Source organism: Micromys minutus (assembly GCF_963924665.1).
Source record: "Micromys minutus genome assembly, chromosome: 10".
NCBI classification, from domain to species: domain Eukaryota; kingdom Metazoa; phylum Chordata; class Mammalia; order Rodentia; family Muridae; genus Micromys; species Micromys minutus.
In genome coordinates, this window is record NC_137979.1 from 2,567,812 (window position 1) to 2,639,664 (window position 71,853).

The 71,853-nt window shown below is 44.1% G+C and overlaps 2 protein-coding genes and 2 pseudogenes across 8 annotated transcripts in view; 3 read left to right on the plus strand and 1 right to left on the minus strand.

Moving 5' to 3' along the window:
- ZFP62 (ZFP62 zinc finger protein) overlaps positions 1–4,816 on the plus strand; it is a 16,378-nt gene extending 11,562 nt beyond the window's left edge. The window contains exon 2 of the mRNA XM_080922256.1: positions 197–4,816. Within this exon, the coding sequence (XP_080778382.1) occupies positions 197–2,970 (2,774 nt within the window). The 3' untranslated portion in view covers positions 2,971–4,816. The remainder of the gene's footprint in view (positions 1–196) is intronic.
- A 19,095-nt stretch (positions 4,817–23,911) lies between these two features.
- Positions 23,912–41,631, plus strand: MGAT1 (alpha-1,3-mannosyl-glycoprotein 2-beta-N-acetylglucosaminyltransferase). 5 transcript variants are annotated; one of them, XM_080923118.1, is made up of 3 exons: positions 23,912–24,011; positions 24,842–25,253; positions 39,190–41,631. In XM_080923118.1, the coding sequence occupies exon 3, from the start codon at positions 39,311–39,313 to the stop codon at positions 40,652–40,654; it is 1,344 nt and encodes a 447-aa protein (XP_080779244.1). In that variant the 5' UTR covers positions 23,912–24,011; positions 24,842–25,253; positions 39,190–39,310; the 3' UTR covers positions 40,655–41,631. The 5 variants fall into 5 exon arrangements, with proteins under 5 accessions (XP_080779244.1, XP_080779245.1, XP_080779246.1 ...); XM_080923119.1 differs by lacking the exon at positions 23,912–24,011 and adding an exon at positions 24,048–24,109; XM_080923121.1 differs by lacking the exons at positions 23,912–24,011; positions 24,842–25,253 and adding exons at positions 32,555–32,643; positions 37,132–37,283.
- A 9,458-nt stretch (positions 41,632–51,089) lies between these two features.
- LOC308426119 (low molecular weight phosphotyrosine protein phosphatase-like) lies at positions 51,090–51,565 on the plus strand (annotated as a pseudogene). Its single transcript has one exon. The product of its transcript is annotated as a low molecular weight phosphotyrosine protein phosphatase-like (transcript).
- A 1,371-nt stretch (positions 51,566–52,936) lies between these two features.
- Positions 52,937–53,486, minus strand: LOC308425407 (chromobox protein homolog 3-like; annotated as a pseudogene). The gene has a single exon. The product of its transcript is annotated as a chromobox protein homolog 3-like (transcript).
- Between the last annotated feature and the right edge of the window lie 18,367 nt (positions 53,487–71,853).

Below are 71,853 nucleotides of genomic sequence, written 5' to 3' on the forward strand. Positions count from 1 at the left end.
TCTGAAGTCATTGGCACCAGACACGTGCATGACGTACATTCCTCCAACATATTTAAAGGTTGTTTTTAAACGGTACCTGCCACATATTAACAAGCAGATGCCTGTCAGATGGATAAGTTAATTTTGTTATTTGCTATTGTTAATTCGTTCAGGTTTTTCTCTAAATAAACATGTCATTTTCATTTTCTTGGTCTAGTGTCACATTTGAAGACAATCATGGAGGATGAGGACTCAGCTAAAAAGAATGAAAATAATTCAAATTCAGACTCTCACTGCCCAAATGTGAAAATATTTCACAAGGATAATATGCAGAAATCTATGATTGATAACACTTGTGATCGGGTAGAGAAGCAGTTGGAAAGGCCTAAATGGAAAATAATGAAGGAAGACAAAAGTAGCATCAGAGAAAAGATTGACCAACCTAAGAACACAGCAAATATAAAAATAGAACAGGACGATGAGACATCTGAGAAAAGTTTCTACCCAAGTACAAATACCGTGCACCATACTATCCCCACAGAACCAAAATGTACTGAACAAGCTGAACACATAGAGAACATTAATGGAGTACACCCTACTCTACAGCAGAGTTCTTCTGGTGATAAGAAGTCACATGAGTGCGATGAGTGTGGAAAATCCTTCAAGTACAATTCTCGTCTTGTTCAGCATAAAATCATGCACACTGGAGAAAAGCGGTATGAGTGTGGCGACTGTCGGGGAACTTTCCGGAGCAGCTCCAGCCTTCGTGTCCATAAGCGCATCCACACTGGTGAGAAGCCCTATAAGTGCGATGAGTGTGGCAAAGCCTACATGTCCTACTCTAGCCTTATAAACCACAAAAGCACCCATTCTGGGGAGAAGAACTGCAAATGTGATGAATGTGGAAAATCCTTCAATTATAGCTCTGTTCTGGACCAGCATAAAAGGATCCACACTGGAGAGAAGCCCTATGAATGTGGTGAGTGTGGAAAGGCCTTCAGGAACAGTTCTGGTTTGAGAGTCCACAAAAGAATCCACACAGGGGAGAAGCCCTATGAATGTGATATCTGTGGGAAAACCTTCAGTAATAGTTCTGGCCTAAGGGTCCACAAAAGAATCCATACAGGTGAGAAACCCTATGAATGCGATGAATGTGGAAAGGCATTCATTACTTGCAGAACACTTCTAAATCATAAGAGCATCCACTTTGGTGATAAACCTTATAAATGTGATGAGTGTGAAAAATCTTTTAATTATAGCTCTCTCCTCATTCAGCATAAAGTCATCCACACTGGTGAGAAACCTTATGAATGTGATGAATGTGGGAAGGCCTTCAGGAACAGCTCAGGCCTTATAGTGCATAAAAGGATCCACACAGGAGAGAAACCTTACAAGTGTGATATCTGTGGCAAAGCATTCAGCTATAGTTCAGGCCTTGCAGTCCATAAAAGCATTCATCCTGGAAAGAAAGCCCATGAATGTAAAGACTGTGGCAAGTCCTTTAGTTATAACTCACTTCTTCTTCAGCATAAGACTATTCATACTGGAGAAAGACCTTTTGTATGTGATGTGTGTGGCAAAACGTTCAGGAACAATTCAGGTCTCAAAGTTCATCGGAGGCTTCATACTGGGGAAAAACCATATAAGTGTGATGTGTGCGGGAAGGCCTATATCTCACGCTCAAGCCTTAAAAATCACAAAGGAATCCACCTGGGGGAGAAGCCCTATAAATGCAGTTACTGTGAGAAATCTTTTAACTACAGTTCTGCCCTTGAACAACATAAAAGGATTCATACAAGGGAGAAACCCTTTGGGTGTGATGAGTGTGGAAAAGCCTTCAGAAACAATTCAGGCCTTAAAGTACATAAACGAATTCACACAGGGGAGAGACCTTACAAATGTGAAGAATGTGGAAAAGCCTACATCTCACTTTCAAGCCTTATAAATCATAAAAGTGTGCACCCTGGGGAAAAGCCCTTTAAGTGTGATGAGTGTGAGAAAGCTTTTATCACATACCGAACCCTTCTAAACCACAAAAAAATTCATCTTGGAGAAAAGCCCTATAAATGCGATGTGTGTGAGAAATCTTTTAACTACACCTCACTCCTTTCTCAACACAGAAGAGTTCATACTAGAGAGAAACCCTTTGAATGTGACAGGTGTGAGAAGGTCTTCAGAAACAACTCAAGTCTTAAAGTGCATAAAAGAATACACACTGGGGAGAAACCCTATGAGTGTGATGTATGTGGAAAAGCCTACATCTCACACTCAAGCCTTATTAACCATAAAAGTACACACCCTGGCAAGACTCCCTTTACATGTGATGAATGTGGAAAAGCATTTTTCTCAAGCAGAACTCTTATAAGCCATAAGAGAGTCCATCTTGGGGAAAAACCCTTCAAATGTGTTGAGTGTGGGAAATCGTTTAGCTACAGTTCACTTCTTTCCCAACACAAGAGGATCCATACAGGGGAGAAACCTTATGTATGTGATTGGTGTGGGAAGGCATTCAGGAACAGCTCAGGCCTCACAGTACATAAAAGAATCCACACAGGGGAAAAACCCTATGGATGTGATGAATGTGAAAAGGCATACATTTCACACTCAAGTCTTATCAATCATAAAAGTGTCCACCGTGGAAAGCAGCCCTATAATTGTGAGTGTGGGAAATCTTTCAATTACAGATCTGTCCTTGACCAACACAAAAGGATCCACACTGGAAAGAAGCCATATCGATGTAATGATTGTGGGAAGGCATTTAATATCAGATCAAATCTTACCAAGCACAAAAGAATCCACACTGGAGAGGAGTCTTTAAATATGGCAAATATGGAAAGTCACAGTGGCATATTCCAGAAGAGGATCTACTATGAGGGAGGAGGGAATGCTCTGGATGGGACCAGCATGCAGATGCCTATATGGGAGGCAGAGCCTGCCAAGACTCAAAGAAACCAAATAGAAGAAAAACTTTACGAATATAAGAATTTCTGAGGTACTTAGTCATGGCTTATAATTTTCAGAGTGGAAGTGAAAGAATTCTAAGTGATCATGAGCAGTTCCTTCTACATGATCTAGTCATAGCAAGAACAGTTCTAGTGTCACAGTAGTTGAGCCCTTTAGGAATATAAAATACCACTGGATATAAAACCTTTCAGAGTGATGGAACATTTAAAAAATGTAGTCTGGACATAAAACATAAAGGTTATCAGTTAGAAATTCACCACTACAAATATTCTCTTTGGATAAATAAGTGAATAAGAATGTACAAAGTCTGTATAATTTTGAACTCTATACTTTGGTCAGTGGGAAAACAATCCAAGAAGGGCCTCTAACAGGCAAATTCAGGGAGAAGATGGTTTCAGGGAATATCAGTCTATTAGTGATCATGAATTATAGACTTAACAGTAATGGCTTGTGGTAGGAAGGTCACAATTTCTGAAACAATTTAGGTGTCCTAGGAAAAGAAAAGGCATAGTCAGATCTGTGACATAATCACTTTAAGATGCATATTAGTTGGAGTATACTGTTATACTAATTGAACTGGTAAGACTTTAGAATTTTAAATGAACTCCCTTAACAGGTAATATATATGATAAATGAAAACCTGGGAGGTGGCATTCACATATACTGAGAAAATGGAAAGGATTTCAGTATCTTCAGTTAAGTAATGGAACACATCTTCAACATGAATTTGCACCTTACAGAAAAAAATTCAGGGAATCCTATAAATTAAAAAAATGTTTCAAAGGAAAGCATTTTATTACAAGAGCTAAATAAGTACCAGTAATTAAGAAGAAATTCATGTCTTAAAAACAATATTAAGTGTTTGTTTCAGAAAGTGTTGTAAAAATTTTATGTATTACATACATGTGTATATTATCTGTTGTAAAATATGAATGTTAAAAACTTGCTTTGCCATAAAGGCTGAATAGTTATGGCAGGGTAAAGGGGGAAAAACAATAAATGCCTCCAATGAAATAGGCTCTAACTTATTTTAGATGGACAAATATAGAGAGCCATTAGTGTGTTGTATAGAATCTAAGCCAGAGAAGCTTCTGTCTTATCTGTGAAGACTCATCCACTAAACTAGTATCTTAGAATTCACCAGAAGTTAGATCATACTTATCTCAGGGGAAAACATGAATTTTTGAAGACACCATGGGTAAACAATCTTACTGTGATACAAGTCTGGATTATAGTTTCTTAGAGTGGGTAGGCTATGTGAGCAATACAGTACACCATACAGTTCATTAGGAACAGAACTTAATACAAAATACTAGTAACCATTGCAGTAAAGATGAGTTATTTCAATAGTAAAAGTAGATTCTTTTGAGTTGAGCTCCACCCATAGTAATTGGACGGATCATTACCAGATGAATCTCAGTTTGTTCTCTGACTTCAGGACAATTATGACAAAAGACAATGTTTAACCATATTCATCTCTTTCTTCCAATCTCTAATTAAGTAATTCCCATGTCTCCCTCTGGGAATACTAGAGAGAACTTTGTTTCGATCTCTGAATTCCCACCAGTAGGTTTTGACACATGAGGAGAAGAAAGGGAAAAAACATTTTTGCCACTCAATTCTGCAGTAGAATGTCCACACTTGTACTTTTATGCTACATGAGACACTGGTCAATTTGACCCTATCTGTATATTTAGTTTACTCAACAAATATTTGTGTAGAATCTGTTAGGTACAAACCACTGTCTTAGGTTCTAGGTAGGGATAGGTGGGAGCAGGAATTAGTTAAGACTATGAGCAAAGTCACCCTAATACATACATACACACCTAAGTGTTCAGAGAAAACCATAGCCAACCAGGAAAAGACGTATGGATATTGGGTTTTGCTGAGGAGTAGGAAATGGACCATCCTGAATAAAGACAGCAGAACAGTTCAGGAATCTTGTGTGGTTGTTTTGTGGTAAGCAGAAAGATCACAGACTATCCATTCCCAGTAGCCACTGAGGAAAGGGATGCATTTGCTAAAGAACGCTTCTAACTTAATGGCCAATCCTGTTATCTGAGGTTTCCACATGCCTTATAGCCAAAGAACCTAGTGGCTTGAATCACATCCCTTTCATACTCCTGTCTCCCATGTAAGCTCCAACTGGATCAATGGCACTACTTAGTTTCAGGGATGGCACAAGTGATAATGTTAAGGTGGGCCACCTTGCAGAAAAGATTGTGAGTTCTGTGGTACTGTGAATCAAGAATGAATTTATGCATATTATGCAAATTCTAGTGAGGTACAGCTCTGACTCCGTAGTCACACATGTATGTATGTATATTAGTATTTGTTTTAGTTATATGTATGGTTATGTGCCTGTGAATTTGTGTCTGAGGAAGCTGGAAGTATCAGCCAGAGCTAGAGTTCTAGGTAAATACCTGATATGGATGCTGGAAGCCGAATTTGCATTTGAACTCTTAATTACTATTACTCCAGTGTACTGAGTGCTGGGAACAACTACTGCACCCTCCATCTATTCACACACACATATAGGCTAGTGGCCTTTTGGCTTGACCTTGAGACTTGACCTTGAGACTAACTAGGGTGAGATAAATTATATTCAGCTTAATTGAGATGTGTATGGGTCTGTCCCATAATTGACATCATGCTGCAGATTCAATGAGTTTAATGTGGCTAAGCCTGCGTGGACCCGTCTATAGATATGAGATTAGTAATCCATAGACTTAGATTAGTGATCAATTAGAGATTGCTTTTTCTAGTAAATAATACACAAGAAGAAAACAAAAAGCAAAAACCTTTTTTTTTTTTAAGTTAGCAAGGTAAGGGAGGATTGGCATGGTGGAAAGTAAACTGGAATCTGGAAGACCTGCGGCCTAAAATGCTTTTATCTAGGAACATGGTCAAGATGTTTATAAAGTCACATATGCATGGAAGGTGTCATAGACAAGTGTCAATAGGATAAAGATAAAATCTGAAATGAAAAACCTCAGTTGGAAATAAAAACTAACATTCTGGTTTTGGTAAAGGTGGGCTATAATACTTGGGTCAATTTCCCATTGAAAATGAAAATGTCCTTTTTTAAAGGCACATAGTTCCTGTCTTTAGTTCATTTGGCTGCTATAACTAATTGTAAAGGGGGTAATTTCAAAAATAACTTTTTCAATTCTGGAGATCCACACATGTAATAATGGGGTACTTTTGGTTTGTAATCTGTTTAGAATCCATCTCTTGGGTCATAGAAGGGACCTTACTGCATTGTGTATAGAGCAAAGGGGTCTTCTTGAGCCTTCTTTATAGTGAGGAGCACCAAAACTATACACAAGTACTCCACCTTCTTGATTTACTCCCAGCACCCACTGGGACGTTCACAATCTTCCATAACTCCAGCCTCAAGGGTTTTCAATGCCTGTGGCTTTAATGAGTTCTCTTGCTCTCTCTGAAAAAAATAATATAAATCTTTTTAAAATGGGGTCTATAGTAAGATAAAATGCAGCCTGTTCTGTGGATCATTGTAGCTTTCCTGCGAGTCCCCTGGGGGGTAGGAATTCTGGAAAGGTCTCTGCCTCTGCCCTAACTGGATTAACCATTAAGATAGGGGCATGCCTAAAGATTCTATTCTTTACATGACTGTTGAGAAACTTCCCATTTAGAGTCAACATTTCTTCTCAAGCCATGAGTTGGTTGTACTTAGGCAGAGAGGCAACAAAATGGAGTGGCTGAAAGTAGGATTTCTTCCACCAGGAAACCTGGATTTTAAAAAGTCTTGGCTGGCTGGTGGAGGCATACACGTTTAATCCCAGCGTAATCCCAGCATAGAGAGACAGAGGCAGACAGATAGATCTCTTGAGTGTTTGAGGCCAGCCCATTCTACAAACTCAGTTTTAGGATAGCCAGGGCTACACAGAGAAGCCCTGCCTCAAAAATAAATAAGTACTTTGCTTATTCCCAGATGGGGCCACACAGAGAAACCCTACCTCAAAAAACCAATAATAAATAAGTGACTTTGCTTATTCTCAGATGGCCTTGTTGACATATAATCAATCAGTTAAGCAGATCTCTGAGTGTTTGAGGCCAGCCTGATCTACAAACTGAGTTTCAGGAAAGGGCTATACGGAGAAACCCTATTTAAAAAGCATAAATAAATGACCTCGTTGATACATCTTCACCTGTCTCTTGTCAAGATAACTGCTCATTTTAAGATTAGAAAAGTCAGTATAATTGTAGACGGATAAAGAGTGCCTGAAGTGAGAGTAGTGTAAATGAGGATGTATCAAGAAAGGCTGCCAAGTAGTGTTTCTCATCTAAGCATTTGGAACTTCAAGATGCTGAAGCAATAGAAGACAATTCTTAACTGAAACTCGAAAAAATTCCCCATGGTCTATCCTGTATACAGATAAAATGAGAAAAGAGGTAAGGAAACAAAGCTTTAGGATCTGTTTTCTCAGTGATAATCTTGCTTTAAATAACCAATCTATTGTTCTGGGCAAGCATGCTTTGTCTTTGAGAAGGGTTCAGCAAGAGGAGCCTCCAGCTTGAGGCAGCCTAGACACCCATGCTATGTACATTTTACTTCCCATGTCCCAACCTTCCTCCCTTTTGGCTTTTATTGTAGTTAATTGTGATTATTTTTTTTAAACCTGGTTATTCACAAATAAGCTAGAGATTATACAAAAGTAATTAGTGAATTTGTCTCACCATCTTAACTATGGCTGTTTTTAGTATGTGCCCATTACAATCTAAAAAGACAAGGGGAGATCCTGGGGTTGTCAGGGACTCTGAGGAGGGCAGACACAAACTCTAATGATACTACCTTGAGACTCCACACTTAGGACCAGAATTCCAGTCAATACAATGGTTGTGAATTTGTTTCCTGTCCTGCCTGCAATTTTCTTACCTACAATACGGATGGGGAACCTACCAACACAGTTCTTTAAGGAATAGTGAAAGGGGGCAGCAAAAGTGCTCAGTGAGCACCGGTGCTTGCTGCCAAGATCAACAACCTGACTACCACCAACTGTCCTTTGGCTTCCACATGTGCCCCACCCCACCACACACATATGTGGCTGTCCTGGGTGATGTGTTTATTAAAAGATACAGAGAGGGGGAATATGTCCTATGGAGGTGTGGTGAGGTGTGGGAGAAGGGGGTGCCTTTGCTGGCCCATGCTGAGGCATCCCTTCCCCCTGAGGGACCAGCCACAGGACGGTAGAGTTTATTCAGGGTAAGGTGTGTATGTGTGGGGGCGTGGTGGTGTCAGGAGGGTAGTAGAGGCAGAGAAAGGCAGAAAGAGAGGGAGTAGTAAGTAGTAGAGGCCAGCCATGAGAGGGGGGAAGCAGATGGGGAGAGAGAGGGCCAGAAGGCAAGAGCAAGAGAGGAGCAGGAGGGCGGGGCAAGCAGCCCCCTTTATAAAGTCAGGCATACCTGGCTGTTGCCAGGTAACTGTGAGGCAGAGCTTAGACAGAATGCTAACAGTGGGAATTGGCCTCAGGGCAGCAGGCTTGGCAGCAAGCACTTTTACACACTGAGCCATCTCCATCCTTATTTTGTTTCGGTTGTTTTGAAGTAGCTCTCATTATGTTTGCTTAGCTGGTTTGGAACTACAGATGAGACTGGCCTCTAACTTGCAGTTCTGCCTCTGGTTCCTAAGTGCTGGGGGATTTTTAGGTCCACCACTCCCATTTTAGTCTACCACTCCCAGTGAAGCCTGCATTTTCTGTTAAAAAAATACCATACAGACAGCTGCTTCCAGAGCACCTGTTATACAGCGCTAACTCAAAAAGTGTAACCTTTCCTTTTCCATCTTTTTTGCACTGGTCAAAAGCCCAAGCATATTGCCCAAACATTGTGTTTTTCCTTATTCTTCCTCCAAAGCACCCCCACTTCTGCCATGTAGCTAGCTGCCTTGTGCCATCCATTGCTAAACTACCTTGCTATCTATCTATCTATCTATCTATCTATCTATCTATCTATCTATCTATCTATCTATCTATCTATCTATCTAAACATGGGTTCACTCAGGTTCCTCTTCCCAGCCAGAGCACTTGTTACTTTCCTTTCCTTGACACTGATTTCTGGGTACTCACTGATGTCATTAGATTTCCTCTGCCCAAGTACTTAAGAGTGGTGTTTCCTCTCCTTGGAATCTGATTGGTTACACTCTGGAAGTTTGTGACCTTTACCCTTACTTCCTGCAGAATTCTTTTGCAGCTCACAGACCTTCTTGATAGTTTATTACTTTTGAGTAATAAGGAACTTGGCTCAAGACTAACTATGTTTTGTTCTAAAATCAATATTCTATAATGAATTCAACCGGACAGAGATTATCCTTCTCAAAGTCTGCTGGCCTTAGTAAAGTTGGGTTTGTGGGGGTCACTGCCATTCTTCACATTTTGTTTCTGTTTGTCTCTTACACAGGAAAAATACCATTTTACAAATAATATGTGAGATAGAGGAGACTTACTATGTATTAATAGTTGTGGCATCTTAAGGTAATTTAAATTCAGTATTTTAGCCAGATATGGCGGCACATGCCTTTAATTCCAGAACTCAGGAAGGAGAAGCAGGTAGATCTTTATGAGTTTAAGGCATTATCAGTTCCAAGATAGATAGGGCTTCATAATGAGACCCTATATCAAGAAAGAAAAGGAAAAGACCAGTGTCTTTAATTTCTATTTTCTAAATTACCCAAATAACTTACTGAGAAGTTTGTTCCTAGGCCCTGTTCTCTGATTGTGCCACCAAAACAAACAAAAAACACATAGAACCCTGAGGCATGGGATGTCCAATGTTCCTGTTTTCTTTTCAGGATGCGTCTTTTAAATCAAAGATGAAGCCAAGCCTGTTATAACAGAAATTCTGTAATAGCAACACTGCTGTAATTTTACCATCTCCCTCCTACTAACAAGAACTTTGAAAACTACTTTTATGGGAAAAATTGCATCGTTACTGAGCTTGACTTTCACCTCCTCCCACATCTAAGCCCTGGGAACTATCTACTTTTGTTTTTTCCTAGAAACTGGCTGTTACAGCTCGAAAATAACTTGAAAGACCCCCCCCACACACACACATATTTTTATATTCCAGAACCCCCATTCCCAGTGTGGCAGTGTTAAGGTAGTGAAAACTGAAGAGACAGTCTAGTAGAAAGTGGCTAATCTGTAATGGCCATCACCCCTAGAAAGGGCCTACCTCATACTGGTCTCCTGAAACTACTAACGCTCCTAAAACATTGTTAGAAAGTCAGTACTCACCACACATTCCTAAAGGACTTCATTCCTTCTGTACATGGCTGACTCTCTTTCTGGTTCTCTGCCATGCTGTGATGCAGCCAAGTGATCCTTAGTAAGACCCTGGCACAAGGCTGTTTAGAACAATTCAACTGTTAAAATTACGGGCCAAATATACTGCATTATAATGTGTGTAGCATCAATTGTCTTGTTGTAGCAACAGAAAATAGATCAGTATACTAGCTAATACTGGTAAGCTTTTGAAAGAGCATGTTCTGAGTCTTTTCTTGTCCTCACAAATCTTCAACTTGAAGTTGATTGTCCCATTATGGCTGATGCAGTTAGGAGCAATTAGTATGTGCCCTGGAGTTCATTCCAGTTTCTACCGTGTCTCATCAGTCAGCCTGTCGGGAGCACAGGATGGTGGATGAACATCATGTCTCAACCTTTTCAGAGCAAGGTCTCAACGACTAAGCAGTTTCATGCCATTTACTATGGGGCCTACATGGGGACCCTTAGCTCACCTCTCACCTTCCTGACAGTGAGCTATTCAGCCTGTTCTATAAGTGCAATGTTGTAGGTAGACTGGAGATGGAGGGAAGGGACCACATGCTGATTGTAAGGTTAGACCAAGTTCTTCACAGATTAGCCAAGGATTGAAAGGTTTATCAAAAGTAAGATGGTGGCTATGGCAGATAAGAAACAGCTTCAGGGCACCACAGTGAAGCTCTGCTCGGCTGCCTAAGAGCCTTAGGAAGGCAGGAGCCAACAGACCTAGAGCACTCCCTTTCTTGTTAGAATGCAAAGGAGCTAAATGAATAATCTGCCCATTTATATTTCTAGGAACTTGTTCAAACAAGAACCTCTCTTAGCTCCTGAAACAGCCATAGCATCACTAGGGCAACATGTGGGGGAAGTGAGAGCAGCAGCGTGGCACTGGTCACTGCCACTCAGCACCGTGCCTGCAAATGGGCACGTTCCTCTCCAAACAAATGGTTTTGATTTTCTAACAAAAGGAATCTTAGCACACGTGACATTACCACATTTGCATTTATACAGTGACTCGCTTTCTTGTGGAAATACACATCTTTCTGCATTCTTTCTAGGGGCTTCCAGCAGCTCAATTGTTAGCTACAGCCAGTGTGGTTGGTTTAACCGGCCTTCTCATCGAGGTCTTCAGTACTGTGTAGGAAATCAACAGCTACACTGGCCCCACTCACTGCTCCTGGAAATAACAGTGTTCATGTTTAGACGTCATCTTTACTGTCCTGTCCCAGAGGGTCTGTGTCACAACACTGAAGTCTTTCCCGGTCCTCAGCTCAGCTCATATTCTCATGGAAAGAAGCAGGTCTGTTTACATAGACTTTGAGTGCTAATTCTAGGTAGTGGCTGCAACAAATTACCACAGGTCTGTAACTGACAGCATCATAATTCAGAACCGTAGATCTAAATAATGGAGACCCGAAATTGCAAAGGAATCTCACTGAATTCTCGACTGCTGAGGAAAAGCCAACACTGGTGCACAGAACACCTCATGAGGTACTTCAGCCGTTGCTCTGTTCACCCACCTGCCCACCTGTTACCTGAAGAACAAGATGAATGCTTGTCTTGTTGAAGCCAGTGGAATGGACCATAAAATCATGCCCCCTTTCAGTTTTTGTTCACAGTTTCCAACAACCCAGGAAGTTTATACTTCAAATTAGTTGAATAGACAGAAGGGGATACAAACACCTTATTATATTCTGTAAACATTTGGGTACATGGAAACTGCTAAGGTTTGGGGATTATTTGTTACCCACATTTGTGTCTCTCACTTCAGCTCACAGAACAGTCACTGACCTCCACACAAGTCAGAAGAGGCTAGGCTGCCAGACAAAGAATATTAAAGAACAGTATTAAAGGTAGCGTGGTCAGCATAATTACACACTTTGTTTCAATGTGATTATTTTCAAGTGTCTCTGGCCAGGTGATAAATTCTATGGATGTTTGTTTAAAGAGAAAAGTACTTTGCATTGCTCTTGCTTCATGGTTCAGGCTAAGTATTCTTGCAGGGTATGTCTCTGCTTAACTCGTGAATAACCAACCACTCCGCTGCTCTGCAGTCAGGGCGTCGTCATGTGCATGGGTGAAGTTGAGGTGTTACCAGTTCAAGTTATCATCGATGACCTTTTTGACTTTTAGTCTTCTAACTTAATTCTGGGGCACAGGCATGAACCCAAGGACTTGTTTTGTTGTTGTTTCTGGCTTGAACTTATATTTATTTACATGCAGATAGAGGTGAGACTGTAGAGATCCTGTGGACCTCTCACCAAGTCTCTGCAGTGGATACTACAGAATATATAGTATCTGTAGTATATATACTGTAGGACACTGTAGAGACCCTGTGGACCTCTCACCAAGTCTCTGCAGCGGATACTACAGAGTATATAGTATCTGTAGTATATATACTGTAGGAGACTGTAGAGATCCTGTGGACCTCTCACCAAGTCTCTGCAGTGGATACTACAGAGTATATAGTATCTATAGTATATATACGGTAGGACACTGTAGAGATCCTGTGGACCTCTCGCCCATTTCTCTGCGGCAACATCTTGTGGAATCTTGCACTATCACACAAAGAATGTCAAAATTGATAAAATTGAAAGCCCTAAGATCTTGTACATGTGTGTCCAGTTTTTCTTGCATTACTATTGACTTAATTCTATACAACTTTATAAATCCAATACAACTTATTCATGTCAAGATTTGTCATTTAAGATACAAACCAGCCAAGTAAGGTTTTGCCCATTGTCACTTCTCCAAGGCCAAGCATGATCCATGGCGAAAAGATCCCTAGTGAATAGTGGCTAAATGAATTATAAATTAATGATATTCTAAGGCACTGTAACTGAAATGCAAAACTTCAGGACTATGAATAAGACTCCTGTAACAGGCCATAGGTAGGTTGGCAGGACAGCCGTGCCATCATATCTCTGCCATGTCCCTAGCTGCTATACTTGGGACAGACAGGTCAGTATATCACATCTTTCTACATTCTCTTAGCCAGCACTTAATGGAAAGTACAAACCAAGCACAAGGGAAGCTAAAGTGTATTTGCCTGCAGTTCTGTCTCTCCTAGCCCTTTGCAAGATTCACCAAGGTGGAGAACGTTTGCTTACCTCATTGATGTTGGGCTCTGGCCCTTGGAATGTGAGCAGAAGTGATAACAGGTCCGTTTTGATCTAAGACCTTGATGTGATCCAAAGATTCTGTTTTCCACTGGCACTCCTGCCATCCTTCCCTAGCTGAGTCTTAATTGGGTAACCATTGGTGAAGAGAATCAGAGGTAAGTAAGACAAATCTAAATTGGTCCACACCCTGAAGCAGTGCTGCTTCTGCTGACGTGGAGCTACTGAATGTCTACTTTTTATAAGCCCCTAAGATTTGGGGACTGCTTGCCATGAGCTCAGCCTTTGATTACAAGGTTACTTTTATTATACATAGAAAGAATGAACATTTGTGAACTGTAAGCATTTAACAGCCATGAGAGAAGCTGCTCCCAGGACAAAACAGAAAAAACCTCTACTTGGAGACTGTCCTTTTGGAGTTCAGAGCGTAGGTAGCCATATTGGTTGCATAACTATAACGTAAGCATCATGTGTAATAGGGAAATACTACAGATCGGTCAGTCAGATGTTCAGTGACAGAGCAGGAGTATTGGCCTGGAGGAGGCCAGGTAAGTGATGGAAAACTAGGTCCAAATGAAGCATTAACAAACCAGGCTGGGGAAGCTTTCACATTGAGTAAAAATGCAGTGCTAGTATCAGAAGCCTGAGATAAGTGCATTTAAGAGCATTACTTCATCCATGTCTGTCACTAAGAGGCTGTGCCATCAATTAAAATCTGTTTCTAGAGAATAATTTCTCTTGCAGAGCTTCACTGCCTCCAACTTCTGTGAACTGAACGCAGCTTTTTAAATGAGAAGTAACTCTGAACTACTTGCTGATTATTCTTCAAGGAATCTGTATATGCAGAAGTGACACCAAGTTTCCCCTGGTTAACTGTCAGAGACAGGAAAGGTGAAAGAATCTCAAGAGGATAGCAGTTTGGGTGTGAATATCCACTTTGAGGTACACGAATTAGCCTCTGATCACATACTGGCTGCTAACAGGAAACTGGCTGAAGACAAGAAGACGATCATCACCTTTTTTCAAACGGGTATATCCTAACGTTGACCCACTTTCCCATGGTATTTGTCTTCTTACGTTTGGATATGAAAAATTTCAAGCAGTTAAGTGTCAACAGACGGGAACTATAAACCACCTTCAACTTACATCAATAATGCCAAGATTTTACAAAATGTGAATTCTTTTATTCTTTCCCAAACACATGGGTGTAAATAGTTTGAGAATATACATTAGATACAGCACAATGATCGCTCAAACTCTTCAGTGTGAACCACCTAATAAAATCTTTTGTAAAATTATACACTACTATCACATCAAAGGAACTTAGCAATTCATACAACTCACTAAAAGCTACATTTAACTATGTGCCTGGCACTTGTGCCATAGTGCATGTGAGGACAATAAAGGACAACTTGAGGAAGTCAGTTTTTCCCCAGAAACCCAACTTAGGTTCTCAGGCATGGTGGCAAGTCCCCTACCTTCTGAGCCACCTTACCAGTCTGTAAGTCATTTAAAAATTTTTATAATTGTCTTCTAAGATGTTAATGGAACTTTCTTCTATGCAGTCAAGTTCTGAGGATTCCATTTGGAGGTCAATCTGGAAAATCTCCCCCACAATTCCTAATATATGGTTTTGACATATGGCATAGACGAAGAATCTGGGAGAGAAGGCGGCATATTCTTGACTTGTCTGTTGCTTTCTAGTGTTGTTTAAGTAGTATCACCCTTCAAGTAAAGTCTAATGGTTTGATTAGATTTGGGTTTAACAGGTTTTCCAAGAACATTTCATAGGCACCATGCCAGAAAGCCAGTAATTTGGAATCTTCCACAAGGGATGTGTAATAATGACTTGCTTGGAAACGTAACTGCTACGTTTCCATGGAAAAGTGCCTTTGCCTAGAAACAGAAACTTGAACAGATAGTTTATATGCTAATACACTGTGAGTTATACAGTCTTCTGAAAGCAATCAAAGGGAAAAAAACATTAAGGGGGTAAAAAAATAAAAAGGGGGGTAAACCACAATGAAGTTCCCTTCCAGGCTCACCTTGGCTTCATAGACAGCAAGGTACAAGAAAGCTTGAGAGGTCCTACGTAGCAAAATCTCACCATGGAGTCTTCCCACAGCGCAAAGGTTCCATGCTGCACTGAGATTTCTAAACTGTGTAATGCCCTGTGATACTGACCTGCTGCAGACCCCACCCTGGCAGGTGTAATGACAGTCTTACCAAGGGCCTATCACTTCAAGACAGAAGATGAAGGCTAGAAAGGACTATCATGTTTATCCAGGAAGCAGTCCCATTCTCTTCTCCCAGCCCTCCCTGCTGGCCCTTTCCCCTGCACTTTGTATCTTAATTCTCCTCTGCCACTATAACTGTTCTAGTTCGCATTCACTGCTGTGATAAACACCATAACCAAGAGAAACTTGGAGTGAGTTTGTTTCCCCTTACAGTGGCAGTCTGTCATGAACGGGAACTCTAGGCAAGAGCTGAAACAGAAGGCAGGGAGAAACTACTTACTGACTTGCTAGTTTTGCTTTCTAATACAACCCAGAAACAACTGCTCAGGGGTAGTACCACCCCAGGGCTGGGTTTTCCTACATCAATCACTAATCAAGAAAATGCCCACAGGCTTGTACAATGATAGAGGCATTCTCTCAATTGAGGTTTCTTCTTCTCAGGTGACCCTAGGTTGTGTCAAGTTGAGACACATGCTCCCATGGGAAAACTAAGGCAATAAATGTTTGTTTCCAGGGAAGATTTCTGATTCCACTCCAGGCTATGGCTAGAGCAGTCTTTCAGGAAACATCTACCAGTCTACAGTTCTACATATAACCATGAAAGGCAGCACACTGGTTTAGTCACATACAGAATCTTAGAGCAGAGTCTGAACAAGTTTTAACTATAGGGCTCTGATAAGCTGCAGAAATTATCTGTAACTTGGTTTCCTCACCTGTCAATCACAGAGTTTTTTTTTTTTTGCGGGGGGGGGGGGGCTGGATTTATTTTTAGATTTAGTATTTCCTCTGACCATTTCTTTTAGAATATTTTCCTTACCTGAGCTTTCATTTCTCCCAACTTCTCATTTGTTTTTAGAATTAACATTTTCTTTAACTAAACTTCCATTTCTTCTAACTTCTTGCCGAGGCCTGAAATTCTCTCTTCCATGCCTTTTAATGAGGTTTTTGTTTGACATCTTGAGTTTTTCATTTTCAGTTTTTCTTCAGTTTGGGTTTTCTTTAGTGATTCTATTTTTTTTCTCTAAAATTTTACTTTCCTGTCTGGAGATTTTCCCCCTATCATTTCATTAAATTCTTTATGTTCTCAAAGCCTTCATTAAAACATTTAAATATATTCTTTATGGTCCTTTATTTATAGGAACTATTTTTGAAGTCTTGTGCTTTAGCTAAATTGCTTTTCTCAGGACCTACAGCAATAGGGTTGCTAGCCTCTTGAGAAGGCATATTGCCTTGCTCATTCATAGTTGTATTATTATTAATCACTATTATTATGTGCTGTAATCTAGACATCTGGGGTTGTTTGAAGTGTCTTGGCTTTGATATTTGGTCTCATCTTTGTTGGGCCAATGTTTTGTTCTTGCTGCTGCCCATTCTGGATCCTAAGTGATGGCTGTGGGGTTCCTAGTAGAGAGCTTGTCTGTGGGTCAGCAGGTGTCACAATGGATAGACCTGAGCTAAAAGAAAAGGCTTAAAGGGGCAGCAGGAAAGAACCAGGAGGTCCATGGGTTTGCACCAAGAGTCAGAGTCCCCAGAGAATGGAGGTGGATGGCAGGGGCTGAAACAGAGGCCAGGAAGGATAAAGAAGGTCACACACTACTGTCCCAGTCGACAGGACACTGGGTGTCCCTGGTAGAGTGGTTCTGCACGTTGTCAGGTGTTGCAAAAGAATGAAGAGGCTAGAAGGGCGATCCTAAGAGTTGTAGGGATCCAGTGAGTTTTCTGAAAGGCTGAAAATTATAGACTACCTACTTCACACAAGTCTAAGTTAGAAGGCAACTTAAAGAACTAGGAATGAGTGTGAAGAAGATAGAAATGGTAGAATGATGCTAGGGAGGCAGGAAAGCAACCATCTCTTACACTCTGTGCCATTCTTTTGGATATGGAACACAGAGACAAAGGAGGTTTTGGTAGGGAAAATTTCTTATCGTGTGGTGTCTTGAAGACAGTAGTTTAATCTTAGAGGATGAAAGGAGTCCTGGAGATTGGTTACACAGAAGTGTGAACGCACGTGACACGGTTTAATTGTATTTTTTTTGGGGGGGGGGTTAAAATGTTAAAATGTAGTATTTACCAAGATAAAAGTGCTTTTTTTGCCAGGCGCTAGCTCCAGAGGTACTTCTTTCCGGTTCTCTTTTGAAGGTAGTCCAGGGGAGAGAGTGTCTGTGGGGACGAGACTTGGTCTCGGGAGATATTTAGGGTTGCTGTTTAATAATAAAATGTTTTCCTTTCTTAAGTCCAAGTCACTTTGCTGCAGTAGCTGACTTGCCTGTCGAGTTCCTCTGAGGCCAGAGCTGCAATCTCTGGTGCCTAACACTCATAGTAAACCAGGAGGGTTAAGTAAAGTAGCCTTTGTCCCTTCTCTGCAGGAACTTCTTGGCTCTGACTCCCAGCCTGCTAATGAAAGTCACAGGAAGATAAAGGGACGCCTTGAAAAGTAATTTTAATCTTTATTTCTAAGTTCTTCTTCTCCAAAACGTTCTAAAAGTTGTCTTTAAAAGTTCTTTCTTAAAAGTTCTCCTCAGAAGCTCTTTTCTGATCTCTTCTCCTAATCTTGTTCTCTTCTGCTCTGTAACAGCAGTGCTGTGCTCCCGATGCTATGCAATGTGATCCTTCCTAGTCTTTTTACCTTAGGAGAGCAGATCGTATGGTTATTCCAAGCATCCCCTTTTAACAAACGTTCACTAGAAGTTCAAACATAAATTACATCAGAGAATGTTTAAATTCATATCTAGTAAGAGTAATTATCTGGCTAAACATTATCTGTCACTAGTGCTAAAGGTTCATGGAGAGTTAGGGACTATAAGTTATCATTGAAGTTTTGTATAAACCCTGTCCTTCCACCTACAATAAACCATTAATTCCCTTTTCATGACCTTTGGTTAATTGTTTTACAACCTTTTGAAATGTTCTCTAAATTGTAGATGTCAACTTTCTATCTCAGAAACTATTAACTAGTGACACTTGAAGACTAGTAGAGTTCTCTTTGCAGTTTTGACATCAGAAAGGACTGAATAGCAGGTGTATTATAAAACAGCTTAATAATTACTAATATAATTTTAGGAATTTTTATACAGAACCATTAAAAATTTAAAAAAATATGTCTATACAGTATCACTACAAGACAGTATTGCACTGTTCTGCAGAAATCTGCTCAAAAGGGTAGGCTCATACCTAGTGATTATTATATATATTTAATAAAAACAGGGAAAGCATATTAATAGCAGAATCATTCCTAAATGTAATCTCCCAGGTCTTGCCTATAAAAAATAAAAGAGTACGTCATAACTTTACAGTCTATGGTGGAACCATTTCAGGAAGATCACCTGGTAGTTAGTTTTTAGTTTCCCTCAGCTGGCTCATGGCAGCTTTTGAAGTTGTGGGGAGCTATTTATGAGCATGAAACCACACTAGTAGAATTTTAGAAGGTAGCCACCCTCAATGCCCAATGCAGCAGACTTTAGAAGATGGAATGATTAATAATATTGCTGTCTTACTAAAATGAGATCTCACCCTGGGTTGACACAGGAAGCTCAGGAGTTATAAGTACCCTGAAATTGACACTCTTGCTTGGGTTAACATTATGAGATGGATCTGGGCCCTAGAAGTATAGCTCCAACAAGCAATATATTTAACATGATGCAACATAAATGTCAATAGGGGACCTAGATACACTTTCAGGCCTTGTGAAGGTTCTGCCATCCTAAAGGCTGATATCCAAATGTACACTACACACTTTCATATTGAGACAGTGTGATCTCTTGCTAAAAAGTAATTATAGCCAAAACTCTATTATATAGACTACTTTGCACATGAATATTTTATATGATATTCTGAGCAAGCAGTGCACAGTAGTTCCAGTTCCTTTCTTAATATCTTTATTTTATAGGAAAGGAACTGAGGTCAAGATTAGACTCTTATCTCCCAGTCTCATGGGGCACTGGGCATGCTCTTCTCATCCTTCTCTTTACCCCAGCTGCAGAAATCAATCGAAGGTGGCTCAAAATACCCCTTCCCTAAATTGTTCCTTCTGTTAACTTATTGGGACCTTCAACCAGGTTCACTTGGATCTTTCAAAGTGGCATTAAAAACAGGGCACAAAAACCGGACACATTGTTAGCTGCCAATGTAGATACTGTTGCTGCCAGATACACTTAAAATCATTAAAAAAAAAAAATCCAATAGCCGTTGATGATCCTCTCTGTGCTTAGCTTGTTAAGAGACACACAAGACCAAGGCACAAGTTCCTACATCTACAGATCATACTGGAAGACAAGATTTAAATACATGAAAGCTACCTAAGAATGATCCAGAAAGCAGACAGTAAATTGAGTTAAAAATAATAGATTCTGCAATGACATCTGTGGGATCCTAGAATTTAATGAGATTATTTTAAAAATTGCTTCTTTCAAGTAAACAGCTACCGAAGCCTTCATTTTCTCTGACACAGCACCATCCTGACAGTTCTTCTCCTAGTTTCCACAGAACAATGCACTGGCCACTCTCCTATTTGGCAAGTGGGGAAACCTGGGCGTGGAGAGGAGTAAGAGTCTGTCCATGGGGACAAAGCTCTGTAGTATGGCAGCCTTTGAACTCAAGGCTGCAGGGACTAGTGTGCTGTCACAGCTCCCCCCGGTGCAGGCTCCTGCTCTCCCACATTTCCCTCTTTTTTAATGGGAGGACAATGTATGATGTTTTGTTCTTGGAATACCTATTTCCTATTTTCCATTATTTCACAAATTTGGCCCTCTTGGTTCAGATTTCTACAATGTGCAACCAGTTTTCTTGGCTGCATTTTGTTCTCTAGTAATTTTCCCTTAAGACAGTAAAACTCACTCATATTTTAGCTTCAAGTTCTGTTTCTTCTCTGGTATCTAGATTATTTTCTTTCTACTCTTTCTTAGCTTTGATTCTTATCCTGGGAAAATTTCTACACAGTGATCACTAGAATCCTAGCTTCTTCCATGACTGCTTCAGTCTTATATATGTGGAAGAGTAAGGAAATGTGGGAGAGGAGGAATCTAACCTGGACTGGAAGAGCTATGGCACAGATGAAGGAATTATAAGGTTATGAGTTGCCATTATTTTCACCAAATTTCAGATGTTTTAGAGAAGGGGAGAGAAGGGATTTGATGCACTACTCACTGGACTCAGGATCAGAACCAAGTTTTTGAATTTAAGAATCAGAACCAGCTTACAACTTAAGAAACACAACTATCTCCACTTGAGTTTGGTTGGATTTGAAGTAAAGGGTGTGTTTCTCTTAAAATTTAGCTATTTTCTGTCAAGGCGTTGTTGGTGATGAACTCTGTCCAGTCCTCTACATACTTCTTCACATCAACTAAAGTGTTCTGAAGGCAAAACACATGTCTATTTCTGATGATTTTATTGACTGGTCTGTCCCCCTCCCACCTTCTCCCTTCTGTAATTCCCAACACAAGTGTAAAGTCAGAATTAGAAAGTCAGTGTCCTGAGCCAAGATTTCAGTCATTCACTGGGTCTCACTAGGGACCACACAGAGATGAACAATGCAAATTTATACTTACACAGGCACGGAATAGCCAGAACTTATATGGGTAAAGAAATGTGCTTAAGGAATACTTGCTTTCTCCATTAGATCAGTCATATTTTTAAGAACTCCAAGAATAGAAGGCAGGTCACAGACAACAGGGAGCAGATGCTCAAGTCTCTCTCTCTGTTTGCAAATAGGAAAAGCACTGCAAGTGCCCCCCCCCAACCCTCAGTGTACACAGCACCTTAGCACCTCTGCTTACTGTCTGTGAACTCCCAAGTACCATGGATACTGATGTGCTCCAGTTTTTAAAGTGCCTCCACACTTAGGTTCCGCATGACAGCTTCTGGCAAGATAACGGATAGGCTTCTGTATCCTAGCCTGGTGATGGGGAAACCTAATCTCTTGAGTCCATAAACAAAGATGACAGCATCTGAGCGTGCCAATAAAATATTCATTAAATTAAACAAATATGAGGACGAGGGTTTTAAGATACACAGTACGTCTACTCTTTTAAGAAGTACATAATGTAGCTAGCAAGAAATGTCCAAAGTAGAATAAACTAAAATCAAAACTCAAGGATTAAGTAAGTCAGGATAAGACACAAAAGAGTAAATAGGCCTTTCACGGTGAAATGGGGCAAGAGGTGTTTCACTTTCTAAGTGCACTTACATAGTCTCAATCCTGTCCAAAGGGTGAACTTCCCAGGATGGTCCTCAATATTCTGATTTTACTCAGATTCTCCACAGCATTTGAGGTCTCTAGCTTTACACTTCAGCTCTTGTGGTGTCTAGGTTTGTTGTCCTCTGTTGTTTTACATTTGAAGTGCAAATACCAGTTAAATTAACATTATTTTTAAAAGCTACAAATAACAGGAAAAAAGAATAGGGGGAAATTTAGTCTTCTAAAAAATTCTACCCTCACCTCCTAGAATTACTGAAGGGAACAATTTTAGAAAATGGAGCAACTGACTAATGAATTACACTTTCAGAGAGAGATTATGAAGAAGGGAGTATCAGGAAGACAGGATGACCAGACAGAAGGAGACTGGAAATAAGAAATCAAAGCATGCCCTTCGCGAGACTGCTTCTGAAACAGAGTCGGATAAGTATGCTCCCTGGTTCACAGTGACATGGAGGTTCTGACTGGATTTGAGTATTCTCAAAGTCACCTGCTCAAGACCAAGCCAACAAGATCAGCAAACATCCTAGCGCTAACTGGATTAAATGAAGAAGTAAACAAACAGAAAGGCAAAGGAGGTGGAAAGGCGACAGGACAGAGGGGCCCAGAAAACATGAGTGGATATGATCAAGACACACTATATACATGTATGAAATCATCTAATAAGTACAGCTAATAATCTCCAATTATTACACAGAGGCCAGGCGTGGTGGCACACACTTCTGATCCCACGAGGGACAGCCTGGTTTACACAGTGAACTCCAGGACAAAAGTACATGGAAATGTCTGACTAAACCATAGGAATGGTTACAGACATCCTGAGTCATTACGTGTGGGGGGTTCTAAGCACGTATCATGCATTAATTCACTTAATGGTCCTACTAAGCAAGGCGAGGGACTTTTGTTATTCCAAGTGTAGTTATGAGGAAATTGAAGTACAGAAAGTTCTAGCAACTTTTCCGAGTATCATAGATGGTTGCTGGCAGAACTGAATAAAATAAAAGCTAGAATCTTTACATGTAAAGAGTTATGTTTCCAGGAAAACCAACAGTTTTAAGTCCAGTGCTTCTGAGTACAGGTTTTAAAACCATTTTTATTTTTTTGTGGGTGAATGTGTAGTCTGAAAGCATAGAAGTGCATTGCATGCATGCCTAGTGGCCCAAGGCAGAAGAGGGTACAAAATCTGGAGTCACAGATGGTTTTAAACAGTCATGTTGGTGAATATAACTGAGTTCAGACCTTCTGTAAGTGTAGCAAGTATTCTTAGCTGCTGATCTTAAGAGTAGGTTCTTTTGTTAAAAGGCACGACCATGTGACCAAATGCCACTGATCTGGTCTGATCTGAGTCAGTTCTAACATCTCTGTAACCTCCGTTAAAACTCTGTGGCTCTAGTAGACCCATATCTGGGGTTCTGACCTGTGGATATTCAGAGCTCAGCACAGTTCATGTTCAGTCAACAGTAACCGGGAGCTCTCCATCCTTTTAGTAAGGTTCTACTTCATCCAGCGAGGCAGTGGGAAATAATGATGAATACAACTTTTTCTGGCACTGCTACTCAGGAAGCCCAGCTCAGTAACAGGTTTGTTACTCTGTCGATTACTGGCTATTAGCGTAAAGAGTGTCTAAAAGGGTCCGCGACCCCAGAAGCTACTTCAACTAGGTAGTTGCTAGGCGACCTTCCGCATGGGGGGGAGGCGGGGCAGCCGGCACAGGATCCGCCTCCACTTTCCGTCCGAGTTCCTGCCCCCTGGGGCAGTAGGAGCGTCAAAGTGAGCGACCGGTCTAAGGACCAGCAGCGCAGGCGCGGCACTGAATGACGCACGCTCCCGCTCTAGGCCTCAGCCTCCGTCCCCCTCCCATGTACTTCTCCGGTCCTGAGCCCCCGTTACACATTCACGGGGCCTTCAGCAACGCCGGTCCTTCTCCTCCTGAACACTGTAGAACTGGCCCAAACGTGCAGACCCATCTCCCGTGCTGCCATGGCGGCGTTGGTGATGGGCGGGCAAGAACCAGGCGAACCAGGGGAAACTGGGGAGCCGCCGGTTGTTCAGGACCTACTTCCGGAGGACAGGCGGAAGTGGCTGCGGTGCCTGGTGGGAGGGGAAAAGGAGCGCGAGGGGGAGGGCCGGGCCGCAGGGGGTCGAGGGGGTGGGGCCTGCGGGAGGCTGGGACCGGGCCCCGGCCTGGATCTGGAGCGGGGAGGGCCGAGGCGCCCAGCCCGGACCGATGGGCGGGGCCCAGGTAAGGAGCCCGCGCTGTAAGGGACTGAGTCATAGACGCAGCAGAAGGGAGCGTTCTGAGTACAGGGAGGGTCTCAGTGTTACTGTGCCGTGAGAATGGTGAGCGCTGAGAGCCGGGTTGGAAGGGAAGGGTGGGAGGAGTTAAGTTCTTGGGGGGGGGGTGTCATGTGTCTGCCACGCCCCTACAGGAAAAGGGGTGCGTGTGTGTGTGTGTGTGTGTGTGTGTGTGTGTGTGTGTGTATACACATAGGGGATGGGACAACTGGGGAGGGCCCCCAAACTGAGAAATTAGGGCTACTACATTCAGGACACAGGCCTCAAATATTCCAGGAGTACGCTGTGCTCTCGGGAGTGGCCCTGTGAAGGAGTTTGAAAGAAATTGGGAATTACATCCTTGGCATAGTTTTGGAAACAGTGGGGGAGCTGCAGAGAATGCCTGTGAAAGGTACCAGAGGCTAGGTCTGGGTAGGATTTAGTCCAGTTGACAGGAGGTAGGAGATTAAAACACTGAACACCCAGAGAAGCTTGAGAGATAGGATTAGTAAGTGGTGTTTTAGAGAACAGTAGACCCTATTCTCTACTTTCTAGAAGACAGTCTTCCCATCCTGACAGTACTTTTGGTAACATTTCTGTACTGAGAATTAGGCATGACACACATAAACACATATGCTCAAAATGATGGAGATACAGTATGTGCATGAAGGATGTACTTTTTTATACAAATTGTGTGGAGTAGTTAGAGTTTGCTGACTGAACACGGTAAAGGAAGTCTTAGAAATCCATTTGGGCATGTATTAGATTAGAGTGTCATACTGTTTAAATGTTCCACAGGTTCACACAGAAACCAGTCTCCTGGGCCGTGTTGGTGTTAAAGCCTGGTTCTTCTCCTGAGCCCCCAGCAGAACACAAGTGAACCAGTGGGTGATTCCCCTTGTCTGAGCAAGAGATGGCATAACCCCTGGCACCTGTCTACCACTAGCCTCAGCTGTAAAAGCCAGCTGGATGAAGGGATGTAACACGCACCTGGGAGGGACACTGAAGTCAGCAGGGGGGGAGGGGCCTGGACACACCCCTTCCCCCCCAGACTCCTCCTGTCAGGGTCCAGGAGGCCATGGACTTTGGACCTGGATAAGTGGAGAGAAGCTGTGCTTGGTGGATCTGAGCCTCAGTTTTGGAAATGAAGTTTTAGGTGTGTGTGGGGCTTGATGATCTCCAGGGAAGCAACAGAGAGAAGAAAAGAAAGGTAAGGTTTCTGTTACTTTCTCACGTAGTGCCTCGATGTTGTGCAGGAAATGTGAATGTCAGAAGTCATGGCACCTCCTTGTCCTGATGGTGCACGGGAAGCGTCACCTCTTATTCACCCTTTCAAGGGAGCAGAGTTGTTCCTTTCCTGTTCCTTACTGAGGCTACCGCCAATAGCTGTTACAGGATTTTGAGTTTAGGCGGGTGAGGTTAGGTCAAGGAGAGCCTGCAAGGAAATGGGGCTTCTGGAGGGCTGTTGGATTAGTTACCTTTCAAAGCCTTTCCTCCAGTGAGGTAATAGGATTTCAAATCAGTCTGGGCTAAGGCTGGAGTGGATTACTCTGGTCGGTGCAGACTGCTCTGTTTTGGGAATCTATTAACCGAGTAAGACTTCAGGGGAGGTGGGGAGGGAGCTGCAGGATAGGAAATGGACAGATAACTTACTGAATGAGCTGGCTTCCTTCTTCCCCAGTAAGGAAGCTTCTGTCACGAAATCTCACAGAAGGAAAGAACAAAAACAGAGCTTGAGTTTGGGGAACAGTAAAATCTGTGGTCTAGCTCAGACTTTCCTGGTCAATGTGCAACTTGAGATGTGATAATCACCTCTGTCCTGTTCTCCCCAAACTAAAAGATATTTCAGTCAGGTTGCTACTAAGGAATGAACGGAATAATTTTGCATTTTGAAAGTACCTTGGGCCTTGTACAAATAAAGCGGCAACATTGACTTTACTTGATTTCTTGTTTATTGTAACACATGGAAAAGCTCTGGATGAAAGCGTGGTCCTTTATCGGATGAGCATGCTGGCTAGAGCCGTAGCAGGCTATGGAGTAAAGGCCTGTCTGGCAGCTGTCTCACCATGTTATATAAAGGTGGGCAGTCTTAGGAACACTTCAACTGAGGGATCCTGTCAGCTTTAGAGATCGAATTTTTAAGTCTAAAGAGCTAGTGAGAAGACAGAACCATATTTCTTGGAGTGGGTGCTGGACCTTTTCTCCTCTGTCATATCCTAGTCCTCCCTCAGGTGACAGCTGTCTCCAAACTGACATACTTGGACTTTTATTTCTCTTTAGGTTGTTCATAACCCAAGCAAGTTTGTTCTAGTCGCGTTGGCACCTGCCTGCTCCTTCCCTGGAAGTTTTTTTTTTTTTTTTTTTTAAGTTCAGTTTACTTCTACTAAGGTCCCTGTTTTTCCTAGCGATATTGTCAACAGCACAAAGCAAGGGACTCAGTGTATGGATTTGAGACAGCATGTTCAGGCCAGGACTTAGCTAGCCTTATTGAGCCTGTCAGTCAGTTACAGAGGGACATCACAGGCACCGAAGACAGTGCTTGTTTTTCTTGTCACAGGAGTCCCTATCTTTCCTCAGTGGCCTGAAGGCTGGGCAGCCTGCCCTGAGTAGGTCTTCTGCCTCTGAGCTTTTTCTCTTGTCTGGATTCCTTAGAGACCAGGCTTCTATGTATGAGTTGTAGTTGGATGTGTCGCCTTCCCTTCCTCCTCCTCGGTAAATGCGCAGTTGCTGGTCTTTGCTTATGTATGAGGATCATGGTTTCTTCTGGCAATGCCTCCTGAGCCACCTGTAGGGTGTGATATGTTGTAGGAGACTTTCCTCTTCCTACTGAGGAGTCCTTCCTGACCCATGAGTACCCAAAGCACCGAGGAGGTGTGTTACTTTGATTATGTGTGTGTGTGCCATGCAAGTGTCAGGTCTGTTAACTGCCCTCCCTCTTTAAGGAAGAGCATGGGGAGGTGGGGATTGCTTTTCTAGTTTGAGGAGGAGCTATGGAGGCCCTGAGCAGGAAGGGGTGTGGTGTAGGTTGATAGCATTTGTGCAGTTGATCACCTAAGGGGTGTGGTGTAGGATGATAGCATCTGTGCAGTTGAGTGTTGAGTTGGCTTTAGCATCAGCCTGCCAGGGAGAGAAGCTCTGTGCCCCACAGCCTCTCTGGTAAGTCCTCTCTGCTTTAATACGAGCTGGAGACCTTCACTGGCTGGAGCCCCACTCTGTCAGGCATTTCTTCCAAGCTTCTCTTGGGGTCACCAGATTACTAGGATTCCACACTCAAGTGTGCCAGGCTGTTAGCCAGGACCAGTGATCAGTTTAATCACACATTGTGTGGAGATTTTTAACTGAATTTATTTAGGCCTTACTTTATTCTAAAAGGAAAAGCAAGTAACTAATGAAGGATTTTAGAGGCATTTCTCAGTGGTCTCCTGTTAGTAAGTTTGAGTTTCTTTCTGTATCACTGTGTGGTTTGGGACATACATGTTAGGAGGAATGAGGAAGGAAACCAAAATGCTAGTTTAACACTTTGGTTTTCTTCCTCTTACAGCTTTGAGCCAAGATCGTTTCAGAAATTTAGAGCATGAATCCTTTCCAAACTCCAAACACTTTCAGGCATCTAAGTTCAGTTTGTGAGGGGCAATTTCCTGGAAGTTTTTACTTTCTTCCTAGTTCCTTTTTGGTGGTAGTGGTGTAGGCAGGCAAGCCTAGTCCCTCTTCCTTTCTCTGTTATCCTTTGACTGGATCTCCCTGTTTTTCCATTTGCGCACAATGTGATCCCAGCCTCCTCCGGATTCTAGACACCTTGCCCCCATTTCTCCCTCTCTTCCCCAGTGGAACCTCTGTAGAGCCTCAGGTCTCAGTACTAATATGTTCTTGTTACTTAGACCACATGCTATCTGTCCTGTTTAAAAACTCACCCAATCCCAAGTCTATGCTGTGTTCTTTTTGTTGTGGGAGGGAAGCCCTTTTGCATTTGGGGATCATTTTGTGGGCCTTGGAATTTAGACACAGGACTGCAAGAGATGGATGCGGTGGGGAGTCACTGTGTTCTGACCTGCTTCCTGTCTATCTGCCTTGGCAGGAAGATCAGTTTGACGTGGTCTGGGCTGGTCAGGCAGGAAGATCAGTTTGACATGGTCTGGGCTGGTCAGTCTTCGCCATCTTCAGTCCCACTCTGTGTGTATTTTATCCAGGATGGTGATCGGTGCTCCTTACATTTTGGATATCTAAGGACCACTTTCCCAATTTCCAGGGAACTTGGTCATTTTTCTCACAGTTTGGGCAACGAGTGTGAAGACTCTAAGTTCCTTAATTCCTTTTTATGGGAAATTAAAGGGGGCCTGTAGTATATAAACAGCGGCATTCTCTTGGCACGTGTGCGGGCTTGAGTTTCCTGTCTGTGCAGTCAGCTAAACTGGAAATGGTGGCACACATACCACCCCCACACACAGCCCTCCTCACTGATGTGTTGGCCCTTTCTTCTACTTCAGGGCAGAATTCCAACCACTGCTGCCCCACTGTGTTCCTGTCACATGGGCACAAAGCCATCTCAGCAGTCCTTCTCAAGGACGTGGGTACCAGGTTTGGAAGCTGGAATACCCAAATCTAGACTCTGGCTATGACTTGTGACTTAACAGCTTACGTATACCCAGAACCTCAGACTTCTCTGAAGAGCACGTTGGTGCTGTGCTCTGCAGAGTGTACAGAAAGGCCAAGAAAGCAGGCTTGGAAGGAAGGGCAGCACTTCCGAGAGTCTCCTTACAGTTTTGTTCTACTTCCTCACATGCCACAGGACCCTTAAGACGCTCCCTACTTTCCCCATAATTCCTGGGGTCTTGTAGGAACTAGTTAGTGAATAAGCACGCAGTAAACACATACCTAAAAGTCCTGGTTACCCTGGGCTCTGAACATGTAATGAAGTCTGTGGTGTAGGGAGGGGGTCTGTCTGAGCTTGAGTGTATCAAGTAATCAGCTGGCAGTGCCCTCTGAAAAGTCACACGCCGAGCAGCCTGTGGTTCCCTGCTGCCCGGGTCAGGCCCAGCAGGGTGTGGAAGGCAGTGGGGCTGTGATGGAGGAGAGTGGATGGAAGGGACTCCCAGACTTCTCTGGTAAAAAATGGTCCAACCAGTGAGGTGCTGCTTGCTCTGAGTTGCAAATTATGCAGGGCTCAGATCTCAGAAATAATCTCTGCTCTGGGGCCACTGTGGGCATCCACGTCAGGCCCTGAAGCTCCTGGTCTTCACCAGGCTGCTTGAGGTATTCCTTCCTTAGCACTGTGTCCAGCTGGGTCCTGATGAGTCTCCAGTCCTTCCTAGACCCCTCCATGTTTCCTTTGCTTTAAAATACAAAAAAATACAGATCCAGGGGTTTACATGGCACTCTTCCATTCACTTTCGCGAATTGATTCTTTTTCTCCTTAGGACATAGCTTCTACCCTGTGCACAGACCTAACTTTGGTTTCCCCACCCATAAAAGGGCACCCCCCCAAAAAAAAAAAAAGAATTGAAAGGACCAGCTGGTTCTTGCCTACTTCGGGCAGCAGGTGTTTCCTCAGTGGCTTCCCTTTTGACACCTCATGCTAGTTGCTGGCACACCATCATCTCTCTTTTGGGGCTTTTTTACCAACTAAGAGCCTGCAGCTTCCCTTGCATGTAGGGAATGGTTCCCAGGTTCTTATTGGGATTGGTGAACCCTCTTTTGCTTAGGAAACACCTCTAACACCACCAAGTGCTGCACCCCTCAAAGTTGGTGAAGCTCTAGATTCACTTGGGAAAAATCTGAACAGGACAAGGTTGAGGGTGTGAGTGGGGTTGGCATCTACACAGGAGCTGTGACTGAGAGGGACAGGGCCCCAAACAAACATCTCTGCTATCACTGCCTTTCTGAAGTTGGGGGACTTGGGAAATCCTGTTGTTTAGGTCTTGATCCGTGATCAGGAAGTCAGCAGTAGTGGAAGGCCCGGGAAGGAGGGGCCAGCGCGGACTCGCCCGCAGCAGGGCGGGGACCAACCGAGGGGCCTAGGGGCTGGGGGAGCGCCGCCCCGCCCTCCCGGGGAAGGACCACATTGCCGGCAGGCAGGAAGGCCAGCCAGACCGGACGAGGCCGCTCCAGCGCTGGGTGTTGCCGGTCCCGGGCGAGCCTCGTTCCAGGCAGGGTGAGTTGAGATGATCCCGTGAGCTGGGCCGGGGGGTGGGGGCGCCAGCGTCATCAGTCCTGGGGCTTGTCCCAGGAGGGCAAGGAGCCTGGAGGAGGAAGGCCGCACAGCCAGGGGACTCAGGTCTGAGTCCCGAGTGTGCTCCAAAGCCGGGGCGGTGAGAGTGGCGGCCCGCCCGGGGCCGCGCAGCGCACAGTCTCCCCCCCGCGGGGAAGTGGGAACTTAACGCTCAGCCACAGGATTCCCGGCCTTCAGCTGCTGGAGTGAGGGTGGCTCCTCCCGGAGGGGGCTGTTGTGAAACTCGACTGGAGGGCACCGTGGGTGCGGACAGGGGAGAGATGGGGTTGCCCCGAAGTGGGGGATTGGAGTGGAAAGTGGACTTTAACGCAAGCCTCACCCAGCGTCCGGGCTTCATAAGTTACTAAGGCTGGTTTTTGCTCAGTTACAAGGAAAATTTGACTCAATGTTGAAATATGTAATATGATAAGAAAACTTTTTTCCCTAGCTTCCTTGCTAATATATTTGGAACAGGGGGCCCCCCAAGAGGTGCAGAGCCCCCCATTTTACAAAATGTGACTCAGAGTGTCTCCATGGAAGAGTGGCCTTCTGGTGAAGCTTCGTTAGCCTTCACTACTGTCATGGCTCTTGTGCTTGAGAATATTCTTGGCCAGCTTTATTGTCTGCCATTTTAAATACTATTTAGACTAGAGCGTCCTTGATTCTGGGGTCTTCCCGTTTCCAGTCTCCAGTCCTTGACATTTTAGTATGGAGATCACAGTAATGGCACTATTACATCCCTGCTTCTGTTTCTCAGAAGGCTCTATTACAGTGAGTTCAAACTCCGTGTCATTGCAACAGGTTAAACTCACTTTCTACTTCGGACATCCGGGTATTGCCACTGTATCTCAACGTTCTGTAAACAACTGTCTGTTTACAGAAGAGGAACTGAAGCTGGTTCTTCAAGTAACTGCTTCAGGACTTTGCCTGGCTGTCGCAGCAGTGTGTTTCTCTCTGACCTGTCCCCAGGAGAATAGCCTGTATCCCTCCTAGTCTACCCTCTCTATCCTTGCATTATTTAGCATATCTACTCGGACTTCTTTTCAGTTCCTCTTCCTCTCTGAAATTATGGAGCCTGGTACTGCCATAGAGACAGGAGGAGTCATTCACTCAGATAGCTGTATCTGTGAGGCGTGTTATCAGACTGACAGTGCAGACACCGGAGGGACAGTTCAACGTTTCTTCCCTCTCCAGACCTAGTTTTAGGGCCAGAGGTGACAATTGCCTTCCTGCTCCTGGTTGGAAGTTGACCATTGCTGTTCACTTGCTGCTTAAGAAATGCCTTTGACATAGAGGGGCGAGTGCTTTAGAAGCTAGATAGACAGTGCAAGCTGTAACGCAGGCTGAGGCAGGAGGATCATCAGTTGTAGGCAAGCTTGTACTATGTACGCCCTCTTTTTTAAAAAGTCTTAGAAAGGAATCTGTTCTTCCTTGGTCCTTCAGATTGGAATGTGAGTAGCCCCCAGAGGGACTGGCAAGACTTGCCCAGAGCCACCGCCATCGGACTGAACCTTCGGTATGCTGAGACTCAGTTCTCACCCCACAGTGGTGCAGATGTTGTACTGTGGGTTCACCTGCTAATTTCCTCAAAGGAGTCTTAAAAACACTGGAAAAATGAAAGCAAGTTTTGAGTGTGTACATCACAGGCAAATCTGATAAACCAGTTATTAAAAACTCAGGTCAGGGCTGATAAATACTTAATTTTGTTGTTTGCTTGTTTGTTTGGGACAGGTTTTTTTTTTTTTTTTTTTTTTTTTCTTCTGTGTAGCCCTGGCTGTCCTGGAGCTTGCTCTGTAGACCAGGTTGACCTTGAACTCAGAGATCCACCTGCCTCTGTCTCTGGAGTGCTGTGATCAAACGCATGTACCACTGTGTCCAGCCTAGAATAATTCTACTTTTAAAGGAATTTTCCAATGGCCTTGTTGATAAATCCGGATCCACATGGTGCAGTTTAACTTTGTCCTCTTCCCATTCACTGGTAGGATTTTTTTATTTTAACTTCTCTCTTTTAAAAACAGTTTGTGTGTAAACCTTTTGCCTGCATGCATGATTGTGTAGCACTGACCTGGAGTTCCTGAGAGTTATGAACACCATCTAGACCTTGGGACTTGAACCTGTGTCCTGTGGAGGAACAGCAGTGCCTTTCACAGCTGAGCCAGCTCTCCAGCCTCATTTCTACCTCTGAGGAATGGTAGGGACCAGTAGTTTCTGCAGGTACTGAATAAAGCACACGTGAGCCAAGGCTGCCTAAAGGAAAGGCCTCAGCTGACCTCACTGCTACGTCCTGGAGCACTTCCTTCTCTTCGGAACCCAGCCACTGAGTTCATAGGAAGCCTGGGCCACATGGAAGGAACACTTGATGGTGCTCTAGCCGGAGCTCCAGCCGGTGTCCGAGGTAACAGCAACACCAGGCTACATATGCATTATTATTATCTATAGGAGGCTAGCCTTTTGAGTCTTCCAACCCGAGGTCCCAGTAAAACAGCCTAGTCCTTCCCTCTGTGCCTCAGTTTCTAAATTCTTCAGCTGTTGATACATAAGCCAATCCATTTTGAAGTAATTTGTTATTTGCCAGAAAATTACTGATAAGAAGTGGGTGTAAGCACAGCACCTGGGGCTGGGGACCTGAACAGAGCAGGTTGGGAAAGCCCTCTCAGGTCCCGTTTTCTCATGACTTCAAGTACTGGCTGCTGTAATGAGTCCTCTCAGACTCTGTGGGCTGGCCCTCTGTATGGTTGATCCCGGCAGTCAGTTGGAACACCTTCAGTGCCCTGCCTATATCTGCAGCTCGAATTCCTCTCAACCGTCCAGCCTCTGCCTCCTGAGTGCTGAGATCACAGGTGTGCACCATCACACGCAGCTGTCTTGTCTTCTAGGGATGACTTACAGCATCCCGGGATCTCACTCCTTCTGGAGTCCTGGGTCTCAGACTCAGGAAGAGGGCTGTGGAGCCCCTCCCAAGGAGAGGAGGCCTGTGGTTTTGGATGAGGAGCTCAGAGGAGGGGAGGTGTGGTACTCGGCTCCAGAAAGTTCCGTCTTTCACTTTGCTGCTGTTTCTGTCTTATTCTCCCGGCTTTAGTTAATGCGACACGTGGTCCTTCGTGCGACCTCTCACACTGTGCACACGGACCAAGACCGTAGCTTAGACACGGAAACACTTTTCGTAGAGAGAGGGCAGAGCTGAGGAGGCATGGTTTTGGATTGTTACGGTACGGAGAGAATGCAGTGACGAGCAGTCATGGCAGCTTGGCTGCATGTACGATGTCACAGGCCTAAAGGATGTGAATTTTCTGGGGTACTTGGTGGCATGTCAGGAGCAAGGACAGCAGTGCGCAGAAGTGGTTACTGGGGAGTAAGTAGCCTTCTGAGGGGATTGTATGGCATCCATGTTGTCCACGGTTGGAAATAAGAGTGTATGGGATGAACATGGTTGTGAAGCCCATTTCTGTCAAACTAAGAAGTTTTATTTTTCCCCCCTGTGGGCAGTGGCAGCTTCTGGTGGCTTTTAATGTGAATGTGTTCAAGATTCCAGTTCTACCAGAAGGTTAGACAGGAGCCACAGGTGCATCGGGTCAGCTGGGCTCCAGCTGAAAACAAAATTCATAGTAGACCGTTCAGGTTAATGGGTCAGAGGGTGTGAGCTACAACTGGCAGTGACTTTCAACCCTGGCATAACTCTGAGGCTTCTAGGATTGCTTACATTTCTAAAGTTAGAAGCTCAAGTGGAGTGGGAAGGGGTTTGTGAGCCCCAAACCTTGACAGGAGCTGTGAACAGCTGCTGGCTTCAGTGGGAGGAAAAGAAAAGAGAGTTTTCTTTAAAGATGTGGTTCCTGCACCACAAGAAGACCTATGGAGCCAACTAGCCTGGGCTCCTGGCGCTCACAGAGACCGGACCACCAACCAAAGGGCAAGCATGGGCTGGACCTAGGCTCCCTACACACATATAGTGCGGATGTACAGCTTGGTCTTCGTGTGGGTCCCATAACAATTGGAGTGGGTACTTCTCTGACTCGGACTCCCTTGCCTGCCTTTGGATCCCTTTTCCTAGCTGGGCTGCCTTGTTTGGCCTCAGTGGGAAGGATGTGCTTAGTCCTGATGTGACTTGCTGTGCTAGAGCAGGTTTGTACCCGGGGCGGGGCTTCTCTGAGGAGGAGGGAATAGGGGAAGGGATGGTAGGGTGGGGATAGGAGGAGAGGGGAGCCGTGAAAGTGATCTAAATGAAAGAATCAATCAGTGAAGAAAATGCTGCTCCTGGAAGTTCTGCCATGTTCCAGGGAACAGCAGGAATGGCGTCACACCTGTGAACACATGGACAGCACCTGAGACTGCAAAACAAGAGGAAGGATGTGATCAAAGTTCATACATTATGTGGAGTATGCTCTCTGTTATAAAATCAGAACAGTGCACCGCGATCCACCATGCTTATTCCTGTAGCAAAACGTGAATAGACACCGGAGCGGAGCGGAGAAGACCAGTAGCCTCACATTAAATTACATCAGATGCTACCGCATGAGGGTTTTGAAAACTTTTTCCAGTGCACTTTGGATAGGAAACAGCGGTGGGGGACTGTACACGTGTGTGGCACCCACACTGAACACACTGTGTAGGTTGCAGGAAAATGAAATGTTGAAGTTTGTAGCTTGGCAGTGCATGGCGCTGGTCCACCTTGTGTTGTCTTCTGCTGGCTTTACTGGTGTGGATGGCAGTGAGGTGCAGAATTCTGATCTGAAGGCAGCAGGGAAGAACACTGTGGTGTTTGTTGATATCTCACCCAGTCTTTAAGGCGACTCGCTGAGGCGCTCAGTTACCCTTTCCATCTTAGGGCGAGGGAACACAGGCCGATGCCGGGCATCACTTCTTGGGTGTCTGGCTTTGTTTATTATTATTTATTATTATCTTAAAATCTGTACCAAACCTCATGTGCCAGAGGGGACCCTGAGCAGTGTTCCGTGGAGGCGCTTGTCCACCCGGCCAGCCAAGGATCATACATGACATCTGCGGTAGAGAGATGGGCATTGTTCATACACTGTGAACACCCAGACACGGATGTTCATACACTACATACATCCAGACATGCACGAACATCCTGCCCTGAAGAACGTTCAGGAAAATGACACAAGGAATCTTGCTGAGTCTGTGTGGAGAGGCAGATAGGCTGCAGCAGGAGGATTGTGCATTCTCATGAGAATCAAGTATTGTTTGAGACTTCATAGAGAAGGGCTGAGGAGGAGGGGAAGAGAAGAGCCGGAGAGGTTTTTCTGTGAGCCACCCACTCGAAATGTTTGTAGACTTGCTAAAAATCTTGCTGACACACGGTCTAGGCTTGCTTTGATCTGCAAGCTAGTGGGTGCTTTGCACCTAGTTCAACATCTAGAGAAAACGAAGAGTCATTTGAAAATAAAGTCACTTAAAGGGTAGTTAGGTGATTTTTGAGGATTTGCCACCATCTGAGAACTTGCAGATAGACCTGAAGTGACATGTCAGGGACACTCCCCTATCCCGGAAGACAGACAGCATGTGAGGTCATTCCTTTTGCTCTCTGTCTTTCTCCCATCCTTTTGTTTTAAAGACATTTTCCTACTTGGTCACCTAGTTAAAAATCGGGAAGTTGGGGAATACCCTGAAATCTTGGCCATTGGAATTCAGGGAAAGTTTCAACATTGACCACATTCTGAAGGAGAACTGGCAACTGGGTGCATCTCTCAACTTTCCCAAGAAAGTAGTGAGTGGAAATGGCATTCTGGAATTGTGGGGGTGCTAGGTTTTAGGAGAAAGACCAATGGTGGGGGCAGGCAGGGGCTTGGAAAGACAGGACCCAGATCACAGGGCTGGGATTCAAAGTTTTGGCTAGAATAGAGAGTTATTCCTGCGTCCTGGCCCTCCTGAGAGCCCGGCAGGAGCAGGTATGGCTGAGGGGTTCCAGGTAAGGCTGCTCATCTCTGCTTCCCTCTCTGTGTGTGCCCAGCCAGGGCAGCGCTAACGGATGACGTTCCACAGGGGTGGGCTCCATGTTGCCTTATTTTACTCTTTTAAAGAAACTTTATTTGGAAAAGAAAGTTTTAGGAATAAAAATGGCCCATCAGGGTGACATACAGATATCATTCTGTTCACCTGTTAGTGTTTTGCTCCATCCAGTCTGTGTAGCTGTGGTAATTTCTGTTCTGAACTACTCAGGGGCATCTTTCATAGCCTTTACCTCTAAATATTTCGGTGTTATTCCCTGAGAATTGGGATGTTCTCTCTTACACACCTCAATGGCTGTCAGCTACTATATATACTTAAACCTACTGTCTGCGTCCAGTTTTACTTTGTTATTAGTGACTTAGATTCTTTTTAGATTAATTTTTTTTCTATATTGTGTCTGAGTGTTTTATCTACTTGTATGTATGCATTTACGATGCCTTTGAAGGTTATAAGGTGTCAAGTTCCCTGGAACTGGAGTTGTGGATGGTCGTGAGCCACCTTGTGAGTGTTGGGATCCGAACTCCGGTCTTCCTCAAGAGCAACGAGTGCTCTTAACCACGGAGCCATCTCCAGCCCCTTAGCATCTGTTCTGTAAGGAGAGGTTTGTTGGAGTGTAATTGACACACATGCATTTAAAAGGTACAGTTTGTTTTGATATATATATCCATTCACCCAAAGTTCACTGATTTTCCCCAGCCCCAAATTGAGAACTTAGGTTCTTCAGGAGTCACTAAGAGACTAAGTCAGGTTTTAATTTTTTATTTATGTATTTATTTATTTATCTTGCCAGTCTCATGAATAACATCATTTCAAGACATTTTAATTTGCATTTTGCTTATGCTTGAAGTTGAGCAGTTTTTGATGTTGAAGGACTCTAGGTAGTTCTTATGACTTCCCGTTATTGGCTCATTTTCTGTAGTGTTTTCCTGTGTGAATTCCCCCTGGTGTGGTATTGAGCATCTATGGTGGATGCTGCAGAAGTGCTCAGTTTGCTCTTGTCCTGTTTCTACCCATGAAACAGTCTTTCCAGTAAGGAAGATACCGAGTTCTCTCACACCAAGGTTTTGAGCTGTAAGTAGAAAGCCTGTCTGCAGCCATGCTTCTCCCATCCTTTACTTTTGTTCTTTCTTTGTTTTATTTTGTTTTTAATTTTTTTAAATTGTGGTGCACCTGGTAATTATTCTTGTATATTGATCTAACTTTACATTTTCCCAAGTGCCCTGTTCCAGTCCAGTAGCCAGTCTGCTTATTTATAACCATCTAATTGCCAACCTTTAGTGGACACTATTTTGATATCTTATTGAACAGATAAGAAGCCATCTTATCCCTCATCAACAGTCATTGTCACCATTTTCCTAGATCTTCTGATGTGTTTGCTTCTTAAAAAGAAGATTTATTTATTATATATGAGTACACTGTGGCTGTCTTCAGACACACCAGAAAAGGGCATCAGATCCCATTGTAAGGTTGAGAGCTACCATGTGGTTTCTGGGATTTGAACTCCAGACCACTGGAGGAGCAGTCAGTGCTTTAACCACTGAGCCTCCTCCAGCCCAGTGTTTGCTTCTTTTTGAGAGCTCTGGTGACTTTTTTATAGCTCTATATAAAAGCTTTTTTGTTTTTTTTTTTTGGTTTTTTTCAAGGCAGGGTTTCTCTGGCTGCATAGCCCTGGCAGCCCTGAAACTCACTCAGTAGATAAGCCTGGCCTTGAACTCACAGAGATCTGCTTGCCTCTGCAAAGGCATTTTTATGGAGGTTTTTGATGGACCAGTATGGTTTAACTAAGGATCGAAGTGTTGAAGTGTTTTTCAGAAATTATAATTTTGTTTCATACAAGTTTTTGAATGCTTAAGTTTATCTTTAAGTATTTTGTTTTCATGGATTTTGCATAGAATTTTTTAAATGTCCATTACTTCCAGTTATTATTGTGGATATGAATATATTTGTATATTAGATTTTACCATTGACTGCAATGCAACTGTCTCTAGAAACCCTCACTGTCTCAGCAAACAGTTTTACTTCAGCTTTCAGTGGTTTCATTTAGTGTACTTGTGTTGGCTGCTTACTAACCACTGAGTGTGTGGGCACCATGGCTTCTGAAATTAATATATTCCTACCACACGCACATGTCTGGCTTTGGTTGTACCCACCTTCTCTATTCCCCCTTCTCATTCCTTCCTGGGCCTCTGGCTCTTTTCCCTTTCCTAATAATCTAGATCTTTTCCACATTTTCTCCTCCCAACCCCTTTTTGTTGTTCAAGACAAGGTTTCTCTGTGTAGCCCTGGCTGTTCTAGAACTTTCTCTGTAGACCAGGCCGGCCTCAAACTCAGAGACCCACTTGCCTCCTCCTGAGAGAAAATGTGTTACTTGATGTTTGGCTTTTGCTTAACAGATGACCTTCAGTTCTTTAGACAGGATCGTGTTATTTCTGGCCGATACTGCTCCATTGTGTATGTAAACCACATCTGTGGATCTGTTATCACTGACACCTCGGCTGATTACATAACGTGGATATTGTGGGGAGCAGCCCTATAAACATGAGTGGTGTAGGCAGCCTAGCTTTTCTTCTGACATCACTGTATCAAACCCAATGACCTAGACACAGCGAGACAAACGTTTTCTCCTGTTGTGTTTCTTTACTAAGTCAGTTATAACATTTGATTTCTTAAAAAAATGAGTAATTTTTGTGCAGTTTTCTGAGGAATGGGGTTAAATGGTTTTACCTCTCTCCTGAACTAGACGGGAAGAGGACACGCAGTGAGATCGCGTGCTAGGGAACCAGCACTTGGACTTTTTCATTTTGTTACATTATTTTTGGGCTCTACTCCACAAGCATCATTCTGTGCCTCCTGCGTCACCTTGATCCTGCAGTCAGCCGCCCTCTCTCCCCTTCCTCAGTCTCACCTGTATCCAGCCTCTCCCTCCGTGGAGTTACACAAACGTGAGGTAACAGTTGCTTTTCTCTCTCCCTTCTAGGTACATGGCTTCTTCCCACCCTCCGCCTAGAAGAATAAACCCTTAGACTGGAGACCTGAGCTGGGTAAGCCAAAGGCAGCCTTGAGGCCTCCCTTGCCTGCCCTCCCCTGCGGGGGCCAGGATGCTGAAGAAGCCGTCTGCAGGGCTTGTGCTTTGGGGTGCTATTATCTTTGTGGGCTGGAACGCCCTGCTGCTCCTCTTCTTCTGGACACGCCCAGCACCTGGCCGGCTGCCCTCAGACAGTGCCCTCGGTGATGACCCTGCCAGCCTCACCCGGGAAGTCATCCACCTGGCCGAGGACGCCGAGGCGGAGTTGGAGAGGCAGCGGGGACTGTTGCAGCAAATCAAGGAGCATTATGCTTTGTGGAGGCAGAGGTGGAGGGTTCCCACTGTGGCCCCTCCAGCCTGGCCCCGTGTGCCTGTGACCCCCTCACCAGCCGTGATCCCCATTCTGGTCATTGCCTGTGACCGCAGCACTGTCCGGCGCTGCTTGGATAAGTTGTTGCACTATCGGCCCTCAGCTGAGCATTTCCCTATTATTGTCAGTCAGGACTGTGGGCATGAAGAGACAGCGCAGGTCATAGCTTCCTACGGCACCGCAATCACACACATCCGGCAGCCAGACCTGAGTAACATTGCCGTGCAGCCAGACCACCGCAAGTTCCAGGGCTACTACAAGATTGCCAGGCACTACCGCTGGGCACTAGGCCAGATCTTCAACAAGTTCAAGTTCCCAGCAGCTGTTGTAGTGGAGGATGATCTGGAAGTGGCACCAGACTTCTTCGAGTACTTCCAGGCCACCTACCCACTGCTGAGAACAGACCCCTCCCTCTGGTGTGTGTCAGCTTGGAATGACAATGGCAAGGAGCAGATGGTAGACTCAAGCAAACCTGAGCTGCTCTATCGAACAGACTTCTTTCCTGGCCTTGGTTGGCTGCTGTTGGCTGATCTGTGGGCAGAGCTGGAGCCCAAGTGGCCCAAGGCCTTCTGGGACGACTGGATGCGTAGGCCTGAGCAGCGGAAGGGGCGGGCTTGTATTCGTCCAGAAATTTCAAGAACTATGACCTTTGGTCGCAAGGGTGTGAGCCATGGGCAGTTCTTTGACCAGCATCTTAAGTTCATCAAGCTGAACCAGCAGTTCGTGCCCTTTACCCAGTTGGACCTGTCCTACCTGCAGCGGGAGGCCTATGACAGGGACTTCCTTACCCAGGTCTATAGTGCCCCCCAGCTACAGGTGGAGAAAGTGAGGACCAATGATCGGAAGGAACTGGGGGAGGTGCGGGTGCAGTACACTAGCAGAGACAGCTTCAAGGCCTTTGCTAAGGCCCTGGGTGTCATGGATGACCTCAAGTCTGGTGTCCCCAGGGCTGGCTACCGTGGCATTGTCACTTTCCAGTTCCGGGGCCGGCGTGTCCACCTGGCACCCCCACAGACGTGGAATGGCTATGATCCCAGCTGGAATTAGCAGCACTCGCCTTCCCTCCTGGATCTATAGATCTTCCCCTTTGTCCTGGCCATCCCCCAAGTGGCATTCTAGTGCACAAATCATGAGATGAGGGTTAGACTCCTCTTGTCAGGGAATTATTGTGTGGTATGTTCAGGGCGTATTGAACAAGAAACCACTGTGTGGTGTGGGGAGGGTTGGGCCTGTTGGGGCCAGGCCTGTAGTGTCCTGAGCTCTCTCCAATGGCATCTGCGGAGAGCTTGGTAACCCCAGTTCTCCTGACCTGCCTCTCAATCCTAATCTGGCTCCTGTCAGTACATGAGCCCACCTTATGTACCTATCCCCCCTTTCTCCACCTTCCCCCAGTGTGGGGCCGGACTATGGAAGAAGGAATGGATCTGTGGCCAAACGAGACTAACCAAAGGGTTCAGAGTGAGATTGTGCTGGGTGGCCGGGGTCACTGCCTCCTGGCTTCTCCTCCTGCCTTTGCCAGTGCTCTTGTCTGGCAGCAGAGCAGTGTGTTGTTGTGAGACAGAAAGCAAGAATGGGAGCGGGAACGGGAGCAGGACTTCTCCAGGGTGGAGTCAGCCGTCGGGAGCGATGGCAGGCGGAAAGCCTGTACTTGGGCACCGCTCTTCTCCCTTGCTTCTTGTCCATGGCCCCTACTTCTGAAAGTTAGTTCCCTTTAGGAGTCAGTGCCTGCCTAGTGGAAGACTGGACTCCATGCCTCTTTTCCCCTGGGGTTTGGTACAGAGGCTCCTCCCTGGGGGTTGCACCTAGTGGCCATCTCAGCAGACACCAGCAGCTGAGACCAGGACACCTATGGCCCTGAGCCAGCTCCTGTCCTCTGCCTTCCTGAGCATCTCCACATCTTCCCAGGCCAAGGTGCAGGTGGCAGGCCAGAGAGAAAGAAGGCTGTGTGTTTTGTTTGTTGCCCGACTTTAGTTTCATGAAAGAAAATGGAATCTACAGAATTATTTTCAAAAATAAAGTAAAGGCTGAATTGTCTGAAAAATGTGTGTGTCCGTCCTCGAGGAGGAAAGGGGTGGGGGCAGGAGTGGAAAAGGAGAGAGTAACGTCTACAGGAAAGAGCTAGAAAGGTGGGAAAGCACGTGGACACCTTGAGGAAAGAGAATGACAAGAAAAGTCGGGGCTGGGGCTGAGGGGGGCAGGGAGAGTTGAGGCTTGAGCAAGGCTCGGGAGGGGGTCCTAGGCTGCAGGCCTGGTGTTAATCTCAACCTGCACACAGGCTCCTTGGTTGGCAAGTAGGTCTGGGAGTAGTCTGCCAAACAACAATAAAACATCGAAATGCTCCAAGTCGTGCCCCCTTCACTGGCTCAGCCAGCCTCTATTGGGCAGCTCTGCCCCTTAGTCTGCTACGGGCTGTGCGGAGGCACTTCAGGCTCCTGGTTGTGATGGTGAGAAGGCAGCCAGAGCGTGTCTGTCCCACCCTTGGTGTTGACTGGAACTTCACTCAGCACAGGCAGCACTCTGGGAACTTTTACTCCGTGTGTGCCCGTGTGTGCAGGCACAGATGTATGCCTTTTTATCGGAGTCATACCGTTCTTCAGAATATTGTCCATGTTGTTTATTGAGACAGGGTCTCCCGCTGACAGAGAACTTACCCTTACACTAGGCTGCCTGGCCAGTGATCCACCCCAGGGACTCACCGTTCCTGGTGCTGCCACAGCTGGTGTCTTTACATGGGCTCCAGGAGTTGAGCTCAGGTTCTCTTGCTTGCATCTCTGTTAGCGGTGTTACCTCCCCAAACCCCCTTACCCCCTTTTTAGTTTGATTCTTGAAAACTGAGACACGGACTTGTGATGGAATCAAATTTGGATCTTGCCACTGGAGGTAGAGATCACTGGGTGAGCTCTGTCCAAAGGAACGATGTGGGAGCTAGTTGTCTTGGGGACTTAGGGACACACACTGTAGAGTGGGATTCGTTTCACACAACTTAACCTTTTACTCTGTGGCCTTGGCTCTGTCTCCCCTTGTTGCTCTCAGGTGGATTGTTTAACATTTGTTTCGATTTTAGAAGGAGATTTCCATTGAAGGGCACATAGATTGGAGAGGACCATCCCTGGCCATCGAGTGGGAAGCAATTTGTCCAGACTTCATGGTCTCAGCACTTAATGTATTTAGCAGTCACTGGCCAAATGCTTTGTTCTGAACAATGCCAGTTTCGCCAAGGAGAGGCCGGTGTAATGGAGGTGAACTTCATTAGTCCCAGGATTTGAATGGAATGCATGCTGTAAACATCCAGGATACTGGTTCTATAATGGATGGATACTATTCTGTCCTTCAGGGCCTTCTTAACACCCCCTCCCCAGCCTCATTTGACCCCAAGGTAGCAGGTGATGCCAGACTCCGGATTCTGCAGCTGGTGGTCTGCCCTGGATCCTGGGTGGGCTAGGGTGAGCCCAGGAAATAGAAAGCCGGACAAGGAAGCCCCGCTAAAGCTGTCCAGGTACTTAAAAAAACAGCCCGGGCTTCTCAGTTTTTCCTTGAAACGAGTGTCTTTGGAGGCCCCTTCGTAGTCTGTTTGCTTTGAAGGGTGTCCTTCAAAGGGTGCTGCTTGTTAAGGCGCTCTTGAAGTCCCTGTGTGTACCGTTGAACCAGTACTCCTGTGGAAGCCAAGTGGGTGTGTGCGCTGGAGGCATGGGCGCTGTTAAATTCCATTGCGTTCTGCTACTTTCCCGTTTACATATTCCACGCCACTTATGCCCATTTACTCAAGACTCTGAGGGCTTCAGAACCGCTATCTATACCTTCTGTATGTCCTTATCTTCTTATCAAGGTCCCACTGACATCTGTGGAGTGACTCATGCCAGTGTAGACACGTGTATGTTTTGGCTGTGGCCTCTGCGGAAGTTAGGTGGTCCTCCCAGCTCCATGCTCCCAGAAATAAGACTTAGACTCAAAATATACTTACAAATACCTTGACCATATATCTAGGCTCTTCTCTGATTAGATCATAACTCGTGATCTACATTGTGCGGAGTGGCTGGTTCCCTGAGCTCAGGTACCATGTGTCGGTCTCCTCATTCCTTGACGAATCCACTGAGCCTGGCCCAGAGTTCTTTCTGCCTCCTGGATGTCCCACCTCCTGTTTCCTGCCCAAGCTATAGGCCATCAGATTTATTACTGGCAGTTCCACATCCGTATAGACACAAGATACTCTCTCTACAGCCCTGCGGCAAGGCTGCTGCATCAGGCGGCTTCCCCAGCAGATCCCTGCTGCTTGAGCTGCTAGAACTGAAGCTCCAATATCAATGCCCCATCTCTTCCTAGTACCCCCTCGTGCAGAGCCTCCCTCCATTTCTCCCTCCCATCCCCCTGACACATCTAGTCACTGCGGGACTAGGTACATCCTCTCCCACGGAGGCCAGATTTATACTGTGGTGCGGGATCCTTCCAGACTTCCTTCTCACACAACCAGAGCACTTATTTATCAACAAATTCACAAAGTTCTGCAAATCCTTAGCTTATATAACTTTACATAACTAACTAATTTATGCAACACAACATTAGCCTCATTTTAAAGAAATGTGCGTTTCAGGCTTCCAGGTGAGGACCCAGCACACAGTCTGAACACACTTCAGGGAGTTTCTGTTTGAAAGCAGAGGTTAGAGGCCCTTCCTAGAGCTAAGGGATCAAGTTCTCTTCCCTGGGGCCCAGACCAAGCCTGGTGCCACAGATTGTACAGATGTGATGGGCCTGAGCTGGGGCCTGCACTGGGCACACTGTGTCTCACTCTGGACCGCCAACACCTGCCTATGAGGTCAGGATGGTAGTATCTTCCGGAAGCTCAGATCTAATATGATATCTAATGATCTAACATGTGGAAGCAACAGTCCTGTAGAAATCTGTGTCTTCCTTTTCCCAGCGTTCACCTTGGTTCCCCCACTTTTAGGCCTCACACCTTCACATCAGGCTGAAGGAAGCTGAGAGGCAGCCTTAGAGGCTGTGTGGAATGGGGACCGCATGGCACCTAGTTGGTCTGCTTTGCTCCAGCGCCACCCGTTGCTCATTTGAAGTGTGGCTCTTTCTACTAAAACTGTAAGCGACTAAGGGCTGCCTACAACAGGAAATGCGGATCTAAAGAAAGGAAAGTTAGGAGAGATCAGTAAGAGGAAGTACCGCACAAGCCACTCAGTTCCTAGCACCTACATCAGGAGACATATCTGTAACTAGTTTTGACCTCTTACACACTTCCTGGGGGACCTGCATGCATATGGCACACACACACTCAGGCACACACACATACAACTAAAATAAATCTTAAAAAAACAAAAGAGAGGGAGGAGATGTAGGCCTGGCACAGTGGCTTCTGATCTCAGGTACGTTATCTGTCCGTCCCACCCTCCTCAGCACGAGGTCTCTGTCGTTCTTTGGCTGCAAGAGTTCCAGCTACCACACACATTAGGCTGGGAGAAGGGAAGACAGGCCAGAGGAGGGCCTACAGTTAGTGCTTGACCAAAGGTTCATGGCCACTAGCAACACAGGCATGCTATCAGTGAAAGAGATTGTGAAAGAGATCCACCAGCTAAACTGAGTTTTAGTTAAACTTTCTTTTTTAAAAATCTTTTTTATTGATTATTTTATTTAAATTTCAAATGCTATCCCCCTTCCCAGTAAACCCCCATCCCCTCTGCATCTGTGAGGGTGCTCCCCCTCCCCAACACCCTGTCAAGCCTCAGCGCCCTGCCATTTCCCTACACTGGGGTATTGAGCATCCACAGGACCAAGGGCCTCCCTTCCTGTTGATGCCAGACAATGCCTTCCTCTGCTACATATACAGCTGGAGCCATGGGTCCCTCCATGTGTACTCTTTGGTTGGTAATTTAGTCCCTGAGAGCTCTCTGGGGGGTCTGGTTGGTTGATATTGTTGCTCTTCCTATGGGGTTGTTAACCCCTTCAGTCCTTCCCTTAACTCCTTCATTGGGGTCTCCACGCTTAGTCCATGTTTGGCTGTGTGCCGAATCTGTACTGGTCAGGCTCTGTGTAAACTTTCTTATTCCTAAAGAAAGGGGAGTGAAGACTGTGCATTAAGAATCCTGCCTGACCAATTGTGCTAAAAACTGCATGGTACTGGTACAGAAATAGGCATGTGGGTCAATGGAATAGAATAGAAGATCCAGAAATGAGCCCTCACATATATGGTCACCTGATTTTTGACAAAGGAGCTGTAAACATTCAATGGAAAAAGGACAGCCTCTTCAACAAATGGTGTTGGTCCAACTGGCACTCAGCATGCAGAAGAATGAAAATAGACCCTTTCTTATCTCCTTGTACAAAGCTCAAGTGCAAGTGGATCAAAGATCTCCACATTAAATCAGGTACACTGAAACTATTAGATGAGAAAGTAGGGAACACCTTAGAACACATAGGCACAGGGGAAATTTTCCTGAACAGAACACCAATGGCTCGTGCTCTAAGGTCAAAGATTGACAAATGGGACTTAATGAGATTGCAAAGTTTCTGTAAGGCTAAGGACATTGTCAAGAAAACAAAACAGCAACCAACAGAGTGGGAGAAGATCTTTACCAACCCCAAATCAGATAGAGGCCTAATATCCAAGGTATACAAAGAACTCAAGAAGCTAGACACCAGAGAATCAAACAACCCTATTAAAAATGGGGTACAGAACTAAACAAAAAGTTCTCCATTGAGGAATATAGATTGGCTGAGAAGCATCTAAGGAAGTGCTCAACATCATTAGCCATCAGGAAAATGCAAATCAAGACAACCCTGAGATTTCACCTCACACAAGTCAGATTGGCCAAGATCAAAAATTCAGATGACAGTAGATGCTGGTGAGGATGTGGAGAAAGAGGAACACTTCTCCACTGTTGGTGGGTTGTAAACTGATACAACCACTCTGGGAATCAGTCTGGCAATTCCTCAGAAAATTGGACATAGTACTACCTGAAGATCCAGCTATTTCACTTCTGGGCATTTACCCCAGAGATGCTCCAATATACAACAAAGACACATGCACCACAATGTTCATAACAGCTCTATTTATAATAGCCAGAAGCTGGAAAGAACCCAGATGCCCTTCAGTAGATGAATGGATACAAAAATTGTGGTACGTTTACACAATGGAGTACTATTCAGCTATCAGAGACAATGACTTAATGAAATTCTTAATAAAATGGCTGCAACTAGAGAATATCATCCTGAGTGAGATAACCCAGTCACAAAAGAACAGACATAATATGCAGTCACTGATAATTGGATACTAACCCCAGAAAGCTCTGAATACCCCAGAAACAACTCACAGACTGTGTGAAGTTCAAGAAAAGAAAAAAGAAAAGAAAAAAACCATTATGTTTACTCCTTAAACACCAAGAAAACTTTGACTAATTCCAGGTTACATCCTGTTTTACATGTACTTTATGCTCATTGTAACTAGTAAGACCTAAATGCACACTATCAAACCTTAAAAAAAAAAAAAAAAAAAGCCAAGCAATGACAAAAATGTATTCGTATACTTTTATGCAAAATGCTTAAAATTTGTTCATTTATCTTTGTTTTTTAAAATAAAGTTTTTTAATTAAAAAAAAAAAAAAAAGAATCCTGCCTGACGTGGAAAAGGTGAAGTCAAACTTCCCATAACCCATACTGGCTTCTGTGAGGACTGTCCTGTCATGGTGGCGAGGCTGTCCCAGGATCACACAAGAGTAGTATTCCTAAAGACCACACACATCTATAAACATGCAGTTTGACAAGCACACACACAGATGGACCAAGGAATCATCTTCAACATGTGGTTCTTGGCTTGTTTTCCAAGGTGTATCTAGGCACCAGGAAGGAGGAAAGGGAAAAGGAGACCAAAGAGTTCGTCACAGACTGACAACAGTGCCCATGTCTCTCTCTCTCTCTCTCTCTCTCTCTCTCTCTCTCTCTCTCTCTCACACACACACACACACACACACACACACACTCCGTTCACTAAAACTTACCTTGAGTCCCATATCTGCAGGTAAAGTGGGGAATGGAGTCTCGGCTTGACTGTGGTGTGTTCATGTGTTCAGCTAATGTGGAAGTGGGGAGGATAATGAGCAGGCAGTATTCACGAGCATATGATCATATACCTCTTAAAAATATAATTATATTTCAAAGTCGCTAGTTAGGAAAAAGGAAGAACTCAGACCGGGGTAAGTTCTCACCATGACCCTCCATCCTTCTCAGAAGAAAACAATCAGCACACACTGGGAACAGCTGTCCCCAGCCTACCCAAAGCTGCCACGAAAGTTAAGCTGTGTATACAGAAAGTTAGATTATTGAAGGTACATTAGTCCCTTCATGCCTCCATAAGGAAATAGTAGAGCTTTATTCTGGCTCGTGATTTAGAAGGTTCAAGTCTAAGCTGGGCCGCCCTGCTGCCTGGAGGTAGGACGCATGCCAGTGGGCGTGCTCACGTCTCCAGCTAGGGAAGAGAGGCCAGGGTCCCTCCTTGTCCAGCACGCCACTCTGGGGACCACGCCTTCTACACATGGCTTTCTGGAGGGTGTCCGATGACCAGCTACAGCAACAACCACAAGAAGCTTGTGTGACTTCTGCTTGGCTTGCTTAGAACCTTCCTAAAGCTTTGACCCTTTAATACCATTCCTCATGTGCTGCTGACCCCCAACCATAGCATTATTTCATTGCTACTTCATAACTAATTTTGCTACTGTTGTGAATTATAATGTAGATATCTGATGGGCAGGACATCTGGTATACAAGCCCCACTCACTGGCTTAGAGCCTTGGGCTGAAAACTCTGCTTGTAAGAAATTTCACTGCTCCGAGTCACTTCAGGTGAGATGGCTGGTGGCAGCAGCATCTGCTGCTGTGTGAGCGAACCATCTTCAATATTTAGTCCTGTGGGGTTTTTGAAATTCTAGGCCTGGGCCAATGTCTACCGCAACTTGGTGTGAAGCAGCAGCTGGCCAGCCAAGCCCTGCCTCAATTTTAAACCCATGACTAGCAAGGTTAATGGTTATTTTTAGCTGCTGTGTTTGAAAGTATTTGATAAGTTAAAACAGTAACCAGTTGGAGTTCTTGGCTTTCGTGTTCTGTCCTTGACGTGGAGCCGTCTCTGCAGCCAGACAGAATGCTTAAACAAATATTCGAGCGTAAGTCTTTCCAGATGTTTATCCATTGGTACCCAAGGGTGAGTATGGTTTTCTCGAGATCTTCACTGTCTTACTAAGGCGGAAATTATCCTTAAATGAATGGATATACATATTATTTCATTCACCCCAACTTTTCTCAATTTTATATTTGAAGTATTTTTATTATGAGAATTTAAACCCATAGGGAGATGGAAAGATTGTGAGCCACATTTCTATCACTGAGATAAGACAAGAATCAGTACTTTGTCATGTGCCAGCTATACGCACGTCACACCCTTTATCTGTCCCATCGAATAGGAGATCACAGGACGAAGCTTTTAAAAATCACTTTAAAAATGAATCAGTTCACCCGTGGCCCCGGTTTTCTCCGTGGTATGTGTTCGCTGTCATTCATTGTTCTTAAGTCCCCCTTCTCTGCTTCACCCCCCTCCACCTGCTCTCCTTTCATGGGGCCTGAGCCCATCGGTTCTCAACCTCTCGGTCGCGACCCCTCTGAGGGAGTAAATGGTCCTTCCACAGGGGTCATATATCAGAATCTCCAGATATCCTGGAGATCAGATATTTGCATCGATTCATAGCAACCTCAAAAGTACAGTTATAAAATAGCAACAAAAATAATTTAATGGTTAGGAATCGGCACAACACGAGAAACTGTATTAAAAGGGTTGTGGCAGCGATCGAAGACTACGAACCACTGCCTTATTCCGTTGCTCTCTCTTCTCCTCCCTGTAAGGCCTCTTCCTCTTTTCTCAGGTCGTGGTCCTCTTTCTACTCTCAACACGCGCATGCGCACTTAAATCAATGTTCCACATGCGAGGAAAGACAGTGTTTCTCTGAGTCTGGCTCATTTCCTGTAGCATAACAATCTCTGGCTCTGCTTACTTCACCTTGAGTGTTATGATTTAATTTTTTCGTACAGCTTAATGAAATTCCATTTATGTGCACACCACGTTTTCCTTATGTGCTTGTCTGCCAGATGGGCACCGGGGCTGCTTGATTTCTTAGCTACTGTAGATATCACAGCAACGATGTGGATGTGCTGGTCTCTCTGAGGTATGTGGACCCAGGATCCTTCAGGTATACATGCAGGAGTGACACACCCGAGTTTTAATTTGCGTTTCCTGCGGTCTGAGGATGTTGACATTTCAAACATTAAGTATCTGCTGGTCACTTAAGTCTTTGGGGTCGTGCCTGTCCAGATCATCACCCCATTTATTAATCGGATGAAAGCTCAACTTTTCACTAATCAGTTCTTTAATTATTAGTAATCACAAAAGTGATGGGTTAACTTTGATACCATTGTAAAGTGTAGAAGATCAAAAGTAAATGAAACTCATTCATAATTTCACTTCCTAGATTAATTGTAAACCTAGGTATACTAGACAAGTGTGTGGTCGGACTTTGGTCTTCATTGGGCAGGATTGCCCTCTAGTGGTTGCTAGGAAAATTGCACTATACTGCACTAGACAGGAATTCTTCGCCAAGTCTGTCCCGAGGTTTAGTTGAGTTGATCAGACTCAAGAGTTTCTGAAAACGCTAAAGATGCTGATGTCCCACCCCCAGGGCTTCCATCCAATATAATGGCCGCCTGTCTCCCCTCTTGGTCTGGCAGCTCTACAACCCAGTCAGATGGCCCACACATTGAAGTCAGTACCTTTCTACCTTTCCTCCCTAGCTGAGCAGGTATCCTTTTTTTTTTTTTTTTTCTAGGCTCTTTTCCTTCTCCTTCAGTTCGTCCTCTTGCCCCTCCTTCCAGTTATGTCTTATGTCTTATGTGCCCGTCATACTTTCTAGGACTTCTGATACAATTTACTCTTGGTATTTTTCAACCTACCAACTTTGGCCCAATTGCAAATTAGCACATTCAAGCATCCTCATTTATATATAGGTGTCCATGCTTGATATTCTAAAATACTTTGAAATTTTCTTTGTCTCACAAAGTTAAGGGCAATAAAAAGACCAAAGTCATATCACTTCGAAGCTATTGATTGGGAAGACGCAGGCAGGAAGCTACACACTGTCTGCTGGTAGTGTTCTCGGTGCCTTCTCAGACAGTTCAGAGTAAGCCACACTTCACAGTCACTGACTGCTCTGCCCTCTTATTCCATTTGTTGGTATACAAGAACAATTCTTTCTCTGGGGACAAATGAATAAAGTTATTGTAGTTTATAAGTCCCAAGACTTATTGTGACAAACCTGTCAGGAAGGAGTAAGAGGGAATTGTCTGTCGCTGTGCTGAGCAGGCCAGCAGGAGGAAGAGAAAAGGTTGTGATCTGGCGGTAAGAGGGCCATCTTGTTCTGGGTGCCAGGGTCTGCACTGAATGAAACATGGCAGAGGCTGGGTCCAAGTCAGTGCTGTTCGCGTGTCTCGGCAACATTTGCCAGCCACCCGTTGCAGAAGCAGTGTTCAGGAAATTAGTCACTGAAGAAAAGGTTTCAGATAGTGGGACGATAGACAGTGCGGCTACCTCCACCTATGAAGTGGGGAAGCCCCTGACTCTCGAGGGCAGAGCTGCATGAGAAAACACGGCATCCACATACATCACATTGCACGGCAGATTACAAGAGAAGACTGTGCCATATTCTGTTATATACTATGTGTGGATGAAAGCAATCTGAGGGATTTGAATAGAAAAAGTCATCAAGTTAAAAACTGCAAAGCTAGAACTGAGCTGCTTGGGAGCCATGGCCCACAGAAACAGCTCATTATTGAAGATCCCTATTATGGCAATGACTCTGACTTCGAGGTGGTGGACCAGCAATGCCTTAGGTGCTGCAAGGCCTTTCTGGAGAAGACTCACTAGCTGGTCCTACCCACCACTGAGCAACTCACCACTGCTATGCCCAAGGGTGGCGGCAGTCCTTAGCCCCATCCCCCACCTCTCTTTTCAGCTGACTTACTGTGTATCTTTAAAATAACTGTAGGTGGAAATTAGGCATATGTTCAGAAGGATAAAAATTTGAATCAGACAGTTTGAGGTGTGGCTAAGCATTCTTTTTTTTTAAAGGAATATAAAACTATTTATTGACCACTGTTCACCATTATTTACAATAAAGTAAATATACAGTTGGATGACATTCTGAAACTACAAAGTTACTTTTCTGGCTCATTAAACCAGATCCCAAATACTGAAAAGATTGATCCTACTAGTAAGGAATGAGTCAGGGTAAAGAAAAGCATGCAGGTCATTAATTGATATTAGCAAATTTTGTTCACTCAGTCAGAAGGTCTTAAATTGCCAACATCAGCTCCAACCATGATTCTATTTCCACATTAAACAGATTCCATGAATCATAACCTTTTAGTACAGATTTTAACTTTCTGCAAAGGAATGTTGGCTCATCAGAGGAACCTTTACAAGACTGGCTGACAGGGTCCTGCCTCTGTAGACCAGCTGGCCTCTTAAATCAGAGCTCTAGAGTGCTGGGATTAAAGGTGTGCACCACCACACTGGCCCAAGTCTTGTTTCTGAATCACACTACTACTTTGTCTAATTCCATTTTCTGAAGGGGGAGTTGATATGGACAACATTCTGCAAATAAACTACTGTATTTACTTGATAATACATCAATTCTCATGTGGTTGCTTTTAAACTCTCCAGTAAATTAGACTCTGCTTAATCTGAAAGGTTATGGTTTAGGAAAATGTTCACAATGATGGAATCTCATCAACTTGTATATTCTTCAGTTGTTTTGAGTATTAAAAACAAGACAAAACAAACAAGTTATGTGTTCTATGTATACACCGCATAAGAACAAAAACCTCAGAATGGCCATTCTGTGTCCCAGTTAAAAATAAGTTCTGACCTTAGTAATGACTGTAAAGTCTCCCCAGCATTTAAGAAGAGCTATTCTTCAAAGCCGAGGAAATACAACACGGTATCAAATACTCTATTGTTAAAGGAAGCCACTACAGAAAGCTCTTACTTGCTCAAATGAATCAGTGCCTTTTGATGCCGAACAAAACCCAAAAAATATCCCAACTACTGTCAATACTTTTAAAACCAGCATATCAAACTTGATTTTCATCAGAATGTAATTTTTGCCACACTAGTAATTCAGAACCCGAGATCCAGATTATATATATGTATGTGTATGTGTGTGTGTGTGAGTGTGTGTGTGTATGTATCTATATATGTATATATATATATGTATATATATATAAATGCAAACAATTACTGTGCTTCATCTTCAGGACAAGAATGCCAAGTCAGCTTCTCCTCATAGAAGGCAATGACAATCTGAGGACACTTCATATTCGCTTCCTTTGCCAGAACCAGGTCAGCCTCCTCTGAGTCTTTCCACTTCATGAGAAACAGTAACTCTCCACTGCTGTCTGTGGCACCGATGATTCGTTCAGGATCAAGACCCCCGGCAAAGCCCCTGGTTTGTCAGCAGCATCTCTTTTCTTCTTTGATTCGCTATCATCAGATTCAGTCAGATAAAGATTTCCTTTTTGTACCATCTTTTTCTTTACCAGCCTTTTGAGAATTAAGAAATGCTTCAATTAATTCTGGACAATCTAAATTTTCTTCTGGTTCCCAAGTATTATCAGCATCTGTGAACCCCTTCCACTTCAGGAAATGCTCCACCTTCCCATTCACTACACGACGGTCCAGTACTTTTTCTACTACAAATTCTTCAGGTTCTGCCTCTTCAACTTTTTTACTCTTTCCATTCTGTTTCTTTCCCATTTTTTTGCAATATAGTTTTATTGGAGGCCATTTTTAAAATTTAAGCAGAGACTTGAAGAGTTCACCGCTCAGACACTCAGGGCCGCGGATCCTGCAGTCTCCCGCCTGCGCGCTTCAGCTCCGCCACATCCGAGACGTGGCTAAGCATTCTTAGACTAACTAAATCTCCAACCTGGCCATCATCACAGAATAATGAGGCAGCAAATATGGAAGAAAAGAAAACCCAATAAAGAATGGCCTACCAGGCCCAGGTCAGCCTCTGAGCCCAGCGAGCCTGGGTAGCCTGGTCTAACTGGAGTGTGCACATGGCCAGCGCTCAGTGGTTCTGTTTGCTTGACAGGTACCTCTCTATTCTCGACTCCTACTGTGACAATATCTACACCCACGACAGCCCTCGTTCAACGTTAGACGAGTTTTCCAGGTACCCCTCTATTCTCGACTCTTACTGTGACAATATCTACGCCCACGACAGCCTTCGTTCAACGTTAGAAGAGTTTTCCAGGTACCCCTCTATCCTAGACTCTTACTGTGACAATATCTACGCCCACGAAGCCCTCGTTCAACGTTAGACGAGTTTAAACACACACACACTGAGGGTATCAGGTATTTGGGAGAAGCTGGATGTGATGAGGGGCGGGGAACTCCAGCAGGCCTTCCCGGGCGTTACAGTGACACCATCTGAAAAAGAAATCACAGCAATAAAAGATGGGAGCCACAGACTGGTAAGATTAACAACTTCAATCTTACTTAGTTTTGTACAGGTTTTTTTTTTTTTTTTTTTTTTTTTTTTTTTTTTTTAGCTTTGTTACTATTTGAGCCACTTCACTTTAAAAAATAATAAGTGTTCTTAAATAGTAATATGCATTTTTAAGTGTTCTCTATCAACATTTTACAAAGTGACAGGCAGGCATAAGTAACTTTAGTGTGTTTTCAGAAAAAGGACCTCAAATTTGTATGGCTGTATGTCAAAAAGGGTTGTGAATTAAACTGGAAAGTTATCAAATACAATTACAATACAAAAAGAGAGGGCCATCTCCCTGTCTCCTCTCCATTTACATGGGGAGAACACCGGTATCTGCATCCGCTACCAGGAAGAGCAGAGACTCAGACACACAGGACTGGCAGGAACGGGGTGAGAACAGGTTCCGAATAGCCAGGGGACAGAGAGATCTCAGCGGAGCACACGGAAAGTGCGCGCCTGCCCGGCTTGATCCAGGGATGGAGAAACCCTGCATCGGGGCCTCTGTTCCCAGCTGGCGGCTTTTGGGGTGCACAACAGGCACTTGGACCATCAGCCGGCCACCAGGAACAGCAGAGATCCAGGGACACAGGCCAGGTACAAGGGAAAGGTGAGAACCAATCACTGACAACAAGAAGCAAGAGGAAAGCGAAAGAACGTACCCCATGGAAACCAAGACAACCTGGCAACACTAGAACCCAGCTGTCCCATCACAACAAACAGCGGAATGCCAAACACTCCAGAAAAAGAAGACTCAGACACAAAATCCTACCCGAAGATGATGATAGAGATCCTTAAACAAGAACGGGAGGAAAAGCATAAAGAATTAGAAGCTTTTAAAGAAGAAACAAGAAAAACACTCAAAGAACTCAAAGAACTAGAAGAAAACAGAACCAAAGAGATGAAGGAATGGAAGAAGGAATTTAAAAGGGAAATGGGCACAATAAAGAAAACACTAAAAGAGACAACCCTAGAGGTAGAAAACCTAAAAAAGAAATGAGGAGTCACAGATGCAAGCATGTCCAACAGACTACAAGAGATGGAAGAGAGAATCTCGGGGGCTGAAGACAACATTGAAAACATAGACAAAACAGTCAGAGAAGATGCAAAAACCAAAAAGTTCCTAACTCAAAATGTCCAGGAGATCCAGGACACAGTGAGAAGACCAAACTTAAGGATAATAGGAATAGAAGAGGGCAAAGAATATTAACTAAGAGGTATAGTTAATATCTTCAACAAAATCCTGGAAGAAAATTTCCCTACCCTTAAGAATGAGATGACCACGAGCATAAAAGAAGCCTACAAAACTCCAAATAGGTTGGACCAGAAAAGAAATTCCTCCCAACACATAATAGTCAAAACACCAAGTGCCCAAAGCAAAGAAAGAATACTAAAAGCAGTAAGGGAAAAAGGTCACGTAACATATAAAGGCAGACCAATCAGAATCACACCCGATTTCTCAACAGAGACTATGAAAGCTAGACGAGCCTGAACAGACATCATGCAGACCCTAAGAGAGCACAAGTGCCAGCCCAAGCTGCTATACCCAGCAAAACTATCAATCACCATAGATGGCGAGATGAAGATATTCCAAGACAAAACTGAATCCACACAATATATGACCACAAACCCAGTACTACAACAAATTATAGGTGGAAAACCCAATACAATGAGGGGAACCACCTCATAGAAAAAATAAGAAAACTTCTAAGCAAGAAAACCAAAAGAAGAAAGACACACAGGCACAATTCAACCTACCAAAGCAACAATAGCAGGAAACAGCAACCACTATTCCTTGAAATCTAATAACATAAATGGACTCAACTCACCCAATAAAAAGATATAGGCTATCAGACTGGATACATAAACAAAACCCAGCATTTTGCTGCATACAGAAAACTCATCTCAGAGACAAAGACAGACACTATCTCAGAGTAAAAGGTTGGGAAAAAATCTTCCAAGCAAATGGCCCAAAGAAGCAAGCGGGAGTGGCCATTCTAATATCGAATAAAGTAGATTTTCAACCAAAAGTTATCAAAAAGATAAGGAAGGATACTTTTTACTCATTACAGGGGAAATCTGTCAGGAGGAACTCTCAATCCTTAACATATATGCTCCAAATACAAAAGCACCCATATTCATAAAAGAAACCCTACTAAAGCTCAAAAAATACATTTTACCCCACACGATAATAGTGGGAGACTTTAATATCCCACTCTCACCAATGGACAGATCATGGAAACAGAAACTGAACAAGGACACTGTAAAACTAGCAGATACTATGAACCAACTGGAATTAGTAGATATCTACAGAACATATCATCCTAAAACAAAAGAATACACCTTCTTCTCAGCATCTCACAGCACCTTCTCGAAAATTGAACACATAATTGGACACAGAACCAGCCTCAATCGATATAAGAAGATTGAAATACTCCCATGCATCCTTTCAGATCACCAAGGTCTAAGGCTGGTCTTTAATAACAACAATGACAACAAAAAGCCCATATACACATGGAAACTAAACAATGCTCTATTAAACAATAGCAGGGTCAAAGAAGAAATAAAGAAAGAAATTAAGGGTTTTCTAGAATTCAATGAAAATGAAAACATGACATACGCAAACCTATGAAATGCAATGAAAGCAGTACTGAGAGGAAAACTCATAGCTCTGAGTGCTTCAAAAAGAAACTAGAGAGAGCATACACTAGCAACTTGACAGCACAGTTGAAAGCTCTAGAACAAAAGGAAGGAGATACACCCAAGAGGAGTAGATGGCAGGAAATAATCAAACTTAGGACAGAAATAGACCAAATAGAAACAAAAAGAACCATTGAAAGAATCAACAAAACCAAGAGCTGGTTATTTGAGAAAATTAACAAGGTTGATAAACCCTTAGCCTGACTAACTAGAAGGCAAAGAGAGAGTATACAAATTAACAAAATCAAAAAGGAAAGTGGAGAAATAACGACTGAAACTGAGGAAATTCAAGAAATCATCTTACTACAAAAGTCTATACTCAAGAAAGCTGAAAAATCTGGAGGAAATGGATGAATTCTTAGACAGATACAAGATACTAAAGTTAAATCAGGACCAGGTAAACCATCTAAATAATCCCATAACACCTAAAGAAATAGAAGCAGTCATCAAAAGCCTCCCAACCAAAAAATGCCCAGGTCCAGATGGGTTCAGTGCAGAGTTTTATCAAACATTTATTGATGACATAATACTAATACTCTTCAAACTATTCCACAAAATAGAATCAGATGGAACACTACCTAACTCATTTTTTTGAGGCTACAATAACCCTTGTTCTTAAATCACACAGAGACCCTACAAGGAAAGAGAACTTTAGACCAATCTCACTTATGAACATTGATGCAAAAATACTCAACAAAAATTTTGCAAACTGAATCCAAGAACACATCAAAACGATCATTCACCATGATCAAGTAGGCTTCATCCCTAGAATGCAGGGATGGTTTACTCTAAGGAAATCCATCAATGTAATCCATTATATAAACAAACTCAAATAAAAAAACCACATGGTTATCTCACTAGATGATGAGGAAGCATTTGACAAAATCCAACACCCCTTCATGTTAAAAGTCTTGGAAAGAACAGGAATCCAAAGCCCATACCTAAAGATAATAAAAGCAATATACAGCAAACCAACAGTAACATCAAACTTAACAATGGGAAACTTGAAGCAATCCCACTAAAATCAGGGACTCGACAAGGCTGCCCACTCTCCCACTACCTATTCAACATAGTACTGGAAGTCCTGGAAGCAAGTAGACAGCAAAAGGAAATCAAAGGGATACAAATTGGAAAGGAAGAAATAAAAACATCACTTTTTGCAGATGACATGATAATGTACTTAAATGACCCCACAAATTCCACCAGAGAACTCCTACAACTGATAAACAAGTTCAGCAAAGTGGCTAGATATAAAATTAACTCAAACAAATCAGTAGCCTTCCTATATTCAAAGGGCAAGCATGTGAAGAAAGAAATTAGGGAAAAGATACCCTTCACAATAGTCACAAACAATATGACATACCTTGGTGTGACTCTAACTAAGCAAGTGAAGGACCTGTATGACAAGAACTTCAAACCTCTAAAGAAGGAAATCGAGGAAGATCTCAAAAAAAGATAAAGATCTCCCATGCTCATTGATTGGAAAGATCAACATTTTAAAAATGGCCATCTTACCAAAAGCAATCTAGAGATTCAATGCAATCCCCATCAAAATTCCAACCCAGTTCTTCATTGAGTTGGAAAGAACAATGTTCAATTTGATCTTGAATAACAAAAGACCTAGAATTACGAAATCCATCCTCAACATCAAGAAAACATCTGCGCGAATCACTATCCCTGACCTCAAGCTATACTACAAGGCAATTTTGCTGAAAACTGCATGGTACTGGTACAGAAATTGGCACGTGGATCAATGGAATAGAATAGAAGATCCAGAAATGAGCCCTTACATATATGGTCACCTGATTTTTGACAAAGGAGCTGTAAACATTCAATGGAAAAAAGAGAGCCTCTTCAACAAATGGTGTTGGTCCAACTGGCACTCAGCATGCAGAAGAATGAAAATAGAACCTTTCTTATCTCCTTGTACAAAGCTCAAGTGTAAGTGGATCAAAGATCTCCACATTAAACCAGGTACACTGAAACTATTAGATGAGAAAGTAGGGAAAACCTTAGAACTCATAGGACAGGAGAAAATTTCCTGAACAAAACACCAATGGCTCATGCTCTAAGGTCAAAGATTGACAAATGGGACTTAATGAGATTGCAAAGTTTCTGTAAGGCTAAGGACACTGTCAAGAAAACAAAATGGCAGCCAACAGAGTGGGAGAAGATCTTTACCAACCCCACATCAGATTGAGGCCTAATATCCAAGGTATACAAAGAACTCAAAAATATAGACACTGGAGAATCAAACAACCCTATTAAAAATTGGGTACATAGCTAAACAAAAAGTTCTCAATCGAGGAATATCGAATGGCTGAGAAACATCTAAGGAAGTGCTCAACATCCTTAGCCATCAGGGAAATGCAAATCAAAACAACCCTGAGATTCCACTTCACACCAGTCAGATTGGCCAAGATCCAATACTCATGTGACAACAGATGCTGGTGAGGATGTGGAGAAAGAGAAACACTTCTCCACTGTTGGTGGGGTTGTAAACTGATACAACCACTCTGGAAATCAGTCTGGCGGTTCCTCAGAAAATTGGACATAGTACTACCTGAAGACCCAGTTATTCCTCTTCTGGGCATTTACCCCAGAGATACTCCAACATGCAACAAAGATATATGCACCACAATGTTTATTGCAGCTCTATTTATAATAGCTAGAAGCTGGAAAGAACCCAGATATCCTTCAGTAGATGAATGGATACAAAAATTGTGGTACATTTACACAATGGAGTACTACTCATCTATCAGAAACAATGACTTAACGAATTCTTAAGAAAATGGCTGCATCTAGAGAATATCATCCTGAGTGAGATAACCCAGTCACAAAAGAACAGACATAATATGCAGTCACTGATCATGGGATGCTAACCCCAGAAAGCTCTGAACACCCCAGAAACAACTCACAGACTGTGTGAAGTTCAACAGAAAAAGAACATATTTTAATTGAAATAGAACTGTATCACATCCCCCTTTCCTCCCTACAGCCCCTCTAGTCTCTCTCCTATCCCCTCAAATTAATAGCCTCTTTTCCTATATTGTTGTTACATATATACATATGTGTATGTATATGTACCCACAAATACTTAATTACAACCTTAAAAATGTATTCGTTTACTGTTATGCAAAAATGCTTAAAAATTTGTACATTTATTTGTTTTTTAAAATAAAGTTTTTTTTTTTTTTTTTTTTTTTTTTTTGTTTTGTTTTTTCAAAGAACACCGGTATCCACCCAGTTCCCTTCACTATTGTATATGTACTCTCTCTTCCCCAAACCCTGTCCTCAGCGCAGAACAGGGAAGGGAAGCATTGTTGGAAACACAGGCTAACCCCACTGTATACCTGCTGAGTTTGCCTGGAAACAGTTTCTGCCTTCTGCTTGTAGCACCCCATAGTGTAAAAATCCACCAGAGTGGAGGTTGAGAACTGAGTTGATGGAACCCTATTATTCAAATGGAATGTGGTCCCTGAGGAACAAGAACTGCACACAATTCAAGGTAAGATAGCACTAACTTTTAACCATAGACTTCATCTTCCTGTCAGGCTTGTGCTGAATCCTAGAGGTCCAGGTACCCAGCAGATTTTTTTCAAACCATGGTATCAGGAGGTTTTAGTACCTTCAAAATTTAGGGAGGATCACCCTTCCCTCTCCCTTGCACCTCCATCTTTTTTCTAATAATGAAATGTATGCACATTAGAGACAATGTAGTAAAGATTTGTAAAAGGCCACCCATTGTCCCTGCACGTTAATCACTGGTAACATTTTTGTCTTTCACTACATCTCTGGAAAAGTTTAAGCCAATTATCACGGGGACTGGACAGTTGGCTCAGTGGTTCAGTGTATATGCTGATGTTGCAGAGGACCAAGTCCCCTTCCCAGCATCATGCTGGGTGGCTCACAACTGCTGGTAACTCCAGCTCCAGGGGATCCGAGGTCCGGACTCCGTGAACCCTGCGTTCAGTCACCTGCCCATACCGTGCACAGACACAAAGCACATAATGAACTTTGAGATCTTAAATCAATCAACACAGTTATTGCTATCGCAGAGTTAATTATGTGGTTCTGTTCCTTATGAGAAAAGAAGCTGCCGTGAGCACTAACAAAGTTTTACATGTGTAAGTCAGAACCTGATACAAACGGAAGATGGGAAAAGCCACTGTGAAATTTAAAAAATACACCCATAGGCCGTGGTACACACCTTTAATCCCAGCACTCAGGAGGAAGAGGCAGGTGGGTCTTGAGTTCAAGGCCAGCCTGGTGTACAGAATGAGTTCCAGGACAGCCAAGGTACATACACACACACACACACACACACACACACACACACACACACATACACACACACATACACACACACACACATACAAACCCAAAAAACAAAAACCAAAAAAGCCCAAATATGGTAAATATTGTACATGGTAAAAATGGGATATACATAAATATACATATGTTTATACATAAACGTATTTTTTCTCAGTTCCCTCCACCTTTTCTCCATAAAAATAAATCAGACAAAAAAAAAATCTAATTTCCCCCGAGTCACTGTATTTACTGTGGGTTTGTGAGAGTGGCCTTATTTGACTTGGATTCAAAGAGGCTGACTCAGTGCTCATGAGTGAGAAGGGGAATTCTTAGGGACACCGCCAAGGATATTAAGAAGAGACAGGAAACAGCTCAGTGCTGGAATATGGGGGGGTGCATGCCTTCAAACCCAGCACGGCAGAGGCAGGAGAAAGAGGAGGAGGAGGCAGCAGCAGCAGGAGGAGGAGGAGAAGGAGGAGGATGCAGGAGGAGGAGGGAGGAGGAGGAGGGAGGAGGAGGCAGGATGAGGAGGAGGGAGGAGGGAGGAGGGAGGAGGAGGCTGTCTGTGAGTTTGAATCCAGCCTGATCTATGTAGTAAAGTCCAGGCCAGCCTGGTCTTTGTAGTCAGAGTCTCAAAACTAAACCCCACCCCCCAAATCATGGTGTATGTAATTTATACATTATGCACAAAGGTGCCAGTGTCTATAAGCTCATTCAGACTGTTCACTAAACCCTTCGCCAACTTCTCCCTTGCAGAAGCAGAGCCATGTCAAGCTGTCAGACAGAGAAAAGCAGTATTCTGACCTAGCACACACTGGGTCAGTGGAACATGCCACTTCTAAACAAGTTGACGGGGACCGGCAGCTGATGGCTTGGTGGATGAGCTTTCCGTGCCCCTGGATTTCCCCTCATTGGGACTGCAGCCAGCCGCTGTGCTGTTCCCTTGGAAACCCAAGCTGCCAGTGGACTGATGTGTGTTTTATTTACTGCTCTTCTCAGCTGACTTGTCTCCCTGATAGGGATTCTGGGAAAAGAGAAATGACCCGTCTCTATGCTGATGACTACTGGCCTTATCAGAAGCTTCCCCTTGAGACATTCTAAGATGTTGGAATTCAGCTCATCCCCAAACTGCTCACGCCAGACTCCATTGGAACCAATTCCTACCTTCTTTGTTGGCTGGGCCAGGGGGGAAACATGTCCTTGGCTGTCTTATCCTCATTTAAAATTTCAATGCTTTTATTGGAGGAGTTTTGTTGTTTTGTTTTTGAACACACTAAATTGCTTTGTGCAGTGCCATTTGAGACAATTGTAAAAGTTAAAACTTCTTAGTACTTGACAATATCAAATAGAAATGAAAACAAGGAGGTTGGAGAGATTGCTCAGTAATTAGGGACTGTCTTTTTTGGAAGACCTGGGTTAGATTCCCAGTACCAATGAGTAAATTTTAAACCTTTGAATTAAAAAGAATTTTCCCTCTTTTTTTTTCCTGCAAATTGTTGGAGGCCAGCCTTGTCCACAGAGGGAGCTCCAGGACAGCCAGGGCTGCACAGAGAGACCTCATCCAGAGAAATAGAACAGTAATGACCTCATCCAGAGAAATACAAACAGTAATGACAAGCAACCACCATGTAAACAAACAAAACCCCCTAAAAAAATCTTACAGCAAATCACACTATTACAGGGCTAACATGTATGTTATATTGTTGTTCGTGTATGTTGTTTTATTTTTTTAAAAAAAAACCCATAATGTGGTTGATTGCCTCTTTAATTTCTGGTATTTCATAGTAAGAAAACTTACTGCACACTACTATGTGGGGCGCTGCCTGCACATTAAAGCTTTACCGCAGAAGAATCCTATTTTGTGTGCCGTGTCATTCTTGCAGGCGAGATGGTTGCGCGGGACATCTGGTGCCTGAACCCGGGAACTCGACCACTCCATAGTCTGCACCACAGAAGACCCCCTGTCTCCGGGCAGGGAGGATCCAGAACTGCAGGGAGATAAGTTCGGCAAGGTATGTCTGACCCTGGATCTTTCTTTAAATTTGCTTTAAATCTTCCACGGCCGTGGGAAGGGTCTGTAGAGGCTCTGGTCTTTGTCAGTGCAGTTTTTATTCTCTTCCTCTTAATTTCCTCTTGTGTCCATCGGGGCTAGGGTTAGTTTTGTGCTTACTCGCCTTTCAGTTTCACTTTGTGCCGCAATGTAAATAAGCCTCGGGCATTACATCGCTGTGATGGGCTCTTCACACTCGACCGTTACAGCCCTGCAGTCAATTCTTAAGCAGAGAGATTTAGAATTGCCCACCCGCATCTTACAGCGTTTTGTAAAAGAGGTAGAGCATGCTGCCCCTTGGTTTGCGGTCTCTGGGTCTCTCTCACCAGCCTCATGGAAAAAATTGGGTAGAGATTTAGACTGTGCGCTGACTGCCAGAGACCTCGGGCCTGGGACCATGGCCATTTGGACGATGGTACAAAATTGTTTAAAAGATGAGAGTTGTAGGCCCGCTATCGCTGCGGGGCAAGAGACATTGAGTGAAGTCCAGGATAGACTATCAGAAGCCGAACAGAGTGAGAGGATGGGTGCGCACAGGAAAAGATATTCCCCCCCTAAGGAAAAAGGACCTCCAGGTACGCTGCACAGCAAGAGAGTTGTTACCCACAAACCTTCAGATTTTCATTCCCTTATGCCCTCTAATATTAAGAAAAGGAGAGTCAGCTTGTACCCTGTAGAAGACCTTGAGGCTCTTAACATTGATAGCCCTGAGACTTCAGATGATAATGAGCGAGAAGGCTTGGACCCAAAGAAAGGCAGGGTCTGGGCTTTTCCTAAGCACCATTGAGGCAGTACGGCCCATACCATGGAAAATGGAGGATCTGGTATGGGTTCCTCAATGGCCCCCTTTTCTTCAAAAAATTAGAAGCTCTTACCCAATTGATTAGAGAACAACTACAATTGGGTCATGTAGAACCCTCTACTTCACCTTGGAATACCCCATTTTTGTGATTAAAAAAAATCAGGAAAATGGCGATTGTTGCATGACTTGAGAGCCATCAATGAACAAATGCATTTGCTTGGCCCTATACAACGTGGCCTACCGGTTCTCACGGTGCTCCCAAAACATTGGCCTTTAATGATAATAGATATTAAAGATTGTTTCTTTTCCATACATTTACATTCTCAAGATAGGCCCAGGTTTGCCTTTACCCTTCCTTCTATTAATCATGCAGAACCTGACAAGAGGTTCCAATGGAAGGTCCTGCCTCAGGGCATGGCTAATAGCCTGACTATATGTCAGTTATATGTTCACCAAGCCCTTATTCCTGTTAAAAGACATTTTCCATCATTAATTATGCTGCACTATACAGATGACGTTTTATTATGTGACAAAGACTTGTCAATCTTAACAGAGGCTTTTCCCCTACTGCAGCAAGCTTTGGAAAAAATGGGCCTATATATTGCCACAGAAAAGGTCCAGATTTCTGATACCGGTCAATTCCTAGGGTCTGTGGTATTCCCTGATAAGATTGTCCCTCAAAAGCTCAAGATAAGAAGAGATCACCTCCACACTCTTAATGATTTTCAAAAATTACTGGGAGACATCAATTGGCTTAGACCTTTTCTTAAGATTCCTTCTGCTGAACTTAAACCCTTATTTGATATTCTAGAAGGAAATCCTCATGTCTCCTCACCTAGAAGTTTGATCCCGCAAGCAGAAAGAGCGTTACAGTTGGTAGAAGAGGCTATACAAGATGCACAATTGGCTCGCATAGATTATGATAAACCTTTTTCATTATGTGTTTTTAAAACAAACAGACTCCCTACTGCTGTGCTTTGGCAACAAGGACCATTATTGTGGGTACATCCTAATGCCTCGCCAGCTAAAATAATTGACTGGTATCCAGATGCTGTGGCACAATTGGCGCTGAGGGGACTAAAATCTGCCATCACACATTTTGGCACTGAACCACATTTGCTAATTGTTCCCTATAATGCCATACAAGTTTCAACTCTTGCTGCCACTTCGAATGATTGGGCTATCTTAGTCACCTCCTTTTCGGGAAAAATAGATAATCATTACCCAAAACACCCAATTTTACAGTTTGCTTTAACTCAACCTGTAGTTTTTCCCAAAGTAACGTCCTGTAGTCCCCTAAAAGAAGGGTTAGTGATTTATACTGACAGTTCCAAGACCGGACTGGGGGCTTTTGTGGTTAATGGACAGGTCTATTTGAGGCAGTATACAGAAGCCCCTCCACAGGTGGTAGAATGTCTAGTGGTTCTTGAGGTCTTACAACATTTCTCAGAACCTATAAATATAGTGTCTGATTCATCTTATGTTAATGCTGTCAATCTGCTTGAGGCAGCTGGCATTATTAAACCGTCTAACAGAGTTGCCTCAATTTTTGCACAAATTCAAAACTGCCTTCTAGTCAGAAGATTACCCTTTTATATTACTCACATTAGAGCTCATTCTGGATTGCCAGGACCTATGACTCAAGGCAATAATTTGGCATACAGGGCTACAAAAATGATTGCTATAGCCATGTCTTCGCCTCTAGAGGCTGCTAAAAGTTTTCACAAAGACTTTCATGTAACTTCTGAGACTCTGCGACGCCGCTTTTCTATTTCCCCAAAACAGGCTCGCGATATTGTTGTCAATTGCCAAAATTGCAGTCAGTTTCTGCCTGTGCCCCACTCCGGAGTTAATCCTCAGGGCATCCAACCTCTTCAAATATGGCAAATAGATGTTACCCATGTCTCCTCCTTTGGTAAGCTGCAATATGTGCATGTATCCATTGACACCTGTTTGGGTGTAATTGCAGCCACTCCCTTATCTGGAGAGAAGGCCTCACACGCCATCCAACATTGCCTAGAGGCCTAGAATGCCTGGGGTAAACCAAAGTTCTTAAAGACAGATAATGGACCTGCTTATACCTCACAAAAATTTCAACAATTTTGTAGCCAGATGGCTGTGACTCATCTTACAGGTTTGCCGTATAATCCACAAAGACAAGGTATTGTGGAACGTGCTCACCGCACCCTTAAATCATATCTAATAAAACAAAAAGGGGGAATTATGTAGGCTTTGCCCGCTGTGCCTAGGACCTCAGTATCCATGGCACTATTCACCTTAAATTTTTTAAATCTTGATGACCATGGCCGTACGGCGGCTGAAAGGCATTGCCTACCCATGGACAAACCAAGAGAGATGGGGAAATGGAAAGATGTCATAACTAATAAATGGAAAGGACCGGATCTTGTGTTGATCAGATCCAGGGGAGCTGTTTGTGTTTTCCCTTAGGATGAAAATAATCCCTTCTGGGTCCCCGAGAGGCTCACTCGAAAAATGGTGGAGACTCCTGATGGCAGCCCTGCTCCTGATGCTTTGGAACCAGAGAGTCAGAGGAGAGGCGAGATGGGCGATTCTGTCAGCATTCCCGAAACCAATTCCAGTGGAACATGATGCTACAGTCTTCCCTACGTTTTCACCACCGATATCAACTTGGGTGGGGGTGGAACTCTTTGGAGCAATCCTTTGCTGCAGACTTGTGTTGCTTCTCTGGCTGGTTTGTAAGCTCAAGGCCCAAACAAAAAGAGAGACAAGGTGGTTATTGCCCAAGCGCTTGTCGCTCTAGAACATGGAGCATCAGCTGATATCTGTTTGTCTTTGCTTAAGCAGTAGGTCACCAGCCAGACAGCTCTTGCACTCCTAGAACTTCGGTTCACTGCACAGGATTAAAGTGTCTGGTTTGAGCAGCCCATGAGGGATGCCGAGCAAAGCATCACACTGAGAGCCCCTTGTCGCAGGGTATCTCTGGGAGATATGTCATTTTGCATGAGGGTTGCCTGCCCCAGTGTCCCTCCCTCAGAAAAACGGCAGAGTGACAGGTCAGGAGTACTACGGGCTACAAAAAGCCTAGCGGTTACTCCTGTACATGGTCTTTATACACCTTAATGAGGATTTGACTTCTATCTCCACCCTCCTAATATGGGTGTTCTACTTTGCTTAAAGAATAAAAGAAAGGGGGAGATGTGGGACGCTGCCTGCACATTCTCCATTACAAGATGGCGCTGACATCCGGCTGGAGTTAGCAGTAAACAAGTTATGTGCACACGCTCTGGGTAACTTTCCACTCCTTGAGCTCTGCCTCTCCCGTGGCGTCATAAGGCCTGATGAGTTTCAACCAATCAGGGGGCTCCACGTCCAAGGCGAGGACTGATTCCTATATAAGGGGATGGGCTAGATAGTTAGGGGTCTTCGCTTCTACTTGATGTAAGCTTATGCTCTGCCTCTCGAGAGCATTAAAGCTTTACCGCAGAAGAATCCTATTTTGTGTGCCGCGTCGTTCTTGCTGGCGAGACGGTTGCGCGGGACACTACTACATACTTAATTCTTAATCACTACTTGCTTTTTAGGAAAATCTGTGGCAAATATTAGGTCCTAGAATTAGTTCCACTGTATTCGGCACACACACCGGATTTATTTACCCTGCACCAGGTGGCAAGTGCTCTCTCGATAAGTGACACCCTAACCTATATTCACAATTTATCATCACCTACGTACAGGAAACACAGGACTTGTCCATAGGTAATTTCAGCTTTTCATGTATTTCGGGGTAACCCGGAATGAGGAAAGCCTCTCTGGGAACCCGTGGCGCCTTCCTGTTTTCAGGAGCACACTGATTGGATCATTTCACCTCTGAGAACATGTCCTGGCTGAAGTTCTATCTTAGCATGTCTACGATGTTCCCAGTGCGGCCTTTTCTTTCTTGGCGGGCTGAGCTTGGAGAGGCCATCCTGGCTGGAAGGTGGTACATGTTGTCTTGCTTCTTAGGACATGAGTGAAGGCAGGTCAGCATGAACTGACTTTCCTTCACACTTGCTAAGTGACATTGGAGGCGAGGACTCTCTTCTGGCTGATCCAACAGTCACTGAAACACTATGAACTGAATATACTTTGGGCGCTTTTTTTATCCAACACCCACGCAGACCTTTTCCTGGCAGTGGGTTTGAGTATGGTTACCTACACCAAATCTAAGCATGCCAGGAATTACCTTTCTCCCTGCATCTGCTTAATGCCTGCTACCTCCCCCACCCTAGACCAGCCGTTCTCAACCCGTGGGTTGAAACCCCTTTGGAGAGTTGAACGACCCTTTCACAGGGTCGCCTATAACAATCAGATTCATAACCGTTGCATAATTACAGTAACGAAGTAGCAATGAAGGGTCACCACCACACAAGGACCTGTATTAGAGGGGTTCCGTACAAGGAAGGCTGGGAACCACTGCAGTCTAAACTCTTTCCTGTACCTGGATAGCTGACGGAGTAGAGAGCCATGACTCCCAGCTGTCCCGGCTCAGTGCTGGTCGGTTCTCTGGCTGAGTCAGACAGTGAAGCATTCAGCCCTCCTGGAAGCTGGGCTGGGGGTAAGGAGGAGGAGATGGAAGAGCTGCCCTGCTGTCTCCTTTGTTTTCCTGTCTGGGGTGGGTCTTCAGAGTGCTTTCGGAGGGCGGAGCCACCCAGTGTAGCTCAGGGGAAGTGAAGGGAAAGTGAAGCATTCCGAAGGTTGACGTGTTTGAGTTTCGAATACTGCCCTGGGCAAGTCAGCCCTTCGGAGCCTCATCTTCATCATTCACAGATAAAAGAATTTCCTGCTGGCTTGTTGGGAAGATTAAGCAAAGCCTCGGACTTGTGAGTATATTTCACGACAACGAATATGTGTCCAGTAAGTGCCCAGAGCCTGTTGACCAAATTCTGCTGCTGTGACTGTTGATTACCCTGATCCTGGTGAGTGGGAACAGGAAGGGAGAAAAACAATGGCAGTTGACTGACAAGAAAGGACTCGAACTGGGGCTGAACAAGACAGGAAGTTGCTGGATTCAGACCTGGGTTACCAAGTGATGTCTCCATCCATTCGGTCTGCAGTCAGAAGGGACAAAAGGTGTGCTCCAGGATGCCAAGAAGGTGCAGCCCTGAGGATGGACGGAGGCTTGCATGGGTGGTCCAGACACAGCTTGGCCCTGTCACGCCTTTGATTTTCTAACTGCAAAGTAGGGACTCCCTGGTGTGGCTCAATGGTAGTGTGAAGAGTGAGAAGCAGTTTCCAGGGTGTTGAAGGCAGGCACTTGCCAGATGTGATCGATAGCCCAGGAAAGCTCCCCTTTCACTGAATTGGATGTCTCATGAACAATGAGACACAAACAAGCCTTTAGTCCTTCCCTGTACTCTGCTCCCAGCGAGCAGTTTGCTGAGCAGAAGCTGCTACAGGGAAAGGGGCCAGAGGGGGACAGAGTAATGGGCACATCGTCTTCATTCTGCTTCACTCTTAAATAGTTTATTTGCTTGGCGGTCATCGGACACGCCTTTAATTCCAGCACCGGGGAGGCAGAGGCAGGCAGATCTTCGAATCTGAAACCAGCCTGGTCTACAGATCGGGTCCCAGGACAGCCAGGGCTACACAGAGAAACCCCGTCTTTTAAAAGGAACTCATTTATCTTATTAACTTTATTTATTTATTAGGGCTCATGTGCATGGCACTGTGCACCCGTGGAAGGCAGAGGACAACTTGTGGGACTCAGTTCTCTCTGTTCATCAGGCTTAGAGGCAATGCCTTTACCCACTGAGCCGTTGCCCCATATGGCTAAAATTTCAAAACAGATTCTCAAGCTGTGAAGATGCTTTTTGTGCATCTATATCTGTGTCTCTTTTATGTAAACCCCTCTCTCCCTCCCTCCCTCCCTCCCTCCCTTCCTCCCCTCCTTTCTCCCTCCCACCCTCTGTGTGTGTGTGTGTGTGCGCGTGCACACACACTGACACAGAAAATCATTTACCTCCAACAAGTAAAATATTTAGAAATCCATTTAACTCAGAAATTAAATGATCAGGATATGAAAATCTGTAAAATGGTAGCAAAAGAAATGAAAGCAAATGAAGGAGATCCATGATCCCATGACCATAGATTGGAAACCCAGATATTGTTAAGATGACAATACTGTTTCAAAGCACTCTACAGATTCAGTTCAACTTCCACAAAAAAATGGAGACGCATTTTATTTGCAGAAAAGAAAGACACCTACTCTAAAATCCATGTGGAATTTGAAGAGCCCCTGAAAGGTCAAACTCTTCCTTAAAGGAATAAATGCTTAGTTGGATTAATGACGTGTGTGATTGAGAATGTGAGCATTTGATTAGAATTCTATAGAAACGGGACACCTAGACTGTGATGAGCATCGTATACGTGGTGAACATCTTATACTGGCTTATATGAGACACAGAGTATGATCTGATTTTAGGGCTGGCAGGACTCTGGTCTGAGCTGGGAATATGTGAGGAATCTCACAATGTAAAGTTGCATGAGCCAAGTGAAGCACTCAGTTCTAAGGACCATGGAGTAAAGGGGGCAGTGAGTGGGAAACAGGAGCTAAGACTGGGCAGTGTGCAGGGAATTGTGGGAACTGAGGACAGTAAGAGCATCTTGGAGAACCAACACTTGGTTATAATTGCCACATTGGGGCCCAGAGGTCTCAAAGGCCACAGGTGATAAATAATTCCATTGCCACTGTTATTAAAGAGCCACAGGCAATGTCCAGAGGGAAAAGGGTGTCTTAATAATATACCACCAGGTCCTTCTTAGTCTTGGTTAGGGTAAGTGAGCCAGAGAGTACGGTGGAGGACAGTTTCTTCTTGGTGATGTGCCTGGCTGGTGAGACTCTTGGGGCAGAGGGTCATGGATAAGCAAGACTTATGTAGGTTCAGCTGGGCTTCAAGCCCCACACAGCACAGATGACGTCAGAACCAGAGAGGAGCAGATCTCACATAATCTTCCAGACAGACCTGGAGGAGGTAAGCAGTGTTTTCTTTCCCAGAACTTGAGAGAGTACAGAGTTGGTAAGCTGTGCAGGGTTTATGGTACCTTTCAGAACCCCATTTCTGAGAGGCCTTAGTACCTAAAACTGAATAAAGCAAACTGAAGGCATCGGATCCAGGAGACAGAAAGCAAAGCCATGGCCAGAACTGTTGAAACTAAGTGAAGAACAATTTATTAAGGAGCAGAAGATGGAAGAGGACTCATCCTAATTTGAGGCAAAGCCCTGTGTGGGAAATCAGTGTTTAAGAAGCAGCGTATTCACCCAGACTTTGTATTTCAATTGAACAGACTGTACTCATTTTATTTCTGGTCTTTTTTTTTTTCCCAAGGCAGGGCTTTCTGTGTATTCCTGGCTGTCCTGGACCTTGCTCTGTAGACCCAGGGGGCCTCAAACTCACCTCTGCCTCCCGAGTGCTGGGACAAAGGACATGAACAACCACCACCCAGCTTTATTTTCTGGTCGTATACTGTGAAATGATGAGCTATTATTGACTATTTCATAAAGGGATCTTGAAGACCACCATCAATATTTGCAGTGAACTAGAATGGGCGTTGCTGTTCTATGAAGAACTTGATAGTGTGTAGATCACACACTCATGTAGAATGAGGCCAAGGATGGTTTAGGACATGCTCAGCGCTGGTTGAGAGTTAGTTCCCCAGAGACTGAGGAGAGGGTTACATATGCAACCGAACACAGGAAAATTGGATTAGATTTAATATTACTGTTATCCGTTTAAATTATCTTTTAATGGCACGGTGCTGATCTAATTCCTGTTGTC

Coding starts and splice junctions, on each gene's coding strand:
- MGAT1 (XM_080923118.1), top strand. CDS start 39,311: ATGCTGAAGAAGCCGTCTGCAGGGCTTGTGCTTTGGGGTGCTATTATC.